Raw genomic sequence first — 52,915 nt, forward strand, 5'->3', positions numbered from 1 at the left:
CGGTGTCAGCGCTGCCTCCTCTTCACTGTTTACCTTCTAGCCGTTGCATCTGCAGTGGTGAGCAGGTGTAATTACACCCAAGCCGTCCCATTCATTTCAATAGTAAGGCTTGGGTGTAATTACACCTGCTCACCACTGCAGATGCAACGGCTAGAAGGTAAACAGTGAAGAGGAGGCAGCGCTGACACCGTTCACGCCTTCTCTTCAAATAGCTGATCGGAGGGGGTGCCGGGTGTCGGACCCCGCCGATCTGATATTGATGACCTATCCTCAGGATAGGTCATCAATAAATATAACTTGGACAACTCCTTTAATCCAACTTTGGTGCAGAGAGTTTGTTACAATGTGTCAGTGAAGATAAAACGTATCAGTCTGGACTTTCATCTAGACCCGATACAATTGTAACAAACACATAGCTTTTGAAAGTATCATGTTTTGTATAGATTTTAAGCCTGAATATAAATATGTTTACATTCAATGACAGAAAGCAGTGATCTTGGAAATGGTGAAGAAAAGTCAAAGAACTCTCCATTATACGCTAATTACACTTTATTCACATAAACTCGATGTTTCACATGACTTTTACATATTGATGACTTATCATCAGGACTTGCCACCCCTGCCGATCAGCTGTATGAAGAGGCTGTGGTGCTCCATCAGTGGTGCGGTGCTCCATCAGTGGTGCGGTGCTCCATCAGTGGTGCGGTGCTCCATCAGTGGTGCGGTGCTCCATCAGTGGTGCGGTGCTCCATCAGTGGTGCGGTGCTCCATCAGTGGTGCGGTGCTCCATCAGTGGTGCGGTGCTCCATCAGTGGTGCGGTGCTCCATCAGTGGTGTGGTGCTCTTGCTAGGCCATATGATGTCACATTCATCGGTCACTTGGCCTAGGTGCAGCTTGGCCCATTCAAGTGAATGGGGCTGAGCTGCAATACCAAGCACAGCCACTATACAGTGTACGGCGCTGTGCTTAGTGAGCTCATGGGAGTAATGGGTGCAACGGGTCTGGAACCCCCTAGAACCATTCATATTTTTTTTTATCACTCAGACGTGGCCCTGGATTTAGGTGGGGGCGGCGGTGGTGGGGTCAGTAGGAGATGAGCACTTCCATTATGGAAGCACTCATCTCCATATTCATCTGTATCGCCATCCTCAGGCCTGTACTGCAGCGGGGCAGGGGAGGGAGAGGCGTCTCCCTTCCCCATTCTTCTGATGTCATTATCATGGTGCCGCCTGAGACGGGCAGCATACAGCGCGGGACACAGGCCGGAAGAGGCCTGCATCACATCGCTGACAGCCGCATAGAGGTAAGCATTAGTGGGGTTTGTTTTTTTAGATGGCGGCACAATGTAGGAAGAACCATGGGGGCATCTTGGGGCATTTATTTTTACTGGCACATTATAGGGGGCACCTGGTGGCACTAAAGGGGCATTTCTTACTGGCCCATTTTTGGAGGGGACACTATAGGGGGAGATGAGCACTATGGGGGCATCTGGGGGCATTTCTTACTGGCACATTATGGGGGGAACTACGGGGGCATTTCTTACTGGCCCTTTTTTGGGGTGGGGCACTATGGGGCCATTTCTTACTGGCACATTACAGGGGGCAGGAGCACTATGGGGGCATCTGGGGGCATTTCTTACTGGCACATTATGGGGGGTACTATGGGGGCATTTCTTACTGGCCTTTTTTTGGAGGAACACTATGGGGGCATTTCTTACTGGCACATTAAGGGTGGCACTATGGGGGAGAGGAGCACTATGGGGGGACCCGGGGGCTCTAAAGGGGCATTTTTTTACTGGCACATTGTGGGAGGCGCTATAAGGGAGAGCTGCACTATGGGGAATCTGGTGGCACTATAGGGGCATTTTTTACTGACACATTATGGGGGCACTATGGTCGTATCTGGTGGCAGTAAGGAGGCATTTTTTACGGGCACATTATGGGAGGCACTGTAGGGGAGAGCAGCACTATGCAGCATAATTTATTGGCACATTGTGGGGGGGCACTATGGGGGAGAGGAGCACTATGGAGGCATCTGGTGGCATTAAGAAGGGGCATTTGTTACTGGCACATTATGTTAAGAGTAGCACTATAGGGGCATCTGCTAGGGCCCCTTTTTTATTGGCATATTATGGGGGGCAGTATGGGTAAGAAGGAGAGGAGCATAATGGAGGCATGTTTTTGGGCACTAAGATGGGGTATTTTATACTGGAACATTATGGAGGCACTATGCGGAAGGGGGAGAGGAGCACTATGGGGGCATATACTGGGGCACTATATAGGGGTATTTTATACTGGCATACATTATGGGGACATTAGTTCAACTGCGGGCACTAAGAGGGGGTATTTATTGTACTGTCATATTATTACTACTAGGGGCATTATGGTGAGCTTTACTACTACTGGGGGCTATGGAGAACATGATTACTAGTATGGGCACTGTGTGGCATTATTACTACTAAATGTGCTCTGTCAGATAATTATTTCTATTGCTGGGATTTTGGGGATCACTGCTACTTTGAGGGGCACCCTGGCACAGTATCAGCTTAGCACCATTATTTTTGGAGGACATTATGTTTATACTATTAGTGTCCAGGACACTATTTACTGGGTGCATTTTTTTTTTTTGAGAGCACTGTGTGCCAATAATTATTGAAGGGGCACTATCTGTGTGGTACTAATACTTTCAGGGGGACAGTTTCTGCAGTATAGTATTGGGGAGCACAGCGGGCAGAGTATTGGGGTTGGCAGGATGGGGTGTTCAGAAGATGTGAAGATGATGTCTGTTTGTGAATCTCTGCAGAGACGAGAAATGGCTGAAAAAATCATCATGGCGGTCTGGTCTGAATGGAGAAGATGAGGAAACAGAACATCTACATCAGAGGTGACATCACTGGATGTAAGAGGTATGTGGCGCAATGTAGGAGAGGAGATGCTACGGCTCCTTCCTCTGCCATTTGCAGAAGGAGGATTCAGAGCTGGGTGAGGACGGCCAAAGGGGGCAGAGAGATGGCTGAAAAAATCATCATGGCGGTCTGGTCTGAATGGAGAAGATGGGGAAACAGAACATCTACATCAGAGGTGACCACTGGATGTAAGAGGTATGTGGCGCTATGTAGGAGAGGAGATGCTATGGCTCCTTCCTCTGCCATTTGCAGAAGGAGGATTCAGAGCTGGGTGAGGATGGCCAAAGGGGGCAGCAGGCCACGGGCGGGTGGCAGATGGTGGGGGGAAACCACAGGGCTTGAGTAGGATCTGGGGAGGGAGGAGAGCGGAGGAGCTTCCTGGCTTTAGCCTGCTACTGTTTATTGTATAATCTAAAGCAGGCAGTGCAGCCAGGACAGGCCTCCCCTCTCCGTGTGATGTGTAGAGCTGGACTCCTCCACCCGGATCTACTCACCTTAAATATCGAGCAGCTCCTCCTCCACTCCTCTTTTGGCGCCTTCAAGACTAGGAGGGAGGAAGTGAAACTGCAACAGCTCCTGCCATGGAACCACGTGGGGGGCAGTTTGTGACACAGAACTGGATGTTGATTCCAGTCACAGGGAGGGAAGAAGAAGAGTTTGAGTAGAGTAGCTTTATGTCGGGGCACAGAGTATTGAGTACAGGATGAGGGTGAGACTCCTACCTTCATCCTCAACAATATAATTTCAGCTGTATGGTGTTTGTTCGGAGCGGCCTCTTATATGTAGGAGAGGCTTATAACAATGGGTGGGGCCAAAATGGTTGCTTTTAATTCATGGGAGGGGCTTATTATAATGGGCGGGGCCAACAATGTGTGCAGCGCGCCGGGTTTTTTTTTTTCTCCTCGGACCCCCTTCCTTAGACAAAATTCCTGGCGCCACTGGTCCTAAATTTTACACTTCTGTTCCCACTCTTGATGCCACAATTTACAGGAAAGCAAATTACATTGTATTCCCCAGTTTAAATAGCGGGTAGTACATGGACACAGTATGGAATGTGTATGTATACACTGTCATTGGGTTATTCGGACACTATATGATATGAGAGGGGCGCAGTGCATCATCCAACCTCTCCCCAGGCACAGTGCAGTGTATACAGTAACGCCTTGTCCAGACAACAGTAAATGATGAAGCCCATGTCATAGCGTCTCCATCCTCCTCTCATAAATCACAGCTGAGCGATGGTGTCCATAAGACACAGAACATTGCGGCGCATCCAGAGATCATAACTTCAGTAAACAAGACTGGGAGCTTAGAGAGGTTTTAATCACAGTGACAGAATTATCCCCGGAGATCAGGAGATGCCGGAGAACATTCATTAGTGGATACATCAAGGTCTTCTCGTAGACTGCCGCACATGAATAGATGAGCAGGGAGAGATCTGTATCATGTTTACCGCCGCGTCTAAAATAGATGAGATGCCGTATAATATCGAATATCATTCAGTGGATCAGATCACACAAAATGAGGGTGGGCAGACATGGACATCCAGAACATCTGCCAAACTGTAGGCTCATAGGGAGTCTCTAGGGGGATGTCCGCTTTGGACAACCCCTTTTTGTTGGAAGGGCGCCCCAAAAAATATGCTGATCACAAGTTGTCCTGGACCCCTGGGGATCAGTTGTAACCTGTGGTCAAGTGTTTCCAGCAGCACCCCCACAGGTGAAAGAAAGTATTGCACAGTTCACATTAAAATCTATGTATTTTGTAACTAACTGATTAATGTCTCAGATGAAGAACTCACCTTAGAGATGAGCAAATCAATTATAATGAAAATAATTTGTTCAAAGTTCCTCGATTAGTAAGGAACTAGCCCTGCAGCACAACAGATCCAAACATCTCACCTGGCCTTGTCAATCGTGTGCCTTCGCCATCGCTGAGTATCCACTTCCAGACTAGCAGCGCATGTGCAGTTGGCATCTGTGCTGCTCAGGTAGCAGTATATCCTCTGTGCTTGCGCAGATACTGGAAGCAACAGCACATAACTCAAACCTTAACCCTAACCTCAACCATAACTCTAACCATAACTCTAACCTCAACCATGACTCTAACCTTAACTCTAACCTCAACCATAACTCTAACCTTAACCCTAAACTGAATCATGACTCTAACCTTAACCCTGAACTCAACTATAACCATAACTCTAAACTTAACTCTAACCTCAACCATGACTCTAACCTTAACCCTAACCTCAACCATAACCATAACTCTAAACTGAACTCTAACCTCAACCATGACTCTAACCTTAACCCTAATCTCAACCATAACCATAATTCTAACCTTAACCCTAACCTCAACCATGACTCTAACCTTAACCCTAACCTCAACCATAACCTTAACTCTAACCTTAACTCTAACCTCAAGCATAACTCTAACCTTAACCCTAACCTCAACCATGACTCTAATCTTAACCCTAACCTCAATCATGACTCTAACCTTAACCCTAACCTCAACCATGACTCTAAACTTAACCCTGACCTCAACCATAACCATAACTCTAACCCTAACTATAACCTCAACCATAACTCTAACCTTAACCCTAACCTCAACCATGACTCTAACCTTAACCTTAACTCTAACCTCAACCATGACTCTAACCTTAACTCTAACCTCAACCATGACTATAACCTTAACCCTAACCTCAACCATGACTCTAACCTTAACTCTAACCTCAACCATGACTCTAACCTTAACCCTAACCTCAACCATGACTCTAACCTTAACTCTAACCTCAACCATGACTATAACCTTAACCCTAACCTCAACCATGACTCTAACCTTAACTCTAACCTCAACCATGACTCTAACCTTAACCCTAACCTCAACCATGACTCTAACCTTAACTCTAACTTCAACCATGACTCTAACCTTAACCCTAACCTCAACCACGACTCTAACCTTAACTCTAACCTCAACCATGACTATAACCTTAACCCTAACCTCAACCATGACTCTAACCTTAACTCTAACCTCAACCATGACTCTAACCTTAACTCTAACCTCAACCATGACTCTATCCTTAACCCTAACCTCAACCATGACTCTAACCTTAACCCTAACCTCAACCATAACTCGCAGACAATAATTTTCTATTATGGTTGCGGTCATGTGCGGTTTGCAAATTGCAGAATGCACATGGCCGGTATCCATGTTTTGCGGATCCGCAAAGGACTACGGCTGTCTGAATGGGTCCTTAAAAAGGACCTCTTACTGCTCCTGACATGCCTGTTTTAATAGCTTCATGCATTCCCCATGTAATAATAATTCTGGAGAATCTATTCAAAAGCGTAATCAGCCTCTGGTATTTGAGGACATACTATTTGTCATTTCTGTTGTATTATTTTGGCAATTTTTTTATTTTATTAAATTCAATTTTACGTGTATATCTCATGTTCTCTAATGTATTTTAAGGATTTCCTATTGACTTTAAAGGGGTTATCCAACACTATAAACTGCCCCCCCATATGCCAGGCCCCTCACAATGAATATACTTAGCCCGCTCCCCACGCCGCTCCTGGTCCTCGCACCACTGCTACTTCTTCTCCTCATGCGCAGATGAAAAAATCTAGCGTCGGGGGGAGCAGCCAATGACAGGTGGGGACGGGGACGAGCCTTCCTAGCATCGCAGGTGACCCTAGGTAGGCTCGTCCCTGCCTTCTATTGGCTGCCCCCCACCGACACCAGATGTTTTCATCCGTGCACTGGGAGAAGAAGCCGTAGCGGTGCGGGGACCAGGAGCGGCACAGGGTAAGTATATTCCTTGTGAGGGGCGCGGCATATGGGGGGACAGTTTATAGTATTGGATAACCCCTTTAATGGGATAGAAAGTGTAAAATTTGATTAAAACAAGAGACATGTCTCTTCTTGAGGAACATTTCCGATCAGTGCCTTTATGAACCGTAGAAAGATTATAACCAGTGTTTTAGTGGTGCATTACGGTGCTTACAATGTGCGTTTTATGCTACTTATATTGCCATCTGAACATGGCCTAAGAATACATCTACACATAATGGAAATGCTGCTTTTCTATCCAGATTTGCACCGTGTTCAGGGGAGGATTGGGAGCTCAAAATGGTCCTGGAAAAAACATGGAAGGGGCCCCATGATGTAGGTGGAGGTGTTGCCAAGCCGAGTAGGCAGAGTTTTTTAACGGGCAATCGATAGCTTTTGATTATATTACTTAACATTTTTTGGGGAGATGAAGTGCCCAAAACAGCAAATCGGCCATTTTGATTTGTTTTCCATTACGGCATTCACCATACGGAATAACTACGTTTATATCTTAATAATACGTTTTTTTTGTGCGCAAAAGTGACAATGATTGTTATTTTTTTATGTTTATTTTTGTTTTTAATATGGGGAAAGGGGCTGAATAGAATTTTTATAATTTTTTTAGAGTTTTAAAAACATATTTCACTTTTTCCCCCCAAGTATTTTAAAGTTCCGCTAAGGGTCTTTAACATGCGATTGTCTGATTGCTTCTTCCATAGACTGCAATGTTTTATTATTGCAGCCTATAAATGATTTACTGCGTTCCTATGGAGGCACAAAAAGGCCTCCATGGGAACATCCCTGTGGTAGGCCTAGGGGTCTTCCAAAGACCCAATGCTGCCATAGCAGCCAAACGGCTCCCTAGATCTTGGCACGGGGGATTCATTCAGGTCCCGGAGTTGCAGAGCTCCAAAGAAAAGATGCTTCAGAGGCTGTGGTCGCAACTGATCACAGCACGTGAGGGGTTAAATGTCCCTGATTGGCCTTATTGCAGATTGAAGACAATGCCTCCGGGTGCCTGCTGTGTAAAGCAACAGACACTTGGCGGCTGTGGCGCCCCCTCAGCCTCTGAGCGGGCGCCATTTTTAAAGTCTTGACTTCTACTGTACATGTATGGCCGGGTGGTCAGGAAAGGGTTAAAATATAAGTTATTCCCCCATATAACTAGGGCCTTCAGTATTATAATAGTTAGAACACCTTTGTATATTTAAAAACTTTTTTCAAAAATGACACTGCTGGGTTGCAATTCTGTATGGGAGGCAGAAACCTTACCCACTGAGCCACAGGCTGGACTGTTGCGTGAGAGGAATTTCTGTAACTAAAAGCCTTCACCAGCATTCATGTACAATGCACTGGTATCTACATCTCTATATACCAGGACATTGGGATAACAGCAAAGGTCTAGATGAATCAGTAATCACAAAAATGTTATAGAGAGAGACGGAGAGCTAAAATGTGGTTATTGTAATTTGTTTTACTCAATTATATTTTTGGGACTACTAAATAAATTTGACTTTTGCTGTTATCCCAATGTCCTGGTATATAGAAGTGCATCTGCAGATACCAATATATTAGTAACATAGTAACGTCGATTACTGTATTTTTCGCCCTATAAGACGCACTGGCCCATAAGACGCACCTAGGTTTTTGAAGAGGAAAATAAGAAAAAAAAATGTTTTAACCAAAAGGTGTGCTTTTGGTGGGTTTTGAACTAATGGTGGTCTGTGCATGACACTACTATGGGGGATCTGTGGATGGCACTGTTATGGAGGGGATCTGTGGATGGCACTGTTATGGGGGGGTGATCTGTGGATGGCACTGTTATGGGGGGGTGATCTGTGGATGGCACTGTTATGGGGGATGATCTGTGGATGGCACTGTTATGGAGGGGGTGATCTGTGGATGGCACTGTTATGGGTGGAGGGGTGATCTGTGGATGGCACTGTTATGGGGGGGGTGATCTGTGGATGGCACTGTTATGGAGGGGGATCTGTGGATGGCAATGTTATGGGGGGTGGATCTGTGGATGGCACTGCTATATATGTGTCACCCACAGATCCCCCACCCCATAACAGTGCCATCCACATATCCTGACCCCATAATAGTGGCATCCACAGTTCACCCCCCATAACAGCGCCATCCACAGATCACCCCCCATAACAGTGCCATCCACAGATCTCCCCCCATAACAGTGCCGTCCACATATCCCCCACCCCATAACAGTGCCATCCACATATCCTGACCCCATAATAGTGGCATCCACAGTTCACCCCCCATAACAGCGCCATCCACAGATCACCCCCCATAACAGTGCCATCCACAGATCTCCCCCCATAACAGTGCCGTCCACATATCCCCCACCCCATAATAGTGGCATCCACAGATGCCCTAATATACTGGAGCTAAACCTGTGGGAGGGGCCGGTGTCACTGCTTTATTGCCTAAACTATAAACTGTGCCTGCGCCGCCTACTTTATGAATGAAGTAGGCGGCGCAGGCACGTGACATCAGTGAGTTACGGCCGGCCGCCCGCCCTGCTCTGCCTGCTACAGGACATTTAGTAAGTAGTACAGATGGGGCTGGGGATAGGAACTTCGATGAAAGCTATTATTATAAAAGGTTTAGGCAATAAGGAAGTGAGTGAGCGGCGGGGCCGGAGTACAGTGACCGCACCGGCCCCGCCGCATTTGCATGACACCGGCCCCTCCTCCCTCCCCGTCCAGCTGATACATCGCAGTCTGCCATGTAAAATGGCAGCATTTGCCCCATAAGACGCAGGGGCATTTCCCCCCACTTTAAACCTTATCTTTAATGGGGTTTTCCAAGATATTTTTACTAATGACCCATCCTCTGAATAGGTCATCAGTATCTCACTGGTAGGGGTCCGACACCTAGGAAACCGACCGATTTGAGAAGGCACCAGCACTCGCAGTAGAGCCGCAGCCTTCTTGCAGCTTTGCCTTGGCCATATGATGTCATCGGTCACATGGTCCAGGTGCCGCTATCAAATGGACGGCACTGTGCTTGGTAAGCAAAAAGAAGGCCGCAGAACTTCTGCAAGCACAGGTACCTTCTCAAACAGCTGATTGGCAGGGGTCCCAGATGTCGGAACCCCCCCAATCAGATACAGATCGGTGGACATCCGGGAACCCGCCGATACAGAGGCTAGGTAATCAGTAAAAAGATCTTGGAAAACCCTTTTAACCATAACTCTAAGCTTAACTCTAGTCCACGACCGCCTTTTCTAAACTTTGCCATCTGTAAGGTTAGAGCTATTATCCGTGAGAAATTCTGTGAGCTACATCAGCTAATGGAGATGGCGAGACCGGCGCCTTGTATCGCAACCCTCTGCCTCTGACGTAAAGGTCATATTTGCATTCCCGAGCTCAAACTGCTCATTTCTACAGTACACAGATCATGATTCATTACCCTGGGATGTAAAAATTCCAATAATCCTTTGTCAAGCCTGTTGACATATAAGGTGAGACTCCCTGTGTCTCTCGGGGTAATGGATGACTTGATTATCTAAAAGCCCCCAATAAAACTCCCCGGTCCCTCCCATTCTTGGGAAGATTCTTCTCCCGACGGCTAATTTCTCATAAAATTATAGGCCTGCAGTTTGTAATTCACTCAAACAATGGCAATTAGTATCTACATTTATTCCTGTGTCTTCTCTGCCAAGGAAGAGAAGGTAATATTTATGTTTGATTTTTAATTATTGCCTTTTAACGAACCATTCCTGCTGATTAGAGTCAGAGAACTGCCATCAATGGGATTTTGGAGTACTGGCGGCCAATAGTGGGCCAACAATTGGCAGGTTTCTGCAAATCTAAAAAATTTCACAAAGTTTTTGGACCAACCTCTTGATCCAAGCTATGTTAAAACACAATTTGTAGTTACTCTCCGCCCAGGTCTGACAGGCTATAGGAGACGTACTATGTGTACTGTGGACTAGTTGTGTGTTGGACTATAGGGTGCTTACTTGTATGACATTAGTGTCGCAGGATTTGTATCAAGGACCTTTCATGTCTATTTTAGCAAATTCTTCCATTCTTCATGAAATAAGAATTCTAAGAGCTTTTCTTGGAACACTTGTGCTGTTACTCTGCTATTCCTCCTAGAAATGTATGAATAAGATATCATTATATTCAACTGTAATAAGAACAGGCATAGTATACACAGGAGCCACAACTTCTGCCTGGTTATTTCACTATAGGACTATATCTGTAATAGAATATGCCACCAATGTCACAGATAGGTGCAGGTCTTACCTCTGGGACCTGCTCTTATCTCTAGAATGGGCCCCCGAAAGTGAAGGAGAGTTCACCGTGCATACTATCTACTGACTTCTATGGCAGCTTCGAACATAGCTGACCAAGCGTGCTTGGTTATTTTCGGAATTCCCAAAGAACTGAGTGGAGTGTGCACTATGCATGCATGGCGACCTCTTCATTCCTCGCTATCGGAATTCCGGACTATCTGGTGCTCGGCTATTTTCATAATCCCTGTAGAAGTGAATGGAGGATGGCTGCGCTTGCGCGGTGTGCTCTCTTTCCCTTTTGGGGGCCCTTAATGGAGATAGGGGTGGGGTACAGGAGACCCAAACCTATCTGATGTCAGTGGCATATCGAGCAATATGCCACCAATAAGACCTCTTTAAAGATATATTCCTTTGTATTTTTCCATTGGCCCAACCTACCACCTATATGGCTACAGTGACAGTTTTTGCTAATCCTGTCTACATGTGTTACCCCCAACTGCTGCCAATTCAAATCAAACTAAAAAATGAGGCCAGTTTGATATTTTTTCGAGAGTCAATAAATTCCTAATCTCAGCTAGAATTAATTCCTAAATTTTCAGGAGGAACAAATGTTCTAGAATTGTTATTATGGGAAATTGTAGTAATTACATGTGGGAAAAGGTCCTTTTTTAGGTTAAAAGGGTTTTCCAGCAGAAGAAATGTAAGTCAGACAGTGACGGTCCAGCAGCTCAAACCATAAGCTATTATACTGATAGAATCCTGTTCCATGTTGAGAACCTCACAATGCCCTCTCTTTTAGGGTCCATTAGCTCCCAACCATTTGAGTAGCCTCCACTAAAACACAGAATAGCATTCTTCATCCTCGTCAAGAAAAAACTCCTTCACGATTATAAAAACTCACACTTTGGACTTATCTATTTCAATCTTGTGGGCCTCATTGGGACAGAGTTGTGTATGTAAAGTAATCGACGGATTTTTACAGTTCACCATGTTGAGGTTGGAATAATAATAGATTTATTTGTATGTTTTGGGACAAAAGTGTATTTTGATATTCTTGGTATGGTCCAGATCTCGTTCTTTTTTGAGATTGCGTGGTGTGAAGTTGATCCAGGTGATTGTCATGGGTAGAGTCACGGGAATCAAGATAGAGAGGAGGTGCACCCCCTGAGCTGCCACCCGGTCCCCTGTCCCTGCCTACTTGCACCACCCACCCTAGGTGACGGAGCGCAACTGGGCAACAGTCCCTAACCTACTAAGTGCAAGCAGAGAGAAAGAGACAGCAGGGAAGAGGACAGCCACTGAGAAGTTACAATAAGCGGACAAAAGGTAGAACAAAAAAGGAAGGCGAGGCGGGTGAACTAGCCGAGGTCAGTCCAGGAGGTCACATCAGAACAAGGGAAGAGGCAAAGACAAATCTGTAAACAAGCCGAGGTCAAAATCCAAGAGGTAGCGTCAAGGTACAGGGAGCAGGCAGAAGAGGTGTTAAGAGGCGGATAGAGGTTCAATTCCAGAGGTAGCTTAATAACAATAAAGTACACAGCCTATAGGATGAAAATCACAGACAACCTGTAGCCAGCAGGCCACCTGTATTTATAGTGGGGAGTGAGGGTCATGTGACGTGGCCAGCGTCACATGACCGACAGACAGACAAGTCGAGCACTGAGTGATCAGCTCGGTGCTCAAGGCAGACCTAGGAGCAGGGAGCCTCCCAGCTACCAAAGCCACCCTGGGAATGAGGCCAAACACAGATCCTCACTCCCGAAGATAAGCAGCAGGTCTGCGGCTGATGAGAGACCGAGTGCGCCCTTGGCGCCCCGTTACAGTGAAGATATAAAACTGCCATAGACCTTCTATATATTTAAGACTCCTTCTGGATTAAGTAGTCACCTTGGTGTCTTTTATCTTTCTTTATTCATTTTGGTCCTTACTCCTCATGAATCACCAAGTGGCAAATCTACACTCAAGGTAGGAACACGACTGGCTTCTCAAACAAGTCTCATCTTCTCAATACAAGTACATGCAAAAACAGGCACAAAGCAAAAATAGTACACAAGTAAGAGATGTATTATATACGGAATAATGACCTTCACAACATCCAACCATCTTGAACCATATCATCCAAAAATAAGATGTTTTATTTATAGAGTACATTGTATTTTCTTTTAGGTGACCATCAGCAAAATTATAATCACCTCGTGCTCAATAACTCCTCCCAGACACCCACAAACGGTAAGACGATTTCCCAGTTTCAGGACCTCATATAAATACAGTCTAACCACTGGATTTCTACAATTTCCCTTTCAACCCTGTTAGTCCATAGATAACAGTTAGGGTTGCAGAGGTTCTACCTGCATCGATGACCTTATGACTTGAGAGCCCATTGGCCCCCTTGCAACCTAAGATTACCAGTTGATATCATAGTGCCCTGATCACATATGATACTATTTGGGAAAGGATGAAGCAGGGTTAGTTAGTCCTGGTGCTGAAGAATATTTATGATTATAGATTGTAAACTCATATGGCTGGGGCCTTCACACATCATTTATGTCGTTTTTCATTGTTTGTATCTGTTCTGTATTGTACTGTATTGTATTCCATATTGTTTTAATGTATTTGTTTCTTAGAAATGTAAGTAATTAATGTACGTGTTTGAGAATGTATGGTAATAATATTAGGGTATTCCACCTAGCTTCAGAGCAAATCCAACCAAATACTAATGTTGGCACCATAAAATCCACGGCATGCAATGAAAGAAATACATTGTGCAGATAATGTTCAAGGTTTGTTTTCAACAAATGGAGTCACCATTAAACTGTTAAATAGTGTTGAGCGCGAATATTCTAATCGCGAATATTAGCACTGTGAGAATTTGCATATATCTTCGTAATCACGAATATTCTAGATTTTTTTATCACTAGATAAACCTATGATGTTTTTTCACTTATTGTATATACAGTTTTAAGAAAAAGTATGTGAACCCTTTGAAATGATATGGATTTCTGCACAAATTGGTCATAAAATGTGATCTGATCTTCATCTAAGTCACAACAATAGACAATCACAGTCGGCTTAATCTAATAACACACAAAGAATTAAATTTTACCATGTTTTTATTGAACACACCATGTAAACATTCACAGTGCAGGTGGGAAAAGTATGTGAACCCCTAGACTAATGACATCTCCAAGAGCTAATTGGAGTGAGGTGTCAGCCAACTGGAGTCCAATCAATGAGATGAGATTGGAGATGTTGTTTACAGCTACTCTGCCCTATAAAAAACACACACCAGTTCTGGGTTTGCTTTTCACAAGAAGCATTGCCTGATGTGAATGATGCCTCACACAAAAGAGCTCTCAGAAGACCTACGATTAAGAATTGTTGACTTGCATAAAGCTGGAAAGGGTTATAAAAGTATCTCCAAAAGCCTTGCTGTTCATCAGTCCACGGTAAGACAAATTGTCTATAAATGGAGAAAGTTCCGCACTGCTGCTACTCTCCCTAGGAGTGGCCGTCCTGTAAAGAGGACTGCAAGAGCACAGCGCAGACTGCTGAATGAGGTGAAGAAGAATCCTAGAGTGTCAGCTAAAGACTTACAGAAGTCTCTGGCATATGCTAACATGCCTGTTAGCGAATCTACGAAACATAAAACAGTAAACAAGAATGAATTTCATGGGAGGATACCACAGAGGAAGCCACTGCTGTCCAAAAAAAAACCCATTGCTGCACGTTTACAGTTTGCACAAGAGCACCTGGATGTTCCACAGCAGTACTGGCAAAATATTCTGTGGACAGATGGAACCAAAGTTGAGTGGTTTGGAAGAAACACACAACACTATGTGTGGAGAAAAAGAGGCACAGCACACCAACATCCAAACCTCATCCCAACTGTGAGGTATGGTAGTGGGGGCATCATGGTTTGGGCTGCTTTGCTGCATCAGGGCCTGGACGGATTACTATCATCGAAGGAAAAATGAATTCCCAAGTTTATCAAGACCTTTTTTCAGGAGGACTTAAGGCCATCTGTCCACCAGCTGAAGCTCAACAGAAGATGGGTGTTGCAATAGGACAACAACCCAAAGCAAAGAAGTAAATCAACAACAGAATGGCTTAAACAGAAGAAAATACGCCTTCTGGAGTGGCCCAGTCAGAGTCCTGACCTCAACCCGATTGAGATGCTGTGGCATGACCTCAAGAAAGCGATTCACACCAGACATCCCAAGAATATTGCTGAACTGAAACAGCTGTAAAGAGGAATGGTCAAGAATTACTCCTGACCGTTGTGCACGTCTGATCTGCTACTACAGGGAACGTTTGGTGGAAGTTATTGCTGCCAAAGGAGGTTCAACCAGTTATTAAATCCAAGGGTTCACATACTTTTTCCACCTGCACTGTGAATGTTTACATGGTGTGTTCAATAAATACATGGTAACATTTAATTATTTGTGTGTTATTAGTTTAAGCAGACTGTGATTGTCTATTGTTGTGACTTAGATGAAGATCAGATCACATTTTATGACCAATTTGTGCAGAAATCCATATCATTCCAAAGGGTTCACATACTTTTTCTTGCAACTGTAGCTTCTCTTTATCCTTACTATGCTATCTAGTATCCATACTTTCTTTGCCTATCATTAATACATTTTTATTATAAGTATTTTCCTACATATCAGTAATAATTTCCTACATATCAGTAATAATTTCTTTTTATAGATGCTATATTATTTTAAGAAAAAAAACATCACCTATAACATACAATAGACAACATATAACAGACAATCACACAAAGGCTATATACCAAAAGCCAGGTATGTGCAAGCCAACAATCTATCCATGAGATAGGTACAGTCAGTATACATTACAATAGAAGCCTTGTGTGCAATAAGACATTAAACTCAAAGTTGCTTGGTTTTTGTTGGATGGCTTGGGGGACCTGCGCACCTAGATCATTATCATTAGGGTGACAAAAATTGTAAACCATTTTTTGGGATGCCAGCTAACTCTTCTCTCACTGCTTAGGAGAGCTGCATTAAAAAAATTTCAGTTTTCTAATTGTCCTAACATTTATATTCAATAACCTTTCTATATGGTTTTGTCATATAAACTCATTTACATAAACATGGGCATATGGGAAGACATGCAAATAGTGTTTCAGCTGAAAAACAAGGCAGATTCTGCTAATTTGAATGTCTTTCCCATATGCCCATATTTATGTAAATGAGCTTACATGACAAAACAGTATAGAAAGGTTATTGAATATAAATGTTAGGACAATTAGAAAACAGAATTTTTTTTATGCAGCCCTCCTAAGCAGTGAGAGAAAAGTTAGCTGGCATCCCAATTTTTTTTTACAATTTTTGTCACCCTAATGATAATGATCTAGGTGCATAGGTCCCCCAAGCCATCCAACAAAAAAAAAAAATCAAGCAACTTTGAGGCTTACTGGCTCTCAGTCAGATGAGAGCTGGTTTTAAATACCTCAGATGGGATGGACCATTTAGGAATGATAGAACTTGATAAGAAAGTCTGATGATGATGATGATGGGATGGAATGTTTATAAGTGATAGGAATATTTATAATCTATCTCGGGGGGAGGAGAGCTGGTCTTGAAATGTCTCATAATGCACAAGACTGTCATTATAAGGTATACTGACTACCTGTCTCACGGATGGGTTGTTGGCTTGCACATACCTGGCTTTTGGCATATATCTTTTGTGTGATTGTCTATTTATTATATGTTATAGGTAATGAAGTTGTACGTGCAATATACATACTATACATTACCAATTTTTGCAATCATGAATTTGCAAATTTATGGCGAATATTTGGCCATAAATTTGCAAAATATCGCAAATTTTAATATTGCCTATGCCGCTCATCACTACTCTTAAAGCTGGAATATCCATGGATATAGCAAACTGGGAAAGATCCCTGTTTTGTCAGGATTGCCTCATGGTCATTCACACTTGCTCAAATTCTGATGACCTCCATTTAGTAAAGATCACATTCCCAGAAGCTTGCTGGGGTTCCTGAGTGTTCTGATGAAATTGGCCTTGTAAGGTATGGTATGTAACTGGTAGTAGCATCCAGTAGTAGATAGTCATGGTAGCATGTAGGTGCAGAATGAAACCTGTTAGATTTCTGTGGATTTTATCCATGACAAGATTGATGAAGTCCTCATAACTATGTGGTCCTCTTAAACTCATCTGTTCTTCAAAGAACTGGAAATTATTCATGTCCCAAGGCACGGAGACCTCTGACCAAATTATAATGGCATTGGGCACTTTAGCAATAACCACTTAGAAAGTCAGTGGAGGTCCCATATTAACAATGCCCATCATCATCTCTTCCAATCTGTCTCTATGACATATCAGAAGAGAACCTTAAATCTTACATAATCCTACCATATACAAAACCAAAATCAGTGTAGGTTCTATATTACCACCACCCGCTATTGGTGACTTCTGATGTCTCAGAAAATAGTGCAAGGTGGGAGCTTCATTAAAGCGGCATTCCAATCAGTAAAATATATCACCTATTCACTGGATAGGTGAAAAATTGTAGATCCTGGAGGTCCCAGCTGAATCACACCAGTGGAAGATCTAAATTCCCGCAGTCGCAAGACCAGATCTTAGTCTAGAATGGAGCAGCAGGGATTATGCTAAACAGCAACACCATTATAAACTTCCCTAGCCTTTGTCCTACAGTTGGTCAGAATAGGAGACCTAGGTCCTCCATTCTGGTGATTGGTGTGGGTTCCTGCAATTGCACCCTCACCGATCTAGCACTTATCACTAGAGATGATACATCCGAAGTCGCTTTGCTAAAAAATGGAGATACTTCTCCATACAGCATTAGAATGTACTGCCTCCGATGAGGCAAAGTCTGTTATTCACGAAGTCGCGCATGACTTCTTTGAATAATTTCGGTAATTGATTATTACAGTGAAAAACCTTGGAACCGAACTTGACTTCGGTTCTAATGTACCACTCAGAACAGAAGCCGAGTTCGGTTCCAAGATTTGAAGTGTTTTTTCACTGTAATAATCAATTACTGAAGTTATTCAAGAAAGTTTTGAATTGTTTTGAAGTGTTGTATTGCGGATCCGCAGTACCCCGGGCTGCAAATGGATGGCACTAAGGCACTAAATAGAGAAGTCCTTTTCCTTCCGCAGCTGCGGACAAGAATAGGATATGCTCTATTTTCATGCGGAGCTGTGGACCTGAAGATCGGGGCCGCGCTCCAGAAATGCGGATGCGGAGAGCACATAGTGTCTGTCCCCATAGAGAATGAATCGGTCCGCACCCGTTCCGCACAATTGTGGAACTGATGCGGACCACACTTGCGGACGTGTGAATGGAGCCTAATACTGCACGGGGACGAATCTCTGTACAGTATTCTAACTAATTTTTTTGCGAAGCGGCTTCTGATGTAGCATCCGAAGCTCGCTTCTCTAATCTCTACTTATCATCTATCTAGTGAATAGATGATAAACGATTTTGGCACGAACACCATTTAAAGTACTTCGCAGTACATCATATGCAACATAAATTTCATCTTTGGGCAGATTTACTAATTAAAATGTGCCAGAATGTTAGCTAAAATTTACCAATGCACCAAATTTATAAAAAATATAAATGTAGACACATTTTGTGCCTCACTCAAAAAGATGCATGGCTTAGCCAAAAGGGGTGTGGCTTATCCAAAAGGGGGGTGGCTTAGCATGTGGGGACTGAAATTTTCCTGAAAAAATTCCTGGCAGAAAGTAAGCCATCCATCTAGACAAACTTTGCCCAAATGAGAGCCTGAGGCAGCAAACTGATTTATCCACTGCATCTAAATTGCAAAGCGATACGAGAATCTCAGGAACCTGCATTGGGTTGACCATGTCTAATAGTGTTCCCAGGGAATATATACCGGTAGTTTTATTAACTCTAGATATGAAGCTAGAAACTTTAAACAAGACCTGTGACCACAAAGTGAAATGCAGTCTGAAAGCACCATGTTATAGAGCAGGGGGAGCTTAGCAGAACGATATATAGCTGTACGGGTAAAACCTGTAATTTATACCTTTATATCTCAGCCTTTTTCCACTTCCTGTGAAGAGCTATCGGTACAGGAGGTGTTATCAGTTATGACACTTGTACACACATGTATAGATAATCAATCACTGATAACGCCTCCCTCCTATTCTGACAGCTCTTCACAGGAAGTGGAAAAAGGCAGAGCTATACCTTATTTTTCAGACTATAAGACGCATATTTTCCCCCCAAAAGTGAGGGGAAAATGGAAGTGCATCTTATAGTCCGAATGTTAATGCCCACTTCCATTACGGAAGCGGTCATTAGCATGCAGAAGATGCGAGAGTGGTGAAGGAAGCGCAGTGCTGACTCTACTCACCCTACCTGGTCTTCTTCCAACTTTGGTCTGCACTGTGTCCTGATGGCGTGCAGTGTCAGGACGTTGTGCAGTGTGGCTCACACTATGACCTGATGCTGAGCAATGTCTGGTCACAGTGTAGTGTGGGCCAGAAGATCACCAGGGAGCGGTGAGCGACTGGTAGCACCGTCCTAAGCAAGCAAGGTTTATGTATATATATATTTTTTTGTCTGCTCTGAGGCTGATGTGGTCTGATCTGAGGCTGATGTGGTCTGATCTGAGGCTGATGGGGGTCTGATCTGAGGCTGATGGAGGTCTGATCTGAGGCTGATGGGCGTCTGATCTGAGGCTAATGTGGTCTGATCTGAGGCTGATGGGGGTCTGATCTGAGGCTGATGGGGGTCTGATCTGAGGCTGATGGGGGTCTGATCTGAGGCTGATGGAGGTCTGATCTGAGGCTGATGGAGGTCTGATCTGAGGCTAATGTGGTCTGATCTGAGGCTGATGGAGGTCTGATCTGAGGCTGATGGAGGTCTGATCTGAGGCTAATGTGGTCTGATCTGAGGCTGATGGAGGTCTGATCTGAGGCTGATGGGGGTCTGATCTGAGGCTGATGGGGGTCTGATCTGAGGCTAATGTGGTCTGATCTGAGGCTGATGTGGTCTGATCTGAGGCTAATGTTGTCTGATCTGAGGCTGATGGGGGTCTGATCTGAGGCTAATGTGGTCTGATCTGAGGCTGATGTGGTCTGATCTGAGGCTGATAAGGGTCTGATCAGAGGCTGATGGAGCTTGAGGGTCTGAGTGTCTGATCTGAGGCTGATGGAGCTTGGGGGTCTAATGAGGATCTCATCTTAGGTCTGATGGAGCTTGAGGGTCTGCTGTTGGGATATAATCTGAAGTCTGATGAAGAATGTAATCTGATTTGGGGGTCTGATGAGGATTTTCCTCCTCCAAATCCTAGGTGTGTCTTATAGTCTGTAAAATATGGTAAATATATAAATTGCAAGTTATACTGAATCTTTTCGCACACTCCAGGCTTCTCCTGCTTTATAACATGGTGCCTGCATATTGCATTGCATTTTATGGTGACAGGTTCTCTTTAAATCGAAACTCAGTGGAGTTTACTGCAAATTACATAAGTCGCTTTCTTTTGATACTGGAGCAAAGTTTCGCATGGGAGAATTCTGATTCTGGCTCGGTCCCTAGAACTCCCTGAGACGTCTATTCGTAGTTCAGACAATTAAAGAGAGCGCTGCTGATTGACAGTGACCTCAGCTCTGCAGAGATCGGAGCAGAACATACATCTCCCACTGTGGAGGTTGTTCTTGAAACATATGTAAATGAAGCTTAAAGCTTCCAAAGTGTTCAGATGTGTGACTGCTGGCAAAATAGCAGATGCCTTTTTTCCTAAACTATATTTATGTACAAACTGACATTCACTGTGATGTACGTGGTAGTGGTCGTATTTTATACAATATCCTTTTTTCAAGGCCACAGGAAGTGATATACTAAAATGTTCTAATGGATAAAAGCTTATACCAGCTGTACATATATAATTATATACAGGAGATACCCAGGTTATACCAGCATGCTCCATATCACTGTATACAAGAAGATGTATAACTTATACCAGCTGTACATATATAATTATATACAGGAGATGCCCATGTTATACCAGCTGTACATATATAATTATATACAGGAGATGCCCAGGTTATACCAGCTGTACATATATAATTATATACAGGAGATACCCAGGTTATACCAGCCTGGTCCATATCACTATATACAAGAAGATGTATAACTTATACCAGCTGTACATATATAATTATATACAGGAGATACCCAGGTTATACCAGCATGGTCTATATTACTATATACAGGAGATACCCAGGTTATACCAGCTGTACATATATAATTATATACAGGAGATACCCAGGTTATACCAGCATGCTCCATATCACTATATACAAGAAGATGTATATCTTATACCAGCTGTACATATATAATTATATACAGGAGATACCCAGGTTATACCAGCATGCTCCATATCACTATATACAAGAAGATGTATAACTTATACCAGCTGTACATATATAATTATATACAGGAGATACCCAGGTTATACCAGCATGCTCCATATCACTATATACAAGAAGATGTATATCTTATACCAGCTGTACATATATAATTATATACAGGAGATACCCAGGTTATACCAGCTGTACATATATAATTATATACAGGAGATGCCCAGGTTATACCAGCTGTACATATATAATTATATACAGGAGATACCCAGGTTATACCAGCTGTACATATATAATTATATACAGGAGATACCCAGGTTATACCAGCATGCTCCATATCACTGTATACAAGAAGATGTATAACTTATACCAGCTGTACATATATAATTATATACAGGAGATGCCCATGTTATACCAGCTGTACATATATAATTATATACAGGAGATGCCCAGGTTATACCAGCTGTACATATATAATTATATACAGGAGATACCCAGGTTATACCAGCCTGGTCCATATCACTATATACAAGAAGATGTATAACTTATACCAGCTGTACATATATAATTATATACAGGAGATACCCAGGTTATACCAGCATGGTCTATATTACTATATACAGGAGATACCCAGGTTATACCAGCTGTACATATATAATTATATACAGGAGATACCCAGGTTATACCAGCATGCTCCATATCACTATATACAAGAAGATGTATATCTTATACCAGCTGTACATATATAATTATATACAGGAGATACCCAGGTTATACCAGCATGCTCCATATCACTATATACAAGAAGATGTATAACTTATACCAGCTGTACATATATAATTATATACAGGAGATACCCAGGTTATACCAGCATGCTCCATATCACTATATACAAGAAGATGTATATCTTATACCAGCTGTACATATATAATTATATACAGGAGATACCCAGGTTATACCAGCTGTACATATATAATTATATACAGGAGATGCCCAGGTTATACCAGCTGTACATATATAATTATATACAGGAGATACCCAGGTTATACCAGCTGTACATATATAATTATATACAGGAGATACCCAGGTTATACCAGCATGCTCCATATCACTATATACAAGAAGATGTATAACTTATACCAGCTGTACATATATAATTATATACAGGAGATACCCAGGTTATACCAGCATGCTCCATATCACTATATACAAGAAGATGTATAACTTATACCAGCTGTACATATATAATTATATACAGGAGATACCCAGGTTATACCAGCATGCTCCATATCACTATATACAAGAAGATGTATAACTTATACCAGCTGTACATATATAATTATATACAGGAGATGCCCAGGTTATACCAGCATGGTCCATATCACTATATACAAGATGTATACCTTATACCAGCTGTACATATATAATTATATACAGGAGATGCCCAGGTTATACCAGCATGCTCCATATCACTATATACAAGAAGATGTATAACTTATACCAGCTGTACATATATAATTATATACAGGAGATACCCAGGTTATACCAGCTGTACATATATAATTATATACAGGAGATGCCCAGGTTATACCAGCATGGTCCATATCACTATATACAAGAAGATGTATAACTTATACCAGCTGTACATATATAATTATATACAGGAGATGCCCAGGTTATACCAGCATGGTCCATATCACTATATACAAGAAGATGTATAACTTATACCAGCTGTACATATATAATTATATACAGGAGATACCCAGGTTATACCAGCATGGTCCATATCACTATATACAAGAAGATGTATAACTTATACCAGCTGTACATATATAATTATATACAGGAGATACCCAGGTTATACCAGCATGGTCCGTATCACTATATACAAGAAGATGTATAACTTATACCAGCTGTACATATATAATTATATACAGGAGATGCCCAGGTTATACCAGCATGCTCCATATCACTATATACAGGAAGATGTATAACTTATACCAGCTGTACATATATAATTATATACAGGAGATGCCCAGGTTATACCCGCATGCTCCATATCACTATATACAAGAAGAGGTATAACTTATACCAGCTGTACATATATAATTATATACAGGAGATGCCCAGGTTATACCAGCATGCTCCATATCACTATATACAAGAAGAGGTATAACTTATACCAGCTGTACATATATAATTATATACAGGAGATGCCCAGGTTATACCAGCTGTACATATATAATTATATACAGGAGATGCCCAGGTTATACCAGCTGTACATATATAATTATATACAGGAGATGCCCAGGTTATACCAGCTGTACATATATAATTATATACAGGAGATGCCCAGGTTATACCAGCATGCTCCATATCACTATATACAAGGAGATGTATAACTTATACCAGCTGTACATATATAATTATATACAGGAGATACCCAGGTTATACCAGCATGGTCCGTATCACTATATACAAGAAGATGTATAACTTATACCAGCTGTACATATATAATTATATACAGGAGATGCCCAGGTTATACCAGCATGCTCCATATCACTATATACAAGAAGAGGTATAACTTATACCAGCTGTACATATATAATTATATACAGGAGATGCCCAGGTTATACCAGCTGTACATATATAATTATATACAGGAGATGCCCAGGTTATACCAGCTGTACATATATAATTATATACAGGAGATGCCCAGGTTATACCAGCTGTACATATATAATTATATACAGGAGATGCCCAGGTTATACCAGCTGTACATATATAATTATATACAGGAGTTGCCCAGGTTATACCAGCATGCTCTATATCACTATATACAAGAAGATGTATAACTTATACCAGCTGTACATATATAATTATATACAGGAGATACCCAGGTTATACCAGCATGCTCCATATCACTATATACAAGGAGATGTATAACTTATACCAGCTGTACATATATAATTATATACAGGAGATACCCAGGTTATACCAGCATGGTCCATATCACTATATACAAGGAGATGTATAACTTATACCAGCTGTACATATATAATTATATACAGGAGATACCCAGGTTATACCAGCATGCTCCATATCACTATATACAAGGAGATGTATAACTTATACCAGCTGTACATATATAATTATATACAGGAGATACCCAGGTTATACCAGCATGGTCCATATTACTATATACAAGGAGATGTATAACTTATACCAGCTGCACATATATAATTATATACAGGAGATGCCCAGGTTATACCAGCATGCTCCATATCACTATATACAAGGAGATGTATAACTTATACCAGCTGTACATATATAATTATATACAGGAGATGCCCAGGTTATACCAGCATGGTCCATATCACTATATACAAGAAGATGTATAACTTATACCAGCTGTACATATATAATTATATACAGGAGATACCCAGGTTATACCAGCATGGTCCATATCACTATATACAAGAAGATGTATAACTTATACCAGCTGTACATATATAATTATATACAGGAGATACCCAGGTTATACCAGCTGTACATATATAATTGTATACAGGAGATACCCAGGTTATACCAGCATGGTCCATATCACTATATACAAGAAGATGTATAACTTATACCAGCTGTACATATATAATTATATACAGGAGATGCCCAGGTTATACCAGCATGCTCCATATCACTATATACAGGAAGATGTATAGCTTTGTATGTTTGTAGTAGACTGGCTCATGCTCTGTCTTATTTTACATATCTATTTTGTTTCTAACAGAAAAACCACGTGTGAACAACATCCTGACCTCTGCGACGGAACCGTATGACCTTTCCTTCTCCCGATCCTTTCAGAACCTCTCCCACCTCCCCCCATCCTACGAGTCGGCTGTCAAGACCAATCCAAGTAAATATTCCTCTCTGAAGAGATTAAGTAGGTGTCGTTCATTTAATTTCATGTTCATTGCCTTGGGCAGGTGGTCACAGCATTGATGACCGGTCAATGTGCTGCTAACGCATTTCATGTGCATTGCCTTTCTGTGTTTCTGCTTTATGTATGTAAACTCTAGGTGAAATTTATAAAACTCTCTTTCATCTCAATGCCAAACTTCTGGTGCTGTATATTCGGATGATGGTTTAGACTAACCCAAACTCCAACCACCCCACCCCAACGCCTGCCTAAGAAATTAGTAACTTCACTGTTGCATGAAGAACTGAAGTACACCAACTAATAGCATCCGTCAAACCGTACCTGATCTTAGAAATGCTCCATTGCTTTTGACCCAACTTTCTCGAAAAACCCTACCTTTCATAAATGAAGACCACCAAGACTATTTGCTGGAAGCTGGAAGCCCAAAGTAGCTGTTTCTCTCTAGCTCTGTTTCTCCTTTTATCTATGCCTGTTTTTAAAAAACTGAAACAGATCGCAACAGAAAAGAATAAGATAATGGACGGAGACAACAGAATGATGACTTATGGAGAAACACTCAAGCTGGTGCTCCACCACCATTTCTTCTCACCTTTTTCTCCTGACCTCACGCTAGATCTCATCTACGCCTCTTTTTTCTACAACCGAAGGTCGCAGATGAAAGCCAAATCTTCGCCCAGAACAATAATGCAGACGGATCCACCTTCCCCCCTTCCTCTGTCATCCTTGCCCATTTTTGTTTTGGTAAAACAGGCACAGATGACAACAGAGGGGGAATGGACAAGCAACTCACGAGGACCTCGGAAACATCGTGGCATACATTTGTAAAACATGAATCCTTGAGAAGATTTGCCTGAGGGCAGTGGGGATGGGGGAGGTCAAATTCTACTTCTGCTGGAACGATGTAAAATAATACTTCTTGATCGGTATAATGCATTTCTGGATTTGATGAATTTTTTTAGGACGTTTAGCGAGATTAATTGCCTTTCACAGTCACTTGAGAGATTTTACAGCGCACCCTCCATCTAATATCATTTACCGCGCAAACTGTTTAGCCAAAAAACCAAATTGCTCACTTTGCGGTGACGCACCCGATGAGCGGAGAGAACAGGACAGAATTCATCAGTGTCAGCGCCAGGGCTGAAGGCTTCCTCTGTATATGTATGAATGAACAGACTTGACGACTCCGCCGCAATCATCTGACTTACCCGGGAAGGATATCTCAAATACACCGGCTAATTTATTTTGCATATACAGTAAAGTAATATTTTTCTCGGAAAGACAAAGAGGAAATTATAAAGCGCTCCCGGAGACTCGGGAGCGGTGAATATTTATTAACTTTTATCTCGCATAGGCGAGACAATAAATCACGTGGTGGCACATCCAGGGATGTCGGAGGTTAGTACAACAGGCTTTCAATTAAAGTGCCCGTCCCATGCACAGTGTGGGCAGAGGTGGCACCAAGAAAGACCCTTTGTCCAATATCAGGAGACGCTTCATAGTAAGGGGCAATTTACACATTCACACCTCTAAACCCGCTAATATATATCACGTTTTCCAGATCTCTGCTTGCTGTCATGGCCACTTCCTGCTCTAAGGAGAAGACTGTTTCACTGTATCCCACAACATATTCCATAGGGTCCAACGTACCACTATACTTACCAGGCCCTTGGGCAATAAAGCCCCTTTACACTGCCCAATACTAGAGTGTTCGTACAGCGTTCGTACAAATGCTCATTAGCGATAGGCGGCCCTCTTAAAGGTGCCGCTGATTACACAATGAACAAGCAAAATGCTCGTTCATCGGGTAATAGATCATTGGTGCATGTTAATGTTTCTCATCCACTGACGAGCAGGAGATTGTCAGGAAAGAACCCTTCTGTATGGAGACAAGCAACGGCATTAGCGATCACTGCTCCCTATACTGTGGAGGAGATCGCTGCATGTTAATGTGTCTCATCCACTGACGAGCAGGCGATTGTCAGGAAGGAACGATCCTTCCCATCAAGCAGTGTAAAGAGGCCTTTATACATTCTGTGATCCCTCATTGACCTTCTTAGAAGCTGAGACAAACCTACAGATAGATAGCTGGATGAGAGAGAGCTAACGTGAATGTGTCTTCGGTAAATGACCTATTGGTACAATCACGTTTTTATGTTTAAAGGGAACCTGTCACCTCTGGCCCTACAGTAATACATGTATAGGACATCTGCAGATCCCCTCCTATTTCTGTGCTCTGCGGCCACAAACTGGCCATGGAGAGAGAGGACTTCTCCTGGGGTCAATGCATTTCATGGCTGTTTGCAGGCACATAGTGAGGGGATGGCGGTGCGCACTGACATAAGGACTACTGATCCGCAGTCAGAGGCAGCATTACCGTACTTACTAGGGATTGCTGGAGGTGACAGATTCCCTTTAAAGCATTGTTGATTATATTATTTTAAATTTTCCATGTCAATATCTATATTTAAACAAAAACCATAAAATCCTGCAGTTTTTGCACTGAACACTAAGCCTAAGAATGGGCGCCACTTCTTGGTCTGTACAGATCCCTTCCCTGCAGCTATCTGCTCATCCGTCATTCTAATCCTGGCTGTAATGACATTACCTCTGTGTATAGATAAGACAGGATCCACCATTCACAACAGGTGATTGTCAAAGCTCATCTATCCCCTTCCTGTACAATGACCTCTCCCATAGAAGTCAATCAGGTCCCCTCCTGTCTATTGAGCCTCTAGCCCATATGGCCGCTGGAGAGCAATTTTCTTAATGCTTTCTAAATGCTGAGCTCAGGCAAGATGGCCGCCCTCATAATCATGTTCAAGATGGCCGCCCTCATAATTATGTTCAAGATGGCTGCCCTCATAATCATGTTCAAGATGGCTGCCCTCATAGTCATGTTCAGGAAATAGAAGAAATACATCTGCAATGAGAATCATAAAATAAAAAGAGATTAGAAAAAAGGGAGATCTGCTACTATCTGCTGATAACATTTCTGGCGGCACGTCTCCTTTCAATGGACATTAGATAGATAGATAGATATGAGATAGATAGATATGAGATAGATAGATGATAGATAGATAGATATGAGATAGATAGATAATAGATATTAGATAGATAGATAGATAGATAGATGATAGATAGATATGAGATAGATAGATAGATAGATAATAGATATTAGATGGATAGATAGATAGATAGATAGATAGATAGATAGATAGATAGTAGGAATAGATATAAAACGTATGATCGGCAGTGAATGCTGTGTTAATATAAATGCAGTATGCCGTTCTGTGGTTCTCCGCAGTTCCGCAGCCTCCTGTATTTCCCTCCATGTACACATATGGCTTGCAGTGGTATATGCAGGCTGTTTTCTGCTGTATTCGTTTCTTCTTTGCCCGGGCCAGAGGCGCCGCCGTTACTTCTTCTGTTCGCACTTCAGATGGATTGCGATATTCCAGCTTCCTGTGCGCCATCATATATATTGGGACTGGAGCCTTGGGATCGGTGAGCGTCTCCCTCTAATCCTTTCGTGCAGCCAATCACTGGCCTGAGCGGTTTTGTTGGTATGTACGGCACTAGACCTCTGAGGCTAGTGATTGGCTGCATACGTGTATGATTGTATACAGATTGGGGGCGCTGGAGTGCTGAAGGATTAAGCTGGTTAGATTTTATATTCTGGACACCATTTTACTCCAATTAAAGTTTGCTACCTCTGCATTCTCGTATAACAGCCAAACTCCTGTGCCAATCTGATGATGTCATTGCCCCAAATTAGCATACTGTAATACAGGAAACAGAAACAAATGGATATTTCCTCTGATTAAATCGGGGATAATTTGACTTTATTCTGCTGGCTTCTTTGTGGGATACGGAATCATCAAGCTGGAAAATATTACTAAATTCAGTAAACAACAGCTTGATGTCTTTGAATCTGAAAGGCAGCGCAGACAATTCTCAACCTTTCGGCAGTGTGGGAGGATGTTGGCAGGAGGACCCCGGAGTGTAACCTCTCAGGTGCTGCGGGTAGAACACTCTAAAAATAATGTCTTTCCTTCCTCAACTTCATCCAAAACAATTGTTTCTTCTCTGTGGTTGAGATTACAGAAAGAAGAACGGATCCTGCGTCTCTGGAGCTCCCTGCAGAAGCATGGAAGTGTGAAAGAGCCTTGGTGCGGGTTATATATCATACACCAGCCTCAAGATGAAGATACAGGACTTCTATCATAAGAAGTATTACGACATAGCTTAGATAGATAGATAGATAGATAGATAGATAGATAGATAGATAATAGATAGATAGATATTAGATGGATGATAGAAAGATAGATAGATAGATAGATAATAGATAGATAGATAGATATTAGATGGATGATAGAAAGATAGATAGATAGATAGATAGATAGATAGATAGATAGATAGATGGATAGATATGAGATGGAAAGATAGATGGTAAATGGGAGGAGAACAGCTTATTTCCAGAGCCGAGGAGTCAGACAGTTCTGCAGTCTCAGTCCAACCCTCTCCAACATCTACATCAATGAGCTGGCGGTGGCTTCGGAGTCCTTCTCAGGACCAGGTCTCACCCTCCAGACCTTCCTTCTGTTACTATCACCAACCAAGAAAAGTCTCCAAGATAACCTGGAAATTCTGGAGAAATTCAGCGCCACATGGGCATTGCCCATCAATCCAAAGAAAACCAATATCATAGTGTCTAGAAAAAAAAATCAGAAACCAGCCTGGCATCCTCCCTTACTGCTAAACAACTGTCCACTTTGAAATTAGCCAGTCAGGGAGCTTTAAACTTGACGTGAGAAGGCGCCTGCACCATCTCAAAGCTACAGTGCCCATCTGGCTTAAAATCTTTGATAGCATCATCTCCCCCATCCTCCTGTATGGCAGGAAGGTCTGAGGTCCGGATACTTACCCAAAGTGGGACTCTGGGCCAACAGAAATATTCCACCTATAATTCTGCAAACACCTTCTCCAGGTCCATCCGAAGACCTCTAACAGCGCCTGTCGAGCAGAGCTGGGCAGATTCTCACCATACCTTGATGTCCAGAAGAGGACGCAGTCATTCAGAGACCATCTACATAGCATCAAACCCAGCTCCTACCACCACAAAGCGTTGTTGCACTAAGAAGCCCCCCAAAAACTAGGCACCCAGGAACAAGTCAGCTAAACCCACCCTGACCAAGCCACCAACCAATACAGCCTGACAAAGGGGGAAATCCAGAGAACGATACACAAGGACTAAGAGGAGTATATCTGCGTCTGGAGGAACCACATAAGAGCATCATAGAAGCTGACAGTATACCAGAGCCTACAAAAGGAGTACAAACTGCCCCATATCTGGAGAAACTCCCCAACCCCAGAGACTGACAGATCCTGAGCCTCTACAGACTGAGCACCCACGGCCTGCTTATTTATTCTGGGCAGCAGCGATAGAGGTACATGCCTAAGGACAGCAGACTGTGCCAGAAGTGCCACCAGGAGGCCGTGGAGGATGAGGCTTATTCTCTGCTGCGGTGCCCCAAATACTCAGCAGTGAGGGACACTCACTTCAGGAGACTGTCTGATCTCTGCCCAGACTTCACCTCCATGGAGGAGGAAGAGAGACTCTCCATACTGCTGGGGGAAGAGGAGAACAGAGCGGCCATAGCAGTACAATATATTACTGCCTGCCATAGACTGAGAGGAGCCTGATATACCATGGACTCCTATATACCCACCCTGGAGGTGTCCCTATCCTCATCCCCCACCCCTACCCAATTATTTATCACTTGCTTTGGCAATGCCAATATTTATTTAGTCCTGCCAATAATGCTGATTTGAATTTAAATTGAATTAGATAGAGAGATAGATAGATAGATAGATAGATAGATCTGTATTTTCACCATATTTTTGTACCATTGAGCAGTTATAAATGGTCACAGTAAAAAGTAGCACTCTCACAAAAAAATGTATTCTCTGACCTGTTAGGTACATGATTTAAACTGTAGTGAAGGTGATTTTATTACCAGTGACTGTATTTGTAAGTTATCACTTCCCAGCTGTGTCATGCGACCAACACTCTGACCCTCCAAATAAGGCCGAATGCCGTGAACGGTCCGTGGTATCCCGGCCTGGATTCCTGCTGAGAGCAGGAGCGCTGTCACGGCTGTAAGTGAGCAACACACAGTGAATAGCAACTGACCGGACCCAAACTAGGGAGGATAAAGGGTGACCCCTGTCAGACCCTAAAAGCTCTCCCTAAGCTGCTATGCACATGTCCAGATCCATATGGTGGATCGAGACATGCCCGCGTACCTAAGGCTGATGACCACTGAAACCCCTACAATAGTGGAAGGGGCACGGCCACCGGTGCCCTGCTCAGTATATGGACGGAACCGGGGTCGCCTCGGATCCAGTCAGCAAAGAAACAGAAACACACAATGTCTGAACACTTAACTGAAGGAGCTGTGGCTGCAGTGAAAACAGATCCAAAGTCAGCAGACAATATTCGAAGTACTTGCTTCAGCAGAACACAGATCCAGTGAAAAGATATCACACAGGTGAAGATACTCAAGCGAGAGATACAGCTCAAATGAAAAGTATATTCCGCACCTCTACAAAGGAGTAGGGGTGATTTAAAGGCAGCGAAATCAAACACAGGAGAGACAGCTGGGAGGAAGGAAACAGAAAGTAAAGACCTCATCACAGGGGCGAAGAAAAGGGGCAGACGGAACTCCTCCAAGCTCTAGTAGTGACATCATCACAGGGGTGGAGAAACAGAGCTGTGAGAACGTCTCAAAGCCCTGGTAGTGACAAGCGCACGGCGTCATTGGTTGCTATGACGCCATGCGCTTCATGCCGCCGCTACACTACAGTAATACACTCGTATAGATCATACGAGTGTATTACTGTAGTACACGTCGTGTGCTTCTGCTCTCAGCAGGATGCCAGGCCGGGATACCACGGACCATTCACGGCCGTGGAACACGGCCGTGTGCATTTGGCCTAACACAGCCTCTTATATGTGGACAGGAAGTCAGTTTCTCTGTGTATTCCTATGGGCGCCTCAATGTCAGTCTCATAGGAATGAATAGAGAAGTAACTGACTTCCTGTCCTGTTTCATTTGGAGATCAGAGCGTTGGTCATATAGCACAGCTGAGGATCAAAAGGGAGGTTATAACTCACAAATACAGTCACTGGTAAGAAGATTACCTTCACTAAAGAGAATAAAAAGTTTTGTGGGAGTGCTTCTTTACTGTTGATAGACAATGGACAGTATCAGAGTTGGCTGTGGCACCTTGGCTGGTAGGGTCTTATTCAGCACCCTATCCAAAACACCTTTAGCCAGAGCATTTTTATCTAGTTTACTAGGGATCACCAGGACTTGCGATTTACCTGGGTTGTGCCAACACTAGCCCTACATTCAATAAACAGAGCACTCACAATATAACTATCCTGAAAACACACTATGCCACCCCTGATGATCATCCCAACCATCCAACCGTAATATACAAGAGCACTCTCACAATGGTGACGCTTACATGCCTTTTGGTTGTTAACATATTTTTATATTGTCGTTAATGTTTTATGTAAAGTGTCAGTGTTTAGGTCAATTCTTGCAGTTGTCGTCTGCATTACTGCCTGAAAATACATCTCAACGACTCGCAGTTTTTCACACCAAGGTTTTGAGGAACTAAAATCACAGAACGCAAAACAATTGCAGTGTCTAAATATCTCTTTTTTTTTTTGTTACAGCTGACAAAGAAGCCGACGAATATTATACGAGAAGACGCCATCTTCCAGACCTGGCTGCCCGGGGGACGCTTCCCCTCAATGTCATAAAAATGACCCAGGATCAGTTGAACTATAGAGAGAGACCAAGAAGACCTGTACGTGCCATGTCTCAAGACCGAGTCCTGTCTCCAGAAAAGAACATGCCGGGAGAAGAAGGTTATGGAATGCCATATGATCGAATCCTGTCAGATGAGCAGCTTCTATCTGCCGAACGGCTACACTCTCAAGATCCTCTTCTGTCACCAGACAAGGCCATGACCCTCAAAAGGTCTGACTTTCAAGAGAAATCTCTGTCAAGAGCCATTTCCCAAACGGATGTCTTTGTTTCCACGCCTGTATTGGATCGTTACCGGATGACAAAGATGCACTCTCATCCCAGTGCCTCAAATAACTTATATAACACGTTGGGTGTGAACCAAACTGCTGCCAAACGCCAAGCCTTTGCTTCACGGAGGCATAACACAGTCGAACAACTGCATTATATTCCTGGACACCACCAACAGTACCGCACAGCTAGCAAAACAGAAGTGACTGTTTGATTTACATGATGTGATTTGTAGATAATCGTTACAGACTGAAGCAGTCCCAGGATACCACACTACAGTGGCCTTGTGGGCCAAGAAGACCTCTGATTTTATGTCACATCGGTCAACCTCACGCCCATTACTCATTCTTGTCTATGTCGTGAGTGATCACACGAAGCAGACGAAACTGGATACAAAACATAGGGGCATTGAGGGAGTTTTCTAAGGGCTTATCTATGCTAACATTCTTGGGTTCATCTATAGGTCCATCAAAAGAGAAGTGTTTGGAAAGTTTCTAGGAAAGAGGTGGTCAACAAAGAGAACATGTATACTGACTGCTGGACAGAGCATTATGGCTGTAAGACATGGCTGATCAACTTACGTATGTAGCATGTAGTCAACACCTCGACGCCTCATATCCTTCATCAGTCCACCCAATATGTTACCAAGGGTCATCTTTAACGGAATATTTATTAGTGCCTATAAATTGTCTGCTCTCTTAATGTAGGAACTAGTGGGGGTGCGTCTCAACAAGCACAAAACTAGAGCCCATCGTCCATTCAATTTTTATCTTTGTAAAAAGACGTGGTAAGTAGATCGGGATGGGATTTCTTGTAGACAATTATTCAGTGATGTCACAAGTCTGTAAAATGCTTAACATGGATATTTTGTAACAAATACTCTCGACCTCACATGCCTTCCATCATAACTGAACATCTATGGAACTCATAGCCGGCCGGTGAAGACATTTTTTTAAATTTCTCGAAAAGTTAGAGATGTAATAACCTCGTGCCATTTTACTTATCACTGACCACTGTTTTAGACCAAGTGGGTATCACATCAGAATGAACCTAGATCTCATTTTTAATACAGAGATTATTGACTTGTGAAGTGGGCATATGTAGATTACTCATGTTGTAAAAAAATAAAAAATACTTGCATCTCCAGATAAATACAAAAAGAGTGAGATTAAACACTCACTAAAAGTGTATTTATTCGGTCACCACCATTTTCCCTCATATATTAGCCGTGTGAACAACCTAAGCTTATGGGAAAGAGGCCATTCTACAGCTCTGTAGATTTTAATAAATAAGTGACCCATCTCTGCATACTTGTGCCATATATTTCTAAAAGTAAGTCTCATTTACAGTTTTTCTATGTTTTTTAAAATAAAAAATATTTAACCGTAGGTATTACAGTAATACCACATGCACACCCCCCAAGCTTGTTAAATTTATACAAATATATATATATATTAAATATGAATATTCAATGTAGTTAAATTTCTCAACAGTCATCTTGCAGTGTCACATGGATAAACATTTTCTAGTGATATGTGGTCTACATTGTTTTATAGACATATACAACATTACATTTTGTAATCAAAACTGTATAAAAAGAGAAAAAATAAAAATAATTCCATCTGTGCTTTGTAATCAAGCGAAAACAGGGAGCGGGAATTCAAGCGACGCCTGCAGGCTTCCGGAGGCATTACAGTCTGTAAAAATACAACTAATTACCGTACATTTTTTTTAAACCAATTTTTTTTTTCTTTGAAAAGTTCAGCAAAATTTTGAATTTACTCAAACTATAGAGCATCCTAAAACACGCTAAAAAAACTAACATATGAAACATACATCAGTTAAGCTCATTAAATCAGTACAAAGTTCAGAATCTGGAAATACCGTTAAAATGTCTGAAGGTATAATTGCACAAGTAAGTGTCTTAGGTAATAACGTTTTGGTTGGTTGAACTTAAAAACTAAAAATTTGGTTTAGCCCTTAGGCTAGTTAGTGAGTTTCCTGTGTTTCACAAATTTAATATTTTTGTATGTGTGCTCTCATCTTTCCAGGCAGGGTTTACATTTTAATGTGATGTGACTAAATTGTAAAAAAAAAATATATAAAATATATATAATAAAAAAAAATTAAATGTTTAATTTATACAAAAATAAACTATATATATATATATATATATATATCATTAAAAGGAATCTGTCACAATACACCTGCATATCAATCCAAATTAATTGCTATATGTGCACTGAGTAATCTGCTCTTTCTGCCATTTTCAATTGGTCCCCAAATTCCCAAGAAATTCCTCTTTTTCTAATATGTAAATTTACTGCTCGGTGCAATGAGTGCATCACCATTGCACTAAAAGCTGCTGAGTGCCAGGGCCATGCAGTGGTAATATAATTATGTCTAGCCCTTTACTATCGCACCTGCACGTTTGCCGTTGCTCGGCACTGACACAGATTATATCACCAAGGAGTGTCGCTTTCGGTGCACTGAGGTGCAACAATGACACCCTCATTGCAACAAGCAGTTAATGTGCATATTGGAGAAAGAAGAACTTCTGTTGAATGCAGGCACCAATCAGGGTGGGCGAAAGGGCGTTTTACTCAGACCAGCGCACATCTAAAAGTTTGTTTGGATTGATATGCAGGTATGTGATGACAGACTCTTTTTAAGGATTTCACCCATTTTTTGTCTTGAACAAAAAGTTAAAAAAAATACAATGTAACATTCAAAAATAAAGACTACAAAAAACTGTAATCTAAAAAAAAAAAAAACATAAAAAAAATTCCCAAAAGTGCTTTATATAAATGCCCAGATGAATTCCCATCAGTAAGGCAACGCATAGAGTTGTTGTTTTTTTGTTGTTTTTTTTTCATTCCATCAAAAACAGCAATAAAATAATTTTCTATTATTTATGTTTTGTTTATGGCTGTAAAATAAAACCACTTTTGAGTTCTAATGAAATCAGGCAATTATAATATTTCTTCACTAAATATATTAAGAAAAATCAGCTGTGACTTCATGTACAATAAATAAACCTTTTAATTCTGCCTTATTTTAGGCTAGTTTTAGGCGAAAACAAAAAACACAAACAAAATTGCCTATAGATTTTTGGAGTTCAATATGCGTTGTCTGTTGCTCTGCTTGTCATATATTACACTGGCATCTTAATTTCATGGTATACTAAACTTCAGACATAAAATGTACATTAGAGGAAGCAAAATGTTTTTGTAAGGTGTGTAATAAATTATGTATGAAATAAAAGTAAAATGTTTTTAACCCTGGAGAGTTTTTCAGCTGGTGAAAGCTGGGGGAATTAAGGCGATGGTAAACTGTTGAGATCGTACTTTGAAATAAAGGATATTTACCCTTTCAAATCTTGATGGCTGATTTGTATCATTGGTATTTTTGTAAAATGTGCTTTATTGGGCGCAATTTTAATTAAATGTATTAATAATTACAATAATTATCCTCAATCTATGAAGCACGTCCTTTGCAGAATGATCCATTGCCTAATATAGGTCAATCTTATAGTTTTTAGCTGAATAAAAATTGGTGGCAGTGGGTCAGGAGGTAGCGACCAGCCTGGGACCAGGAAGCTTCGGAAAGTGGCAGCAAATGAGTAAGATGAGTAATACTGTTTTACACCATTCTGAGCCTTTAAAAAAATTTAATCGGCTAGACAACCCATTTAAAGGAGTTTTCTGAGACTTTTATACTGACTATAGGTCATCAGTATCGGATCTGTGGGGTTCAACTTAGCATGGTCCATGTGACGTCACTTTCATTGGTCACATGGCCTAGCCACAGCTCAGCCCCATGGAAGTGAATACCAAGCACAGCCGCTATACAATTGTACAATATACAGCGCTGTGCTCGGTGAGCTGAGAGAAGGCTATGGCGCTAAAGCTAATCGTGGGGGTTCCGGGTGTCGGACCCCACTGATCAGATACAGAGGACTTTTGTAAAACCCCTATAAGATACAATTTAATGTAAATGTGAATATATTCTCAATAGGCAAAGGGTGTGTCATCCAAAAATATTTCCAATGGTGGGCTCAAGAAAGCCCATTCTGACTCTGGTTGGGCAGAGAAAAATGAGGTGTGAAAAAGAGTTCAAAAGAATAGGGGTAACTTATAATGAGTCCTGCAAAGAGTTCACAGAAGATGTGGTGAGACCTGAGTATGAATAGGGTCTAAAAGCGTAAGGATCAAAATGTGGTGAATTCGATATTAATAAGGTTGCTATTTTCCAATGTACGCTGAATGTCCTGGATTATAATCTTCCAACTACTCCACTGTCATTCTGGTGGGTTTGAGACAATGTTTTGTGTCAACCTCAAAACCAATAAAAAAAGGGTGGTGCTTTCTTGGCCACTATCAGTTCCCATTTGATAGATCTCCAAGGCTCCTATAGCCCTATAGCACTATAGCTGTAGATCCAACCACGATTGAATGGTTTGTACCGCCATTGCGTTCCACCAAAACATTCCCTTATCATTTTTGGGTCATGTATCTGAACCTCACATAGTTCAGTCTAAGTATTATTCTTGTACTGCACAGTTTTCTCAGCCTAATGTGAGAAAATGACAGTCCCTGTAGGGAGGGAAGTCCATCACATTATCCTTCCTTGTCACTTCTACCCAAGAAGACAAATTTAACGTGACAGCGCCGATCTGAAAGTTAATGAGAAAATAAAAAAAAATCTTTAAGAAGGAAAAGCTTTTGAAATTGTGCCCATATGTTCTAGTGGAAAGACACTCGGGACATAAAGCTTCTAGGAAACCGACTCTGCTATCCTGAGGATTCTAATGACCGATATACAAGAAAGTGCATTTAAGAGACTTGTTCTAGGTACCCATACTTATGAAACAAAGACAGCGTAGAGGAGCTCTGCAGAGACACAGATTTCTTATCTCTAATGAGAGAGGAATGGTTCAGGGACACACCAAAAATGGAGCAAGGAATGAAGATTATTTTATACATCCTTGAGATGTTCTACACCTTGATTTGAGTTATCTGTGGTAAATTCAGTGGATTGGACAAGATTTGGAAAGATATAACTGTCACGGATGTAGTAGGGTAGAACACCAAAAGACAACAAGTAGGAAGGGGAAAGACACTAGGCCTCACCGCTAGAGAAGGAATTGGGTCACCACCTATAAAACCCTGCTCCTGGCCCTAACTCCTATCCGTATGGGTACCTCTCGATGGTAGAGATGCCGATACACAGGAACCTAGAAAACCCTGGTGACCCTCGGATGCCCTAAAGGTAATGAAAGGGCAGAGTCAACCCGTTCCTTCCCTGGTGAAGGAACCAGTGTCTCGCTGAGGCCTAGTAAACAACCGGAAAAAAGGGAGAATACAAAACACAACAAACGGAACACTTAACTTGGGTGCAATGTGTTTTGCGCGCGCGTGATAAACGGAATGTGGTACCCAGACCCGAACTTCTTCACTGAAGTTAAGGTTTGGGTTAGGTGTTGTGTAGATTGTATTATTTCCCCTTATAACATGTTTATAAGGGAAAATAAAAGCATTCTGAAAACAGAATGCATAGTACAATAGGGCTTAATTTAACTCACCTTAATCCACTTGTTTGCGCAGCCGGCATCTCTTCTGTCTTCTTCTTTGAGGAATAGGACCTTTGATGACGTCACTGCGCTCATCACATGGTCCGTCACATGATCTTTTACCATGGTGACGGACCATGTGATGAGCGCAGTGACGTCATCAAAGGTCATTTTCCTCCTGCACAGCAAAGAAGAAGACAGAAGAGATGCAAGCTGCGCGAACAAGTGAATTAAGGTGAGTTAAATTATTTTATTTATTTTTTAACCCCTCCAGCCCTATTGTACTATGCATTCTGTATTAAGAATGCTATTATTTTCCCTTATAACCATGTTATAAGGGAAAATAATTATGATCGGTTCCCCATCTCGATCGTCTCCTAGCAACCGTGCGTGAAAATCGCACCGCATCCGCACTTGCGATTTTCACGCAGCCCCATTCACTTCTATGGGGCCTGCTTTGCGTTAAAAACGCAGAATATAGAACATGCTGTGATTTTCACGCAACGCACAAGTGATGCGTGAAAATTACTGCTCGTGTGCAGTAATGAATGGGTCCGGATTCAGTGCGGGTGCAATGCGTTCACGTCACGCATTGCACCCACGCGGAAAACTCGCTCGTGTAAAAGGGGCCTTAGAGACAACTCTGTTGAACGTCCATGAGTGGCCTAACCAGAGTCCTGAACCCAATGGAACATCTCTGGAGAGACCTGAAAATGTCTGTTCCCTGACAGTCCCCACTCAACCTTACAGAGCGTGAGAGGATTTGCAGAGAAGAACAGCCGAAAATTCAAAATAGTAGGTGTAAATCTTGTACATCATCCCCGAGAAGACTGGAGGCGATAATCACTGTCAAAGGAGCTTCAACTAAGGGCTCTTTCACACTTGCGTTGTCCGGATCCGGCGTGTACTCCACTTGCCGGAATTACACGCTGGATCCGGAAAAACGCAAGTGTACTGAAAGCATTTGAAGACGGATCCGTCTTCAAAATGCGTTTAGTGTTACTATGGCAGCCAGGACGCTATTAAAGTCCTGGTTGCCATAGTAGTAGTGGGGAGCGGGGGAGCGGTATACTTACAGTCCGTGCGGCTCCCGGGGCGCTCCAGAGTGACGTCAGAGCGCCCCATGCGCATGGATGACGTGCCATGCGATCACGTCATCCATGCGCGTAGGGCGCCCTGACGTCACTCTGGAGCGCCCCGGGAGCCGCACGGACGGTAAGTATACTGCTCCCCCGCTCCCCGCTACACTTTACCATGGCTGCCAGGACTTTCCCGGCTTCCATGGTAACCATTCAGAAAAAGCTAAACGTCGGATCCGGCAATGAGCCGAAACGACGTTTAGCTTAAGGCCGGATCCGGATTAATGCCTTTCAATGGGCATTAATTCCGGATCCGGCCTTGCGGCAAATCTTCAGGATTTTTGGCCGGAGCAAAAAGCGCAGCGTGCTGCGGTATTTTCTCCGGCCAAAAAACTTTCTGGTCCGGAACTGAAGATATCCTGATGCATCCTGAACGGATTTCTCTCCATTCCGAATGCATTAGGATAATCCTGATCAGGATTCTTCCGGCATAGAGCCCCGACGACGGAACTCTATGCCGGAAGAATAGAACGCAGGTGTGAAAGAGCCCTAAGTCCTAAGTTGTTAAATTTGTTATAATCTGTACATAGGAAGCAGTATTATAGTAGTTATATTCTTGTACATAGGAGCAGTATTATAGTAGTTATATTCTTGTACATAGGAGCAGTATTATAGTAGTTATATTCTTGTACATAGGAGACAGTATTATAGTAGTTATAGTCTTGTACATAGGAGCAGTATTATAGTAATTATATTCTTGTACATAGGAGCAGTATTATAGTAGTTAAATTCCTGTACATAGGAGCAGTATTATAGTAGTTATATTCTTGTACATAGGAGGCACTATTATAGTAGTTATATTCTTGTACATAGGAGGCACTATTATAGTAGTTATATTCTTGTACATAGGGAGCAGTATTATAGTAGTTATATTCTTGTACATAGGAGCAGTATTATAGCAGTTATATTCTTGTACATAGGAGGCAGTATTATAGTAGTTATATTCCTGTACATAGAAGGCAGTATTATAGTAGTTATATTCTTGTACATAGGAGGCAGTATTATAGTAGTTATATTTTTGTACATAGGAGCAGTATTATAGTAGTTATATTCTTGTACATAGGAGCAGTATTATAGTAGTTATATTCTTGTACATAGGAGCAGTATTATAGTAGTTATAGTCTTGTACATATGAGCAGTATTATAGTAGTTATATTCTTGTACATAGGAGCAGAATTATAGTAGTTATATTCTTGTACATAGGAGGCAGTATTATAGTAGTTATATTCTTGTACATTGGAGGCAGTATTATAGTAGTTATATTCTTGTACATAGGAGGCAGTATTATAGTAGTTATATTCTTGTACATAGGATCAGTATTATAGTAGTTATATTCTTGTACATAGGAGGCAGTATTATAGTAGTTATATTCTTGTACATAGGAGCAGTATTATAGTAGTTATATTCTTGTACATAGGAGCAGTATTATAGTAGTTATATTCTTGTACATAGGAACAGTATTATAGCAGTTATATTTTTGTACATAGGAGGCAGTAATATAGTAGTTATATTCTTGTACAATAAGGAGCAGTATTATAGTAGTTATATTCTTGTACATAGGAGCAGTATTATAGTAGTTATATTCTTGTACATAGGAGCAGTATTATAGTAGTTATATTCTTGTACATAGGAGCACTATTATAGTAGTTATATTCTTGTACATAGGGAGCAGTATTATAGTAGTTATATTCTTGTACATAGGAGCAGTATTATAGTAGTTATATTCTTGTACATAGGAGGCAGTATTATAGTAGTTATATTTTTGTACATAGGAGCAGTATTATAGTAGTTATATTCTTGTACATAGGAGCAGTATTATAGTAGTTATATTCTTGTACATAGGAGCAGTATTATAGTAGTTATAGTCTTGTACATATGAGCAGTATTATAGTAGTTATATTCTTGTACATAGGAGCAGTATTATAGTAGTTATATTCTTGTACATAGGAGGCAGTATTATAGTAGTTATAGTCTTGTACATATGAGCAGTATTATAGTAGTTATATTCTTGTACATAGGAGCAGTATTATAGTAGTTATATTCTTGTACATAGGAGGCAGTATTATAGTAGTTATATTCTTGTACATAGGAGGCAGTATTATAGTAGTTATATTCTTAACCATATTTCTTTTTATTGAAAGAAAGCAAAAAATCCGGGTCAAGTCCCACATATGACATTACAATGATGACAACAAGTAGCCATGTGGACATCAAGCATACATATCATGTATAGACAATACAAGCAATCCTGCTTCAATCAATAAGACATAATAAAGAAAAGATAAAAAAGGAAAAAGGAGGGAGTAACAGTAAGGAAGGGGGGGAGGGAAGGGAGGAGGGGGGGGGGAACGAGGAAGTGAAATAACTTCTGCTCTATCATAGAAATTCCTATGGGCTTTCCATGGGGACCACAGTTTTAAGAAGCGAACCCGTGAGTTGGTCTCCCAATGTGCAAGCTCCTCAAAGCGATAAATCTGGTCCACCTTGTCAGTCCACATAAGGAGAGTCGGTGGGGAATCACTCTTCCATAGAAGGGGGACAAGTAACTTAGCCGCTGTAAGCAGCATCGTAGGTAGATCATGTTTGGAAGGAGTAAAAGAGCTGTTAGGGCACCATAATAGCACTAGCTTAGCATCTATTAATATCTTAGTGTTACATATTTGATTAACCAATGCCTCAATTGATTTCCAAAATGGTTGAATCTTGTGACAAAGCCACCAAATATGCGACAAAGACCCAGTACCTGTACCACACCTCCAGCATATTTCAGGGACCTGCGGGTTTAGTTTATGCAAAAACTCAGGGGTCTTGTACCACCTACTCAGAAGTTTGAAGGAATTTTCCTGGATCCTAACACATCGACTAAAGCCGTGTGAATGAGCCAGGATGAATGCCCCTTCCGGCTCCGTAAGTGACAGAGAGAGCTCCCGTTCCCAGGAGATCATATAGTTTAGCTCCGGGGGTAATGAGGAAAGTATTTCCTTATACATTTGCGATAAAGGCCTAGGGGGAGGCTTGATAGCTAATACCTTCTTTTCAAGCCAGGAGGGGGAGCTATTGCCTGTAAAAGAACCCATACACTTTCTGGCGACCCTCTTAAAATTAGCTAAGTGGAAAAAGGGTGCAGCTCTGACCTCGGGAAGATCCACCAATGAATCCCAGTTCAAACTGCCATCCGGGAGAAGGACATCTCGCAGAGGAATGCCAGCGAGTTTAGACCAAATCCCGGAGGGGTTTAACACAGCAGGATGAATATGGCTTTGTAGTAAGTTAAGTGGCATACCAGGATTAGGGAAATTAAATATGTGAGACTGAACCATTTTAGACCATTCAACCAGCATACCTTTCCAAACCAGAGAGGAGTAGTAGTGATTGGCTGAAACAGGTCTAATCCCCCATAGAGTAAGTAGCTCTTGGTTCGTTGACAGTGCATTCTCAAGACGGGAGCAGAGGGAGGTAGATTGGCGAGACATAATGGCTACACATCTACAGAGCTGTACGGCAGTATAATATAACTTCACATCTGGCATCCCAAAACCTCCAAACCGCCTATCTCTTGTGAGAACAGAATAAGCTATACGCGGAGATTTCCCGTTCCACAGGAAGCGAGTGAATACTCTCCGTATTTCAGTAAAATATGAATTTGGCAGCCAAATAGGGAGTGCTTGCAGCAAGTACAGAAATTTGGGAAGAATAAAGGTCTTAATGTAGTTCTTTCTCCCTATCCAGGATACAAATGGTAGTTTCAAATTTTGTAAATGCGTTCGCACAGATGTCAGAAGCGGCGTATAGTTAAGGGAAGCCAAATCTTGGACATTGGACGATATATGGGTCCCTAAATACGTAATATCTCTGGCGGCCCAAGTAAATGGAGTCACACGTTTAAGAGCCTTAATCGCCGCCTGCGAGCAAGAGATGTTAAGTGCCATGGATTTCCCATAGTTAATTTTAAAATTGGATATAAATCCAAAGCCCTCAAAGATATTCAGTAATTTGGGCAAGGCCTCTTTAGGGTTGGAGGTCATGACCAAAAGGTCATCCGCGAAAGCTGCAGTAACGTGTGTAGGAACCGATCTGGAGGCCTTTAATATCAGGGTCTCCTCTTATTTTACACAAAAGGGTCTCCATCACTAAAACGAATAGTGCAGGAGAAAGGGGGCACCCCTGCCTCGTCCCGTTCGTGATGCGAAATGGTGGCGACAATGAGCCGTTTACTTTGACCCTGGCAGAGGGGGACGAATATAGAGTATAGATGGCTGCAATGAACTGGTCTGGAAGACCAAACTTCGACAGGGCCCGCGACATAAACTGCCAACTGACCCTGTCGAAGGCCTTTTCCGCGTCGGTACTGACCAGCACCAAGGGCTTAGAGGATCTTTTGGCCCAATTCACAAGATGGAGAAGCCGTACTGTATTTTCCGACCCCTGTCTGCCATGAACAAAGCCAACTTGTTCCTCATGAACAATGTCAGGCAGAACCTCCTGTAGCCTGGTGGCCAAGATCTTCGCCCACCACTTCACATCAGTATTAAGCAAGGAGATCGGCCTATAATTACTGCAGCAAGTCGGGTCCTTATTCTCCTTATGAAGAACAGTAATGTGCGCCAATAAGGAGTGAGGAGCTAGGGAGCCTCCAGTAAGAAGGTGATTGCACAAATTCCTAAAACGAGGAATTAAGACCTCTCTAAAGGTCTTATAATAAGTGACGGAAAAGCCGTCCGGACCCGGACTTTTGCCCGAGGGGATGGACATGAGCACCTTATGAATCTCAGAGTCAGTAACGGGTCTAGTCAGCTGGGACGCTTTGGTTGAAGAAACAGAGGGAAGATCCAAAGATTGCAAAAACTGATCTGTAGCCTCTGAAAGATCACCAGTAGTAGCACCTTCTGGGGAAGGTAAATTATATAAAGCTTCATAAAAGGCGCAAAATGCCTTGGCAATATCTGGCGTGGATTTGTGCACTTTGCCTTTGGGGTCCTTAATAGAGGATACAAAGGAGTCAGAGAACTGCTTCTTGGCAATCGCCGACATCAGTCTGTTTCCTCTATCCCCATGCGCATAGGCTTTAAATCTGGAGCGGAGGACCAGCTTAGCAGAAGTAACATTTAATAGGTTTCTCAAACGTACCCTAGCCTCAGTAAGATCTGCCATACAACGCCTGGCCTGTGACTCCTTGTGAGAGGATTCCAGGTGAGCAATTTCCGCTAGTAAAGCATCTAGTGCCTGTGTCCTCTGTTTCTTCACATGAGCCCCCAGTGCGATAAGTTCCCCCCTTATTACTACCTTATGGGATTCCCAAAGTATGGATGGAGAGGGAGGGGAGTCTGGTGTGTCATTAAACTCAAAAAATTCAGAAAGCGACTTCTTGAGTCTGCAAGCGTGGTTAGGATCCAGAATCAAGGTATCATTGAGACGCCATAAGCGGTCTTTCCTTTGTGGTTCAGACAGGGAGAAGGTAATAATAACAGGAGCGTGGTCAGACAGTGTGATACTGCCAATCTGGGCCCCAGAGACACTACGTATATGCGAGTCGGACAAGAACAAATAATCTAATCTATGGAAGGACGACTTGGCGTGCGAATAAAATGTATAATCTCTGCCACTGGGATTCAGAGTACGCCACACATCCCTGACCTTCAGCTTTCTCAGGGAAGCCTTAAGCCTCTTCAAGAGCCTATAGGACACAGACGGTCTGCCCACCGAGGTGTCTACTGCCGGTTCCAGGGCAACATTGAAGTCGCCCCCCAAAACTAACAATCCTTCAGAGAAAGATGCCAATAAATCAAGGGTCTGAACGAGCCATGGTACTTGGCCTCTGTTAGGGGCATACAAATTGGCAAATGTAACTGGCGAGTCACTTAGAACACCTTTCACAAAAATGTACCGTCCCTCCGGATCCGCAGAAGTAGCGGTGTGCTTGAACGGTAGATTCTTGTGAATAGCCACGCTAACTCCTCTACTGGCCGAGTCGTGAGAACTGTGAAACCACTGGGCAAATTTCTTGGGAGGGAGGTTGGGGATTCTACCAGTTCTAAAATGTGTCTCCTGCAGAAAAGCCACTGAGACTTTATCCCTCAGGAGGAGAGAGATGATTTGAGACCTTTTGCATGGCTCGTTCAGCCCATGAACATTTAGGGAGGCGACTACAATTGAAGACATATCAATATACGTTCATGAGTGAAATAGCACCAGATACCCAGGAAAGCAGTAAAGAGCACATAGTATGTATGAGCAGAGTGAGGAATATGAGGAAAAAGGGGGAAAGGTAAAAATAAACATAAAATAAGAGATATAACAACCAACATGTTAAGCTGGTAGAAAACCAGCACAAAAAGAATGAGTGCTTCACCTATCACCATCCAAGACAGGGTTGGATTGGCGAGGGGGCAGGTAAAGCACCTCTAGGTCTACTACCAAAAAGGAGACCAAAAACAGAAAAAACTTCCAGCACCGGAAACGATCCGGTCATTCCCCTGCAATTGGGGAGCGAAAAAGAAATTGCCTACTGGGAGGCAGAGTCCCAGAACAACAGAAAAATGTCCCGGTAATACTTGACTTCTTGTAAAGAACACTAGGCCAAAAAACATTAAACAGTGCAAAAAGCCAGGCGATCAGATAAAGGCCATTACCCTCCATGTAAACAATAGGCTATTCAGCCGAGAGACAGTTATCTCTAATGAAGAAAAAGAGGGTAAGGCATATTATTATCAGCCCCTGCAATCAGGCAAAAACAACCAACATCACCTTGGTTCGGGCTCAAGTGAGGGCCCTGTCCATCTTGTTGCGTCCCAAGCGATCTGGCTTGCTTGCGGATGCCGTCTGCCAAGAAGACACACGAGGCGGGATAGGCAGGGGTCCATCTTGGTCAGCTGGAAGCCACGAGGGGATCTCCACAGGAGGGACATCCAAAGACCTCCAGACGGCCTCGAGGTCAGCCGGTGAGCGCACTGTAAGCAGCTTTCCGTTCCTGGAGACCGCCAGCCCAAAGGGATATAGCCATCTAAACGGGGTCGATGATTTCCTGAGGGCCTCCAGTAAAGGTTTAAATAAGCGCCGCTTGGCCAGGGTGGATGGCGCCAGATCCTGGAACATCTGGATCGGTGTGTTATCATATTCTAACACCTCCATTTCTCGCTGCTTCTTCAGAAGTGCCGCGGTGTCTACATAACTCAGTAGGCCGCAAATCACATCCCGCGGCGGCTCTTGAGGTTTAGGCCTGGGGCGCAATGCCCTGTGTATGCGCTCCACTACTATTCCCTCCGCTCTCTCTGGTGTAAGCATGTTGGAGAATAACTCACGCGCCACTGTCGGCAAGGCCTCTGCCGCAATGGATTCAGGAAGGCCGCGGATGCGGATGTTGCGCCGGCGACTTCGATTCTCCTGATCTTCCAGCTTTAAGAAGGCGTCATTTAGTAAGGATCTGTGAGACGCTAGTACGTCTGATGCTTTGCTTTCATAGGTCATAATGTCCTCCTGCGCACTTTCTAGCGTAATCACCCTCTGGCCTAGATGTTTTAGATCGTCCTTGATGTCGGCCAGGTCTTGCCTAAGAGGCGTGAGGGCCGATTCAAGCACTCGACGAAGGGTCCGCTCTGAGAGAGGGGGGTCTCTGGGCCTCCTATCCGATACATCGGAGCCACTGCCCGCATCCGAGATTTCTCCCGCGTCGGAGTCATTAGCCATAGACGCCGCCATATTGGCGCCTTTCTGCACGGCAGCTCTCGGAGTTTTTCTGAGGAATTTCTCCATCTCCGGTTGTTTTAAGTGTCGTGGGGTCGACTCTGTGCTTCCTCCGGTCTTGTCTTTACCAGGTTTCCCCATAATATAGCAAAATATCAGCTTAAATAGGGCGAATGAGCCGGAATGCTGGAGGAGCTCAAGCTCGTGCGGCCATTCAGCAGCGTGGCTAGGCTCCGCCCCCCCTATAGTAGTTATATTCTTGTACATAGGAGCAGTATTATAGTAGTTATATTCTTGTACATAGGAGCAGTATTATAGTAGTTATATTCTTGTACATAGGAACAGTATTATAGCAGTTATATTTTTGTACATAGGAGGCAGTAATATAGTAGTTATATTCTTGTACATAGGAGGCAGTATTATAGTAGTTATATTCTTGTACATAGGAGCAGTATTATAGTAGTTATATTCTTGTACATAGGAGCAGTATTATAGTAGTTATATTCTTGTACATAGGAGCACTATTATAGTAGTTATATTCTTGTACATAGGGAGCAGTATTATAGTAGTTATATTCTTGTACATAGGAGCAGTATTATAGCAGTTATATTCTTGTACATAGGAGGCAGTATTATAGTAGTTATATTCTTGTACATAGAAGGCAGTATTATAGTAGTTATATTCTTGTACATAGGAGGCAGTATTATAGTAGTTATATTTTTGTACATAGGAGCAGTATTATAGTAGTTATATTCTTGTACATAGGAGCAGTATTATAGTAGTTATATTCTTGTACATAGGAGCAGTATTATAGTAGTTATAGTCTTGTACATATGAGCAGTATTATAGTAGTTATATTCTTGTACATAGGAGCAGTATTATAGTAGTTATATTCTTGTACATAGGAGGCAGTATTATAGTAGTTATATTCTTGTACATAGGAGGCAGTATTATAGTAGTTATATTCTTGTACATAGGAGCAGTATTATAGTAGTTATATTCTTGTACATAGGAGCAGTATTATAGTAGTTATATTCTTGTACATAGGAGGCAGTATTATAGTAGTTATATTCTTGTACATAGGAGCAGTATTATAGTAGTTATATTCTTGTACATAGGAGCAGTATTATAGTAGTTATATTCTTGTACATAGGAACAGTATTATAGCAGTTATATTTTTGTACATAGGAGGCAGTAATATAGTAGTTATATTCTTGTACATAAGAGCAGTATTATAGTAGTTATATTCTTGTACATAGGAGCAGTATTATAGTAGTTATATTCTTGTACATAGGAGCACTATTATAGTAGTTATATTCTTGTACATAGGAGGCAGTATTATAGTAGTTATATTCCTGTACATAGGAGCAGTATTATAGTAGTTATATTCTTGTACATAAGAGCAGTATTATAGTAGATATATTCTTGTACATAGGAGCAGTATTGCACTAGTTATATTCTTGTACATAGGAGGCAGTATTATAGTAGTTATATTCTTGTACATAGGAGGCAGTATTATAGCAGTTATATTCTTGTACATAGGAGGCAGTATTATAGTAGTTATATTCTTGTACATAGGAGCAGTATTATAGTAGTTATATTCTTGTACATCAGAGGCGGTATTATAGTAGTTATATTCTTGTACATAGGAGGCAGTATTATAGTAGTTATATTCCTGTACATAGGAGCAGTATTATAGCAGTTATATTCTTGTACATAGGAGGTGGTATTATAGTAGTTATATTCTTGTACATAGGAGGCAGTATTATAGTAGTTATATTCCTGTACATAGCAGCAGTATTATAGCAGTTATATTCCTGTACATAGGAGCAGTATTATAGTAGTTATATTCTTGTACATAGGAGCAGTATTATAGTAGTTATATTCTTGTATATAGGAGCAGTATTATAGTAGATATATTCTTGTACATAGGAGTAGTATTATAGCAGTTATATTCTTGTACATAGGAGGCAGTATTATAGTAGTTATATTCTTGTACATAGGAGCAGTATTATAGTAGTTATATTCTTGTACATAGGAGGCAGTATTATAGTAGTTATATTATTGTACATGGGAGCAGTATTATAGTAGTTATATTCTTGTACATAGGAGCAGTATTATAGTAGTTATATTCTTGTACATAGGAGGTGGTATTATAGTAGTTATATTCTTGTACATAGGAGCAGTATTATAGTAGTTATATTCTTGTACATAGGAGGCAGTATTATGGTAGTTTTATTTTTGTATTTAGGAGCAGTATTATAATTTATAATAGTGCAATATAGTTTTACTCATCCACCACTAATGTCAATATAATTTCTGACCATGAATGTCTTTGTATGGATGCTAGGAGGGCTGATGTGCTGCAAACAGTGCACACTGCACACCACTCTTGTCGGTAGGCATGTACAATTGATCCGAGTCTCTGAGAGAGATAGCATGGAGATTTTTCCGGCTCCTGAGCTCGCACTTCTGCTTGAGATCTAATTTTATCTTGATGAAATAATTTGTCTCGTCACACTTCACCTCGTAAGGTGCCGTAATCAAACACTGATTAGTCCATTTGCGTAGATGATGTGTCACTGCTTGGGCCTCTGATCAAAGCCATGAGATTGGTTTCATGCACCACAGAAGGTTATCTGACACTGGAGGGGAGATTTATCAAACTGGTGTCAAGGAAAACTGTCTTAGTTGCCCATAGCAACCAATCAGATTCCCTCTTTCATAAAAAAAAAAAATAATGCGAGGTGTTATCTGATTGGTTGTTATGGGCAACTAAGCCATTTTTCCTTTACACTCAGTATGGTCGATACAGAGTCCGATATTCTGATATTCTGATAGAGTCTTAAAGGGAAACTCCAGTCAATAATGATATTAAGGTATCCTGATTTGTGAAAATGTTTTGTAGGAAAACTTTGGGGATCATTACGAACATTTTCAAGTCAGTTTTTGGTATAAAAATGTCACATGACAACCAGCTGAGTGTGAGGAGTCATGCAGAGCCGTGTATATAAGGTGCATTGTGCAGAGCTGTGTATATAAGGTGCATTGTGCAGAGCCGTGTATATAAAGTGCATTGTGCAGAGCCGTGTATATAAGGTGCATTGTGCAGAGCCGTGTATATAAGGTGCATTGTGCAGAGCCGTGTATATAAGGTGCATTGTGCAGAGCCGTGTATATAAGGTGCATTGTGCAGAGCTGAGTATGTAAGGTGCATTGTGCAGAGCCATGTATATAAAGTGCATTGTGCAGAGCTGTGTATGTAAGGTGCATTGTGCAGAGCTGTGTATATAAGGTGCATTGTGCAGAGCTGTGTATGTAAGGTGCATTGTGCAGAGCCGTGTATATAAGGTGCATTGTGCAGAGCCATGTATATAAAGTGCATTGTGCAGAGCTGTGTATGTAAGGTGCATTGTGCAGAGCTGTGTATATAAGGTGCATTGTGCAGAGCTGTGTATATAAGGTGCATTGTGCAGAGCTGTGTATGTAAGGTGCATTGTGAAGAGCTGAGTATATAAGATGCATTGTGCAGAGCTGTGTATATAAGTGCATTGTGCAGAGACGTGTATATAAGGTGCATTGTGCAGAGCCGTGTATAAGGTGCATTGTGCAGAGCCGTGTATATAAGGTGCATTGTGCAGAGCCGTGTATATAAGGTGCATTGTGCAGAGCCGTGTATATAAGGTGCATTGTGCAGAGCCGTGTATAAAGTGCATTGTGCAGAGCCGTGTATATAAAGTGCATTGTGCAGAAACGTGTATATAAGGTGCATTGTGCAGAGCCGTGTATATAAGGTGCATTGTGCAGAGCCGTGTATATAAGGTGCATTGTGCAGAGCAATGTATATAAGGTGCATTGTGCAGAGCCGTGTATATAAGGTGCATTGTGCAGAGCCGTGTATATAAAGTGCATTGTGCAGAGACGTGTATGTAAGGTGCATTGTGCAGAGCCGTGTATGTAAGGTGCATTGTGCAGAGCCGTGTATATAAGGTGCATTGTGCAGAGCTGTGTATATAAGGTGCATTGTGCAGAGCCGTGTATATAAAGTGCATTGTGCAGAGCCGTGTATATAAGGTGCATTGTGCAGAGCCGTGTATATAAGGTGCATTGTGCAGAGCCGTGTATATAAGGTGCATTGTGCAGAGCCGTGTATATAAGGTGCATTGTGCAGAGCTGAGTATGTAAGGTGCATTGTGCAGAGCTGTGTATATAAGGTGCATTGTGCAGAGCTGTGTATGTAAGGTGCATTGTGAAGAGATGAGTGTAAGGTGCATTGTGAAGAGCTGTGTATATAAGGTGCATTGTGCAGAGCTGTGTATATAAGGTGCATTGTGCAGAGACGTGTATATAAAGTGCATTGTGCAGAGACTGTATATAAGATGCATTGTGCAGAGCTGTGTATATAAGGTGCATTGTGCAGAGACGTGTATATAAGGTGCATTGTGCAGAGAGTGTGTATATAAGGTGCATTGTGCAGAAGTGGTGTATATAAGGTGCATTGTGCAGAGCCGTGTATATAAGGTGCATTGTGCAGAGCCGTGTATAAGTGCATTGTGCAGAGCCGTGTATAAAGTGCATTGTGCAGAGCCGTGTGTAAGGTGCATTGTGCAGAGCCGTGTATATAAGGTGCATTGTGCAGAGCCGTGTATATAAGGTGCATTGTGCAGAGCGTGTATATAAGGTGCATTGTGCAGAGCGTATATAAGGTGCATTGTGCAGAGCCGTGTATATAAGTGCATTGTGCAGAGCGTGTATGTAAGGTGCATTGTGCAGAGCCGTGTATAAGGTGCATTGTGCAGAGCCGTGTATATAAGGTGCATTGTGCAGAGCCGTGTATATAAGTGCATTGTGCAGAGCCGTGTATATAGTGCATTGTGCAGAGACGTGTATGTAAGGTGCATTGTGCAGAGCCGTGTATATAAGGTGCATTGTGCAGAGCCGTGTATATAAGTGCATTGTGCAGAGCCGTGTATGTAAGGTGCATTGTGCAGACGTGTAAGTGCATTGTGCAGACGTGTATAAGGTGCATTGTGCAGAGCCGTGTATATAAAAGCATTGTTGCAGCCGTGTAT

At 42.1% G+C, this 52,915-nt stretch overlaps 1 protein-coding gene across 1 annotated transcript; it reads left to right on the forward strand.

The window, feature by feature from the left end:
• The first annotated feature begins 9,742 nt into the window (after positions 1–9,742).
• Positions 9,743–33,666, forward strand: LOC122923330 (protein shisa-6-like). The gene is made up of 4 exons (XM_044274115.1): positions 9,743–9,800; positions 13,162–13,224; positions 25,192–25,317; positions 33,089–33,666. The coding sequence occupies exons 1-4, from the start codon at positions 9,743–9,745 to the stop codon at positions 33,664–33,666; spliced, it is 825 nt and encodes a 274-aa protein (XP_044130050.1).
• Positions 33,667–52,915: the final 19,249 nt, after the last annotated feature.

This window comes from Bufo gargarizans, unplaced genomic scaffold, assembly GCF_014858855.1.
Source record: "Bufo gargarizans isolate SCDJY-AF-19 unplaced genomic scaffold, ASM1485885v1 original_scaffold_1474_pilon, whole genome shotgun sequence".
In the NCBI taxonomy this organism is placed as follows: Eukaryota; Metazoa; Chordata; class Amphibia; order Anura; family Bufonidae; genus Bufo; species Bufo gargarizans.

Coding starts and splice junctions, on each gene's coding strand:
- LOC122923330 (XM_044274115.1), top strand. CDS start 9,743: ATGGACGGCACTGTGCTTGGTAAGCAAAAAGAAGGCCGCAGAACTTCT. Junction 9,801..13,161: donor CAGAACTTCTGCAAGCACAG/GTACCTTCTCAA, acceptor ATTTTCTTTTAG/GTGACCATCAGCAAAATTAT. Junction 25,318..33,088: donor GGCTGTCAAGACCAATCCAA/GTAAATATTCCT, acceptor TTTTTGTTACAG/CTGACAAAGAAGCCGACGAA.